Here is a 68,417-nt window from a genome sequence, read left to right as displayed (position 1 = left end):
CCAATGGTTAGAATTAAGTGATAGCTTATACGCTTATAAGACATAGGGGGTGTTTGTTTCCAGCCTCCTAAAATTTTAGCTCCTAGAAGGTGACTAAGGGGGTGTTTACTTCCACTTGCTAAACTTTAGTTGCTAAAAGTTGCTAAACTTTAGTTGCTAAACTTTAGCAAAAGCTGTTTGGATACTCTTGCTAAAAGGCATTTAATGAGTTGTAAAAGGACCTATCTACCCTTATTAAAGGTGCGCAGGAGGGGGGAGACAAGCAATAAATGAGGGGTATATGTTGTCCAGCCCACCTTTTAGCAAGTTTTAGCAACCAAAAACTTGCTAAAGTGCTAAACTTTAGCAACTCAACTTTAGCAAGTTTTAGCAAGGGTGTTTGGCAGTTTAGCAGCTAAAAGTTGCTAAACTTTAGCATCTAAAGTTTAGCAAGGTGGAAGTAAACACCCCCTAAAATAGGACTAAAGAGCCAAACGCTCCTCCTAAAAAGTGACTAAAGAGTTTTAGGAGGCTCAAAAATTTTAGTCCCCTCACCCTTCCTAAAACCTCATAAAACCAGATCTGGACTCCCACTACCCCTCCTTTATTGCCCCCTCTCTCCCTCTCGGCTCCCTCCCGCCCGGCCCCTCGCCACCATTCCGTCCGCCGTCGGTGTCCCTCTTGCCCGGCCCCGCCGCCGGCGTCCCTCCCACCGCACTTCCGTCCCGCTCCCGCCGCTCGCCGCCGCCCAGGGCCGTGCGCCAAGGAACACCAGACCCACCAGCACCAGCACCAGATCCGCCGGGGGGGGCGGGACTGTGCAGGCTTCGGGCGGTGGAGATCCTCATCCGCGCCAGCAGTCGCGCCCTCCTCCGCCGGATCTGCTCCACCAGGTCCTTGTCCCCGATTCTTGGCGTTCTTGGCGTGGCGACCTGGTGCAGCTGCGCCTCGATTCGGGCAGGGCCATGCACATCCCACAGCCAGTGCGTCTGGAGGCGTGGCGGCGCTTCAATCCTGTGGGTGACGGAGGGCGGAGGCGAATGGGTGGCGTGTCTACCCGTGGAGCGGGTGTGGGGGGCCTGCGCGGGCGGAGGGGGCCTCGCCCGCAACATCGAAGAGGGGGTGCGCGGCTGCAGGGGGAGGCGGATGCGGATGGGCGTCACGGTCCTACGGTGAGGCTGAGGTGGAGGGCGGGTGACGTAGCTGCAATGAGGAGTGGCAGAGGGAGGCGCCGCCCCGGAGAGAGGAGGAGGGAGCGGCGGAGGGAGACGCGGCCCAGAGAAAGTAGGAGGGAGCGGCACCAGGAAGAAGAAGGGAGGGGCAACTAGTGGGAGAGCAGCATGGTCCTTTTGTTACAACATTTTATTGTCACTTGAACCAAACAACCTTTAGGAGGTTGACTAAAATAGGACTAAAACTTTTTAGTCACTAAAATTTTAGGAGGTGGAAACCAAACACAGCTATAGTGTCAGAGATATGTTCCCCAACAATTAGAGTCAAGCACTAGCTCTTATGCATATGTAGCTCCACACGTTAGCTCCATAAGATTTAGGGACACGTGTATGAGCCTATTTTTAGAATAAGAGATAGCTCTTCTTTCCTTCTTTCCGCATGGTAAAAAATGTGGCATGCTTATGAGTTGTCGTCGTTGGAGGTGGTCTTAATGCATCCAAGATTGATGCAAGGTAACAGCTGACGTCGTTGCATTGGTTGCAAATGCAAGCCTCACGTGAGAAAGCGAACAGCTCGGTACACCGTACACGTATCGTACACGCAGAATGCGGTAGAGCAACGCGTGATTAAGCGTTGTTTTATTTGGGTGCAAGCAGCTGGTACGTGCTGCAAGTTTAATTTGAACACGCGATGCGCCGCCGCGGTTTCCTGTGCTGATTTGCTGCCACCAGAAATATAGTAGCGTATACATGTTGAATCAGTACCAGAGTGTGTGTGTCCTTATCCTTAATGTATTCTAGTTCTAGTCTTCGTTGTGACACGACCAATTACGAGCAGGAGGCTGGCTTAAGCCGCACATGGCATGGTGTTCCATTGTCAACCAGCTAATCTGTAACACGATGATATAATCCTAGCTTCTTCTTTTTTTTTTTTGCGAAACGGTGCACCGAATTATACTCCAAATCCTTTGCCCTCTTTTTTAAAAAAAATATAAAACGGAGAAAAATCTCAGAAGCTTAGAAGTACAATAAACTATCCCAACAATTTTAGTTACAACTACATCAATGATAATCCCATCCAACGCCGGAATCTTGGACCGCAAATAAAACGAACGCGCCTACGAGTACAGAATACAGTAGATATACGATCATGTATTCTGACCTCATGGGGCCCACCTCGCGCACGGACACCTGGCAGGGGGCACGCGGGGACGTGTGCTGCAGCGCCGTGACACAGAGGATCCAGGTCAGCACGTGGCGCACGCCCCGACGAAAAATTTGGAGTTTGCCGCGCGCTGCCCGCGGGCCCCGCACGTCGATTTGAAACCTGGATCCCAGCTCATCATCTCCATCGTCCCCAACCCAACCATTTATTTCCTCGTTTTCATTTCCTTGCCCCCCGGTTTCTCTCGCCGTCTCTCTCTTGTCTCTTCTCTCCCCTCCCGCCCGCGCACCGCCAGGATTCATCAGCCGGAAAAAGGAAGGAGGTTTATCCCCAAAACCCGGAGGAATCAGCGGGGAAATATACTCCTCCCCTGTCTTCGGTCGTCAGAGCGGGTGCGCCGCCTCTGGTGCTGGCCATGGAGGCGGGAGGAGGAGACATCTGAGAGCGGAAAAGGAGTAGAGGACCGGACCGGCGTTTGATTTGTGGTGGTGGTTCTTGGCCCGTGGTCTGGGCGGGCGGAATAGCGCTTTCTTCGCCGGAATCGAGCTGAGTGGTTTCGCTTCCATGGTGCGTGGTTCTTCCGCCTCCCTCTTTGTTCATGTCGAGTTGTTCACCCGCGGCCGTGCTTGTCGCTTCGCTGCATTTTTCCCCTGTTTGTTTTCCTGGGATGGGGAGCTCGGGACGTTTTGAGCGGAGATAGCGGCTGCTCTCTGATGATCCATTCCGCATCCGCAACGTTCTCATGGTTGGGTGCGTTCCCCTGTTTTAAAAAATTCGAAATTTTTATACAATCCTAAAAAAAAGGAGAGTTTTTGTACGCCTCTGGTGCTCGAAAGACTCGAGTATTTTCGGTTGCATCTAGCTCCAGTAGAAGGTTCTGTCGGATTCTTCGGGAAATTTGAACTGGTTTGAAATTGCCTGACGGGTCAGACGCTTTTGTCCTCATCTATTTGCAGGCACCGAGGAAGATGCCTTTGCTTGGTCCTCAACTGTACAAAAAAGGGCCATTTGTTTAGTCCTCTGGTTCTGTCAAGCCTATTTACTGTGAGTCACGTTGACTCCAAGCACCAAAAACATGCTGCTCCTAATTTTGCTGCGTGGTGCCCGCAAGTTGACTAAGTATGCAGATGCTTAATTTGATTCCTTTATTTCAAGTCTAATAGATGACAAGAACAAGTCACTTGCAGTATGTATAATATCTGTTTGCTTTGCTTTGGTTTCCCTCTTTGCCAATACGATTTCTTGGAGTACTGAAAGCTACACTTCTGTCATTGTATTGCAAAGAGAAATGTCTGGCTCCACATGAACTCGTGGCCTTGATCCAAAGAAAACGGGTGCTTGTTATCATTTTTTTCTCCTCTCAGATAGTATTATTGTTTTCTGCAGTGAAAGCTACTGGTTGTCTTGTACTGACCAGTGTGAAAGAGCGCTATTACTTGTGAGGCTATCAGAGGTGTTTGGTTTGGTCTAAGAAAGCTCAGCTCCCTTCTTGTCTTGCCCATGGGATGCTTTCTGTGAGCTGCTGTGCTGGTCCTCGGAGAGAATAATACAGTGCTTCAAGTTCAAGGAGCTTTGAATCGTGCGATTACTCTTATAGTCTTCTTGCCAATTGTGACTGGGAGAGAAACAGTGCTCTTCTGGGGCTTGGCTATGTCCGTCTCGGAGAAGGTGGTACCATCATCATCAGTTTCATCATCATCGGATTTGGATCCGTTGTTGAAGGATCTTACAGAAAAGAAGTTGAGCTTTAGGAGGAACGTTGTCTCGTTGGCAGCAGAGCTCAAGGATGTGAGAAATAAACTTGCTTCCCAGGAGCAGCTGTTTGTGAGGGAATCCCAAACTAGGAAGGTTAGTTTGTAATTTGTAATTAGTACCTCATGTTTGCATGTGGAGTTTGCGCTGACCAGGGAAAAATCTTGACAGGTTGCAGAGACAAAGGCAAGGAGCATGGAAGAGGAAGTAAGCAAGCTGCAGAAATGCTTACAGGAGAAGGATGAGGAACTACGTTCATCGACAAGTAGCACAGAACAGGTAAAGATCTCTTCCGATTCTCCATTTGAGTTTGACACAAATATTTGAACTAGAGCCTTCACATCCAAATATGGAGACATGGTCATAAACTTTTCATCAAGTCATCTGTCTCGTCTTGTGTTTTGTTGTTTACTCTGAATCTCCGTACGATAAGTTCAGGTATATTGTCTAGAGCTGAGAAATGCTGTTTATAATGCAGGGTCAACAATTTGGTGTCAATCTGTTTGCTTGTGAAATTGCATTTATTTGGTTTCTTTGGCCCTCAAACTTTTGATCAGGAAATAAATTTAGCTTGATTTACTCTGAATATCTGGTCCAGGCTCCTTTTCTTTAAGAAAAAAAATCACGAATCAATGGGAGTGAATGGTCCTTCCTCTTGACATACTACTAACTTCCTGCTCTGACTATGGGCTGCTATTGTCAGTGAGGAAGGTTGCTCCACAGTTTTATATCAAATATCTAGTCATCCAATGTCTTCACGCCTATGTTCCTATTGCATTTTTAATTTGTATGGTTGTGGCTTATGATTTTCTCATAACCAAATATCTCTTTTGAACGGGCAAGCTAGATACACTTTCGCAATAACTGTTTCTCATTGTATGCAGTACCTCCACGAGTTGGATGATCTTAGAACACAGCTGTCATTTACCCGGGCTACAGCAGAAGCAAGTGCTGCATCAGCCAAGTCAGCTCAGTTGCAGTGCTTGTCATTGCTGAAAGAGCTGAATGAGAAGGACTGCTCGCTGAAAGAGCACGAACTTCGAGTGAACAAACTAGGTGAGCAGCTTGATCTTCTCCAGAAGGATCTGCAAGCAAGGGAGCTCTCACAGATGCAACTCAAAGATGAAGTTATACGGATTGAAACTGACATCATGGATGCAGTTGCTAAAGCTGGCTCCAAGTCTGACAAAGATAATGAGCTTCTAAAGATCTTATCTGATGTTTCACCAAGGAATGTTCAGAATCTCAACAACCTTTTGAATGCTAAGGATACAGAGATTGCGAGGTTGAGAGAGGAAATCAGGATATTATCTGCTCATTGGACGAACAAGACCAAGGAGTTGGAATCACAGGTACGCTCTATACCTTTCATCCACAAAAGACCTCCAGAATTTGGCTAGAAATGACTATTTCCCCACAGTGCTGAATTGATGTATATTTACATGAGATTTCTTGTTTGATGAATAGTTGGAAAAGCACCGGAGAACTGATCAGGAACTGAAGAAGAGGGTTCTGAAGCTTGAATTTTGTCTACAAGAATCACAGTCTCAGATGCGAAAACTCAAGAGGGTATGACCATATAATACATTATTGTTGCTTGTTAGCACATCAAACACGACTTTATAGTTTATTTTTCTTGTTCTTCTAGCCTTCATGCCTATCAGTTCATTTATGCTACTTGAATTGGCATGTGGACTTCAGATTTTCAATGTGTGCCTTACTACCGACCATCCAACATGATCTCTGGCAGTTTGAATTAACAAATCATACCATGTGAATCAACAATCCCTGCTACGGCAGTTGGCCATAATTGTGCATGGAAAATATTCAGGTCAATGATCTGATTGTTTACACATCCTATTCTGCAGATGGGGGAGAAAAGGGACAAGGCACTCAAGGAGCTCATGGACCAGGTGGTGGCCATGAAGCAGCCCAACGGTCCCTGCCGTGACATCAAGGAGAATTTCTGGGAGAGCCAGGGCTTCAAGTTCATCGCCTCCATGTCGATGTTAGCCCTGGTGATCCTTGCAAAACGATGAAAATGGCATCCTGAACTAAATCATGTATAAAGAAGTTAGAGATTCCAGTGGTAGGTGAGCAGCTAGCTCATAGTTTGTAGTTTAAGAAGCTGTCGATGTAGCGGTTCCATTAGTTTGTAGACTTTAGGCAGTTGGGCATGCATACTGCATGATCAGATGTCCAAACCGAAACTTGCCGACATCCAAACCCTAGTCCTGTAGACTGTAATAGTTGTAGTCTGTACTCTGCAGTTCAGTTTCTGTCTTGTACTGACAGCTAGTTCGTGTAAGCTCACGAGCAGTCATGTAGTCATGGATCTACATATAATAATTTCAGAGTACCTACCGCAGTTGTCGCTGCGGTTTTAATGTTATTCTCCTGTACTTAAAATCTGCGGTATCTACATGGCAAATACCTGCTTCTGAGGCTCAAGTGCTGAACGCACTGGTCCTTGAAAGTTTATTGCAAGTTCTGAGGCTCAAGTGCTGAAAGCACTGGTCCTTGAAAATTTGCAAAAAAAGAAAGGAGATGCATTGTTACCTAATTAGCAGCGCAATGAAAAGGGGATAAATTTTGGGTAAACCATTTTTCTACAAGAGCAACCTAAATGAAGGTAAAGATGACTGAAAACCAGTATCAAAAGTTCAAAACTGGATCTACTCGTTTCATTACGATTGCAGTTGATATACCCAAATGCAACCGTAGTGTCACGTGTCACCTATCTAAAGTGAAGCACATAGCATAGCTGAAGCTGCACTACATTGTTGTAGCAAGGAACATACTCCAGTTAGATATATACGATGCGTGCCACCAATAAACAGGTCATCTTGCAACCGATAGAAAGAATCAAATATTGTGGGGGTACAAGAATCTTGATGTTTACAACTCGGGGGAAGAATAATCACAAATGTTACATGCTGCCAGGCAAACGTTCGCAAGAACGACATTGTCGACTCATATATCTTACTTATCTATCATACAAGAAGGGGGAGTGAAGTGAAGCTTATGATCCGGCATTTTCTCCAGGGTTAGCCGCCCGCGCATTCAGCAGGGGTTGGAGCGCCTTGACCACGATGCTCATGTTCGGCCGGAAGTCTGCTTCGTATTGAACACACAATGCGGCAACAGCTGCAAACTGTTTCAAAGACAGGAGAACAACAAGGTTAAACCTTAGATGGATCAACAAAGGATATCTGAACCCAATAACAAACACTTGATAGGCACAAGCAGGAAAGGATCAAAGCTTATATCATAATAAACTAGCTGAATACAAACATGCTTCAAGAACAATGTTGTTTACAGTAGCTGATCAAATTCTATGACCACAATACCAGAATTAGGCATTTTAACAATACTTGAAGATAAGTTGGCAACAAAAACTGTTTACTCATCTTCTTCTACAACCGTCACTTTGTTCTTCAGTAACCAACTTTCTTCAGCACTTTGTCAAAATAGTTGGGAAAATTGGGTTTGTGACACCGAAAGATTCATGTTTTAGAAATTAATCATCGAATCGTTCCGGTACACTTTAATACCATCAAAAGATGTCGCTGTTTAGAATTTTACCACTCCGTCACATTTTCCATCCATACTGCCGTTTCTTCACGATTTCTCTTCCTTCTGCCGTTTGGCTCTCAACCTTTCTTCTCTCTCCAACCAGTGAACGGAGGAGCTGCTCCCCCTCCAACCAAACCAGAGGAGCCGGCGAGCCACATGTGCTTGCTGCTTTCATTGGTCAGGAAGTGAAGGGCCGTTGCTGCTTCCATTGGTCAGGCAGTGAAGGGCCCTTGCTGATGCGTGCTGGGTCTGGGTGCTGCCACTGCAGGATCTAATTCCCTTGCCATGGCATGTACTACAGCAGTAGCAGGCAGCGAGCTGCAAATCCTCAGTGCCCAGCTCTAAATCGGCTTCATCCTCAATGGAACACGAATCCATTCAGCTCCTCTGCAGGTGCCATAATGTACTTGAGCCTGACGGGGAGAGGTGTGACAGGACACAGTTGGCTCACAGCGGACTTTGGCGTAGCCAAGCTGGGGCAGCCATGGCTGGAAGCTAGCTTGGGCGCAGTGGCCGAGCCGAGCTGGGGGCGAAGAAGTGGGTTGATGCGCGGGCAGAGTGGCGGCCTGCGGCCAAGCCAAACTGTTGTGCAGCTATGGGGCAAGGTGGAGCTGATGTAAGGTCTGGCCATGGGTTGAGTAGGTTGGGGCACGGCGGCCTGCGGGCTGCCGCCAACAACCTGGGCGCAGCGCTTGCGCCAGAGATGGAGAAGATGAACAGGAAATAACGGAGATGACGTGGGATTGATGAAAAATGTCACGGAATGGTATATTTCTTAACGGTGGAATCTTTCAATGGTATTAAAGCGTACCACATCAGTTCGCTGTTAAATTTCTAAAACATGGATCTTTCAGTGTCGCAAACCCAATTTTTCCAAATAGTTGAGACAACCAACTTTAGTTAGGCATACTTCAGAAGAAAGGTTGTTCATAGTACCTTTGCAACAGCTTTAGGAGGATAGTCACCTCCAAGTCTTGAGTCAACACATTGTCTAACCTTGTCTTCACTAAGTCTTGGGGTAGCCTGCCAGAATTGAACAAATCAGAAATTTGATCCACCAACACTACATTGGTAAGCACTACAGGTCCAATTATCTTATAAGCACAAAGAGCATGTAGATGAAACTTACCCAGGTCACAAGGCTCTGCTGTCCCCTTGGCAAAGTATGGTCGACAGGTTTCCTTCCAGTCAACAGCTCGAGAAGAACAACTCCAAAACTATACACATCACTCTTAGAGCTGAGTTGTCCAGTCATTGCATACCTGACACAAAAATTTCAAGCAACATTAGGGTAAATTAATTAAAAGATCTATAGAACAATTGAAAAGGAAATTGGAACATACTCAGGAGCATGATATCCGAATGTTCCAAGAACCCTAGTAGAGTGAAGCCGAGCTGCCATGTCAGGAGCTTGGTTTGACAAATCAAAGTCAGCTATCTTAGCTACATCATCATCAAAAAGAAGAACATTACTGGACTTAATGTCTCGGTGTATGATATGGGGCTGTGCTTTCTCATGAAGATACTCAAGGCCCTTTGCTGCCCCAACAGCTATTTTCACACGTTGTGCCCATGATAAAACAGGACCAGGTTGAGCTCCTTTAACACCTTTTCTTCCTGTAAGAGGCATATTCCACATTTTTTAAGCATGGAAAATTTTCCTTTTCAGAAAAATCTTAGATCATGAGATTTCAAAAATCTCCCAAAAGATTAAAAAAAGGTTGCACAAAACAGTACCATGAAGCATATCATGAAGAGAGCCCATAGTAGCAAACTCATAAGCAAGAACACGTAGGGTCCCATCAGCGCAGTAACCAAGCAACTCAACTACATTTTCGTGCTTCAGCCTTGACACCATGGATACCTGCAGATGCATTTCAGAATGACTACAACGTGCACAAAAAAGAAAAATAGATGCCTGTTCGTAAACAAGGAGATACGGACCTGTGCCAAGAATTCTTGGTCTGGCTGCTTATTAGAATCCAACTTTTTGACTGCCGCACTCCTACCATTTCTTAGAACACCAAAATATACTCTTCCAAAGGAGCCCTCACCAATCAAAGCTTCATCACCATAACCCTTGGTCACCTCCTTAATCTCATCCACAGGAATGGTAGGGACTGCAATTGGTTGCATTTTCACAGGCTGAGGACCCTTGGGAGGTTGATCAGCAGGGCGGTATGCATCATTCCCTGCAGGTCAGTTGGAGTTTATTAAAATTTATAATCAATCACCAAAAGTTAAATACATGGTATAAGAACTGGTTCTGTGCATGGGACTAATAAAAGGTTCAGTGCTCTTACTTGCTGGATGGTGTCCTGGGTACTGATTCCTGGAGTCTGGCACTCCTTGTGTATCTTCATCACCACAGCATCCAAAGCACGACATATTCTATCCAAAAAACAAGATCTGGAAGTGGAACCAAGCACTGATTATTAGAAGCAGTAAGATGAGTGAACACTGGCTCACGGAGGGGCGAAAAAGAGGAAGAACAAATAGGAAACGCGAGAAGTGTCCACTCAATGCCAGACTAGCATAGGTGCAAAGTAACCAAATTGACCCACATGTCACAAACAATCTATGCAAAGAAAAACATGGAGGTATTCCTGTGTTCTTTGTTGTTTCCCAACTGCTGCGGCAGATTAAAATATATCTGTAAGGAAGGTACTAACTACTAACAATCGCCACTTGCTCATAAGCTGATCAAAGAACAGCTCATTCTGCATGACAACCTTGACAGTTCTTAATATTCTACAGATTTCGTACCACTTTAGCTCCAGACCCAATTATGCACTTTGGTTGGAAATCTGTTAGATGAACCATCCACCAATCAGCAGTTAGGCCATTGCAACACAGGACGCATACTTGCAAATATGCTTCTTTCCAAAAACAAGAGGAAATTCTTGATGTTACTGAAACTGCATTGGTCACTTGGCCTATGGATTTCATCTCAATAATAGCTGCATTAAAATTTATCACCACCCGTTTGGTGCACTGCTGCTCCTCCATGGTGCCAGCCCCAAGAGGTCACCTTTTTTCCCTCGTGCCCACAGCTCACGAACCATGCAGTTGCCACACACGCCAGCTCATGGAACAGGGCCAATCCAAAAGACTAGCTACACCGTGTTCACTCCAGCTCTTACTTGGCACTGCCAAACTTGCAATTGCTTTAGCATTGAAGCATCATCTCTCCGCGCTATGGATTCAGCGATAAATCTCCAAATGTCACACCGCACTGCTCCACGGATGAACTAACGACTCCATGTCAGCATGGCACGCACGCACTTGCAATAAAAGGTGCCATTTTCTAATCCCTGATGAGACTAACGCTACTCCGCGGCGACCTGCAATCAAGAAATTGCTCGCGAGAACCGATTAGGAAACCGACGCAGAAGGATGTTCCCCTCGAGCAAACGGAAGAAAGGGGAACAAAGGTGTAAACAAGACTAGAGCACACAACGGCCTTTCCCCAAGCTCCACGCGCTACGAATTTAGCAAGGGGTCACCAGAACAACCTAATCAAACTAACTAGAACGAATTGCAGATTGACCGGCTGGCGACGAGCTGCGGAGCCCGACCCCCTCCAGGCTCCAGATTCGGCGCTCCAGGCCGCCAAGAACCGCAGCCCAGCAGCCCAATTCCGCCCCCACAAAAGTAACCGGCAGAGAAACCGCCCCCAAAGTAGATATCACAAGCAACCACAACCGCATGAAACCACAGATCAGAGCAGCGGTGGCGCCTTTCAGGAGCAGGGGCGCTGAATCCGTAGTCAAAAATCGCACCTTTGCGTGTCCCGGCGGCGATGGCGGCGAACGGTGGAAGACGATGCCGGAGGAGGAGGAGGAGGCGGCGGCGGCACGAGGACGAGGGGAGGCAGCGGAGGTACGCGGAGGAGGACGGGAAGGGAAGCGAGTAGGAAGGCAGCTAGTACTCTCCTTGCGACGGGCGGAGCTGTAGGCTGTGCCGGTCACCAGCGGTGAGGTTATATACTGCTGCAACTGGTCTACTGTCCTCCGTGTCCGTGTGGTGTCTGGTGTGGTCGTCTCGTCAGAATGCGTGTGTGAGAAACGGCAAAAGCCAAACTCCCCATGTGCCTTTTCCAATTTTCTAATCCCGAAGCTTTCATCTCACGCAGCAAGAACTTTCAGTTGACCACGTCCCTCTTTCAACTCGTCAAATCGAATACGAAAGATTCAATTTTTCAGCTTTATCTCCCAGCAATGATCTTTAGCACAAAAACTCAAAATATAATCCACTCGAATTTGGGAAAAAGAGGAAAGTTAGATTTAAGCATAACTCATGAGCTCTCTTCTCATGCATCTTTACACTCCACCACTCGCTACCAGAGAAGGAGAAGAAGAGAGGGGTTAGGGTTTTCAGAGTTGAGGATTGCTGGGTTGATCTGTGCCCGCTGAATTTAGAGGGAGAACCTGGAGCGACAATGGATCGATAGTGGTTGCAGGTTGCTGGGTAGCGAGGGCGCCGCCGGTCGGTGTGGTGTAGGACGACCGGTGGCCCATAGTGCAGCGGGGGTGGAGGACGCCATAGTAGATCGCAATGGCAACGTGGAGGCGGCGGGGGTGGTCGATGGGCGGAATGGTTGGCGACGAGGTCGTCGCAGGGCACGGGCGGTGGGAGCAGCATGTGAAAGATGCCGGAGTAGATCACAAGAGTAGCATGGAGGCGGCCAAACGATCTGTGGGCGGTGTGGTCGGCGGCAAGGTCACCGCGCGGGGCACGGGCAGTGGGAATAGCTGGCGGCGAGGGCGGAGGATGGATAGAAAGGAGAGGGGGAGGGGGAGAAAGGGCACCGCATCAGCGGGTCAGAGGTCATGGGGCGGTGTCCGGTGGGTGCGCGGGGAAGGAGGTGCCGACAGGGTGTCGTCGAATGGATGGAATGGACGAGAAGATGAAGAAGATAAGAACGATACATGTGAGGTCCATGCTGGTAGATATAGGATGGTGAGGAGGGATGAACCTGGACGGCTCTCGCGCTAGCAAGAGCAATGTCTGTCTAGTTGGGTCCTTTGACTCCTTTGAGAAATTTCAAGCCATAGCTCCTAAAATAGCAAATAAGAGAGGACTAGGCAGTACCCTAATTGATCGCCCTCCTGGTAGAGTGTGGCTCGGGCTGAAATCCTGATCCTCACTTCTCATTCCTTGGAGTGACAGGGGGCTAATCACTCTTGCCTCTTCTTTTAAGAAAATGGCTAATAAGGTAAAAAAAAATGAGATGTGGATGTGTTGTGATCTTCTGGTCTCATACTAACTACTCTCTTTGTTGTTTTACAATTTTATTTCATTGTGGCAAACCTTTAGCTTACAATATATATTTGTTGGTATAAATTTGGTAACAATAGGTTCTTATTAAAAATCTTACTTATATAATAAGTTTCTTTCACATAAGTGAACTAATAGAATAATTGTTAGTTAAAGCCTTATTACAACGAAACGAGATACATCTTGTAAATAACCTGCACCCGGTGTAATGACCTTCTCTCCCTCTTGTGGCTAACTTTAACAAGCTTAATGTGTACCCATCATCTCTCTTTACCAATACTATAAACTTTGCCAAACTATTGCTATCTTTTCTTAGCCAGCAAAGCTTTTTCAAGCAATGTAAAAAGAGCATGATGTTGAAAGAATTCAATAGATCTAAGTTTCTGCACCTGAATATGAGATGATAAGAATATGATGGTGTTATTGGGTAATTAAGGTTCAATAATCAAGGCAAAGAAAGATCACAGTAGGATTGAACAAATTATAACTCGTTTAAGTGAGGCTGCTGGTATCACAAAAGTAGCTACACTAGACGTCACACAATAACTCTACACCCTTTGCCGTGGCGAGAGGAAATACCATGTAAACAACTTGACAACGGCACTTGGTCAATCATCTAGTCGCTGAATCGGTCTGATTAATAAGCCGCACCCGGTAACAGCCTTGGGCAGCGTTGACTACATCGCAGACCATTTCCATTTGACCTTTGATGCCAACGTATGAGCAAGCATTCGTCAGGGATTTGGATGCGTGTGCTTGTGATACCCAAACCCCTCGTCAGTAATGTGCTGTGCTATATGCTCGTCTGAAATTGAAAACAAAAGAAAGATCACGATGTCTCAAAATAATTGGGTTTCAGCAGGACGGTCGACGGAGCGAAAAGAAAAGACCTGGCATTAATGAGGTGGCAGGATGATCCCTTGGACATTGCCCATCGGAGGAGGTAAGCTCACCGGCGGCGAGCGGCGGTGGCCCGCCGGACTGGCCTGGCCCCTGTTGACTGACCAAACGCGGCGCCAGGTGGGTCAGGTCAGGTCGGCCTGGCGGCTTGCCTGCTCTGCTCAAGCTGTCTCACATGCTACAGTTGCTAGCTGTCCTTGCTCTCTGCTGCTACTGTGCATGCCTGACTTTTGGTCTGCACTGACAGACCAAACCAGAAGCTCTCGCAGAGTAGCATTTTTTCTTCAAAACCAGGCCATGTTTAGTTATCCCTAGCTCCCAACTTTGACACTATGCAAAAAGAAGATTCCCCATCACATCAAACTTACGGTACATGCATGAAGTACTAAATGTAGACGAAATTAAAAACTAATGGCACAGTTTTGTTGCACTTTGCGAGACGAATCTTTTGAGCCTAATTAGTCAATATTTGGACAATAATTCACAAATACAAACGAAACGCTACAGTGTGCTACAATGCTGGTACAGTAATTTTGCATCTTCAAAGTTAGACAACTAATAAGGCCTGAGTAGCATTATTTTTAGGCTACTCCAATGCTGATTAGTTAAGTATCATTAGCATTGGTGAATCCCGAGCAGCAACAGAGAATCCCGCCGCCGGGAGCTTCTGATGCAAACATCTGTGCCGATGCCAGTTCAAAATGTGTTGAAAAAATTGTCTGTTTTCTATGTGTGTTCGTACCATCAGACTGAACCGACATATCTATATTCTATTTCCTTATGAGTTATGACCATGCGCATTCAGGTTTCTTCATATCATCAAACCGAGGAGTTGTGCCATATCTCTTCACCACTTCACCCCTTTTGACTACAATTTCTTACTGTGAATTAAAAAATTGCATCAAGAGACTGAAGACTGAAAAAAATTGCATTAAGAAAGAGCTTAAGAGCACGGCACTCGCGTCTAATGGCCAGTGGTTGCTGGATGGTATGTGTCACCAAGAAACAGGGATATATGCTAGTATATATGAGAAATCACATCACAAATGATGAGGATGGTAGAGTAGTCATGCATGAGCTGGCCATACTACCTATGCGTCGCAGCCAATGATGATCTGCATGTGGTTTAGGCTCCCCGGATCATGATTTCATTCTTGCTAATCACTCCCTCCTTGGGGGCCATGACAACGAGCCACGGGGGAATGTTTTCTTGCAATCGCTCTGGATTCTGTTTGGTTGAGAGCAGACGCGCCGATTTCGGTGATCGGATTTTTGCGGAGAGCATTGTTTTCTAGAGCTGTCGAGCTTCTGAAAATAGTCGTCCCCATTCGTGCTTGCCGGTTGTAGTTTTTTGGATTTTTAGCTCTTTGTTTGGCCGTCAAATGTAAATAAAACGTAGTAGCCTTTTGACTTGGTGTACTGCCAATTGGTGTTTAGGCCAAGTTGGCCCATAAGTTATGCAATCCTGTAGACTTGTTATGCTGTACTACTCACTCATCAAATGTGTACTGAATAACCTTTGCAGTTGATTTTGTCAAGAGTGTCCCTCTCCAAAACTTTACTTTGTTACCCACAGGATGGCCCACGCAAATAGCGCAGCTAGCTAGCTTTTTTTAATACTAACATTTGGACTCTTTTTTACTTGAAAAAATCATTTAAATAATTTTGTGTTGCTTTGCACTATCGTTGCTTTATCCAAATTGCCTTGTAAAGACATAATCTTTTTAAAAATCATATTTATAGCATGAAACATGGAATTATAATAAAATGGAATGTCTTATTCAAAAACATAGTTTTTGTGTTTATTAAAACTAATATGTAGATTTTTTGTCTTGTGATGTGAGTTTCTGCTAGAGAGTTAGGGCCTGATTGGTTTGAAATCAAACCTCGCCATGCCCTAAGGTTAGTCGAGTGTTACCAAGTTAGCAGCTACTACCTCCATATCAAATATTTGTCGCTATTGATTTTTATCACAACATTTGACCATTCATCTTATTCAAAAAATTATGTAAGTATCATTTATTTTGTTTGGGGCTTACTTTACCATCATAGGTATTTTAAGTATGACTTATCTTTTTATGCATTTGCAATAAATTTTTGAATAACATGAATGGTCAAATGTTGTGATAAAAATCAATAGCAATAAATATTTTGATACGGAAGGAGTATTTGGTTGTAGCCACAAACCATGGCAAGATTCCTCTTCTACCAGCTCGGTCAGCACGTATCGGTGATTAAAAAAGTGTGGAAAAATTCTCCTATACAAGCTAAAAGTGTGGCAAAAAATTTGATGAACTGATTAACTTTAGTTAAGTTTTGCTAGAAATTGTGATAAACATGTACAATCTTAGTATAGTAACCTGTAGTTATGGTAACATTATTATATATTCTTAGGTTTTAAGAAGGTATTCTTAGGTTTTAAGAAGGTATGAGTGAGTTAGAAGATTTTAAGTAGTCTGTTGTTGAGAAGTTCATAAGCCCACTCAGCTAAATTGTTCCAAACTGATGTAAAAGGCTCTCGCTAGCTCCGACTACTGTAGGTGACAGGGTGGGTGTCAGAGGAGCCGGAGCCGGTGGAGCTACAATTTGTAGCTCCACTGGCTCCTTGTGTTTTTGTGAGGGGAAGGGAGAGGAGGGAGAAAAGGATCTTCGGTGAACAGTACACGCACAATGGAAAGTGAAGCCGGAGCCGTTTGGAGCCCGACCAAACTGGCCTAAAGTTTTGTTATTATTGATGAATTGTTCTCATATCTTGCTATGCATGGACCTCCACCTAATACTTTTTGTTGCCACGCATCCATAGATTGGACACGATGTGTAGATAGAATTGGAAATTGACGTGGCAACTTTGAAACTGAAGGGGCAAGAATAGGTCTAATGCGTAGAAGGAGCTTGGAATTCGAAGCATCTTTAAATCCATCCCTTTACTTTACTCTTTCTGTATCATTGTTGTATAAAGCTTAGTTGATACTCGTGGTCTATATGTTACTGCAACCCATACATATGCATTTGAATTCTATGGTACTTCCTCCGTACCAAATTATATATTGTTTTGGTATTTTTAGATTTATAGCTTTTGTTAGCACCTAAATATAAACCATGTCTATATACATGTAGTCAAACCTATGAATCTAAAAATATCAAAATGATCTACAATTTGGACGGAAGTACGTAAAAGTTGTGGCTTCTCACATGCATTAAAATATGGCATCCTACGATGTCTATGGCTCACATATTGTTTATAGTCACTAGTCTAGGCGCCATTGCAAGCCTGCAAGGACTGTATGTAGTTGTCTTGCTCGCTAATGCCCTGCAGCCCGCATGCATGCCTGATCGTTGAGCACTGAAGATCGGTGGCGAGCTCCCGGCCTGCTCGTTGAGGCCCTTCACTGGTTAGTGAGTGATGCGTTGGCCAGCATCAACCAGCAGCGGTTTTGCTTGGCGGTGAGAACGGCTTTTGCAGTTGGTATTTTACCGTCTATACGGTGCATGCATGCCATTACATTGAAGACTGCCCAGCGCAAAAGGAAGGCACGTGACGTTCAAAGGAAAAAAAAAGACATGACAGCTATTAGATTAGATTAGGACTCCTAGTACAAAAAAGGCAGTAATATTTTTCTGGTTCCATCCCAAGCTTGTTCTATTATTACGTCCAAACTATTAATACATAATTATATTTGAACGTGGATTCTTTTTCGATTGACATAGATAGTTAGATCATCTAAAACCAACAGCATATATCATTCTCTTTTTTCTAACTAACCTAGGAATTTCGAAATCCTCTTGACGAATTTGGTGGCTTCTTTTAACACTGTTGTATTAAGATAATAGATATCCTAGACTTCCTTGTCCACGGCCCAAAAAGTTGTCATCGCTGTCAATTCCGTGGAGTGCTTGTGAGGCAAAAGAGTTAAAGAAACGCAATTACATTTGGCATTCGGTGAATCACCAGCAGATAATTAACCTGACACTTGCATTTGTTTCGTTACATTTGGCACCCATTTGGTTCGTTACATTGAACTGCAAATCCTTTGTTTACCATCTGTCGGTTGACCTGCAGTTTCAGCTTGCTGTACATGCGGCGTGCAGTGCCGGGTGGCCGAACCTGAAAGCCGGTCCGGTTGCGTCTTTGGCAATTGGCATGATAAACAAAGTTCAGCAAGGTTGGTTTGGGTCATATCCAAAACGGGCAGCCGCCGCCAGCTAGGACGGGCAGGAGCAGCCTTGATGAAAATCTTCTGCAAATCAGCATGCGCTGTCATCTCCAAGGTAATCTCAATCGTCACAGATTCCTAGAGATTTCAGCAGAGATTTAAGGTAATCCCCCATGGTTTGCCAGAATTTCAGATACACGTCGACAGAACTAACAGGGTACAGAATTTCAACACAGGTTCAGAGGGTGACAGTCAAAACATAGCCACCGAACAATATTTTTCTCTCACAACAAATCAACCATTTCAGCTTTTCAGCCAGCTTATAAATCCGGCCGAACATGATTCAAGATTCAGACTGCTGAACCGAAAGAGAAGATTCAGGAGCCAGATAAGCTGAGACTGACACGCGCAGCTGACAAAGCATGCACTTGCACTCGTTGAGTTGTTGGTGCAATTAACCCCTGATCTTTCAAGTATTCTCGCCTGTTAATGGCATTAAATCCTTTCTAGCTGCTCACCAACCACCTGTTAATATCAATAAGAGGCAGGTGAGCAATATCAGTCCATAGGTCACCCTACACATGAAAGGTACTCAGTCTGCATGTTCAGTTAGCACAAGCAGGTTGCAGCTTCACCAAACACATACAGTCGGCCATTGCTGCTTCACCAAACATAAACACTACCTGTTGGAGCTACACCAAACACTTGCACTGACCAAAGAACATTAATAGATCATCAGGACTGTTCAAGTAATCACGCATGACAAGATAGAAAGCAGCAGGTCCCCTTCCTTCTCAAAGTAGCCTGCAGCTTCATTCTTTGGTTCACCATTACATAAACAGCAAAACCAGAAATAGCAGACAATAATTCCTCCTCTAGGTAAATAACCAGACACAGTAATACCCTCACAAGTACCACTTATTAGGACAGTACAATACAAATGATAGCAAGGGGCAGATCAAGAATCACAACACAGAAGCCACAAAACATGATAAGCGCAGCAGACCAAAAGCTTCTTCTCAAAGGGCGCCTTAGGCAGAAGGCTTCTCCCACTTGAGGGGCTTCACCACCTCCCAGGTGAAGTCAGGGTCGTCCCTTCCGAAGTGACCGTAGGCAGCTGTCTTGAGGTAGCGCCCGTTGCCGCCTTTCTTGAGGTCAAGGTTGATGATGATCATGCCAGGCCTGAAGTCGAAGTTCTCCTTAATAATCTTGAGGATCTCCTTGTCGGGGATCGTGCCAGTGCCATATGTGTCAACAAACACGGAGAGGGGCTCAGGCACACCGATGGCATAGGAGACCTGGACGATGGCGCGGCGAGCAAGGCCATTAGCGACAATGCTCTTGGCAGCTTGCCTGGCAATGTAGGCTCCACTGCGGTCAACCTTGGTTGGGTCCTTGCCGGAGAAAGCGCCACCACCGTGGGCTCCCCAGCCACCATAGGTGTCAATGATGATCTTCCGGCCAGTGAGACCAGCATCACCATGAGGTCCACCGATGACAAAGCGACCAGATGGGTTAAGGTGGAAGATGGTCTTCTCGTCAAGGTACTGCTCAGGGATGACAGGCTTGATGACATGCTCCTTGAGGTCAGCGGCAATCTCATCGTTGGTGACTGTCTCGTCGTGCTGGGTAGAGATGAGGACAGTGTGGACACGGATGGGGACCATCGCACCACCCTCATTGCGGTACTCAACAGTCACCTGGGTCTTCCCATCAGGCCTGAGCCAGGGGCAGGTCCCATTCTTGCGCACCTCTGTGAGACGAGCACCAAGCTTGGTGGCAAGGACGTGGCTGAGGGGCATCAGCTCAGGGGTCTCATCAGTTGCATACCCAAACATGTGTCCCTGGTCACCAGCTCCGATCTCCTCAGGGCGCTTTGTGAAGTGGCCATGCACACCCTGAGCAATATCAGGGGACTGCTGCTCAATGTTCACGAGCACCTTGCAGTGGTCAGCGTCAAGCCCGACATCTGCCGACACGAAACCGATGTTGCGGCAAGTGTCCCTGACAATCTTCTCATAGTCGACGTTGGCCTTGGTGGTGATCTCACCAAAGACCATGACCATGTTAGTCTTGGTGCAGGTCTCGCAAGCAACCTTGCTGTCGGGGTCCTCAGCAAGGCAAGCATCAAGCACGGCATCTGAGACCTGGTCGCAGAGCTTGTCAGGGTGTCCCTCATTCACGGACTCCGAGGTGAAGAGGAAGGTGTCGACTGCGGCCATCTTTTCTGATCTGCAGCAGGCAATACAAATGTTTAGTTACAGACAATATGGTAGAAAAAATCGCTCAGGCAAAGTAAAAATTACTGCAACCAAACAAATTCGTGATCAACAAAGCAGAGATTGATATGATTGATATGCTCATATACATAAGACCAATAACTAATCAATTTGTTGAAATGTTTATAAATCACACTGACAGGACAATCTGGATTCTTAGCAAACACAGTACTTCTTTTAGGCCAGGATACTTTACCGAAATTTGTCCTATTGTCTCATGCAGTATAAGGAAATATAAAAAAGAAACATTAGTCTAATAAACAAGCAACAAAAAGGGCATCTTTGTATCTTATGGCCATGAAAACCTTCTGTTTTGCTGGCACATAACAAGACCACACACTCCAGGCTGAGAGATTCGTCATGCTCTAAATTCCTCCAATAAAAAGTTTGGCATTTCTGATCTGCTGGCACAAGAGTATGGTCCATATGTGTGGCTAGTGGATGCAAGGCACAAGGAATCTACCAAGTCTCAGCCGAATCACCATAAGAATAAGTATGGTCCATATGTGTGGCTAGTGGATGCAAGGCACAAGGAATCTACCAAGTCTCGGCCGAATCAGCATAAGAATAAAAAATCGCCCAATGAGATCCTAGGAACAAAATAACCACTCAAATATGCTTCCACTACCTACTGTAAGGCAAAAAGGTAATATTTATGAAGCAACACATCACGGGACATGGTAAAAGCAAGACCCAGTAGCTCCAAATTTTTAACTGCTTGCAGAAAGAAAACCCCTCAGAAACCCCATAGCAGCATGTGCATGTTGCCTATCAAAAAGTGCTTTGAGCATGGGGATTTGCTTGTAGATCGTCATAAGACAAAACTAACCAAAAGTCAGATTCTTTTTCCTAACCATTTTATTAGGAGATGTAAAATCAGCATCACTATCATTTCAGCAGCAACCTTTACAGTATACAGTAAAAACCTAAGCAGTTCTCCACCAGTTTTTACCGCATAAACAAAGATTAAAGCATGCTGACACGGAAGCACAAACTTTTCCTAAACATGCATGGCATTCCAAGGAGTCCATTTCATCCGACCACGTGGTGAACCTTTCCTCTTCCCTCCTCTAGAACACGACAAGAATTCTACGAGTGACAAGAACCATTCACTACCCGTTCCAAACAGGCGGGTACGAAAGAGACCCCCCCCCCCCAATCTCTAGCTATAGGATTATAGCAAAAGAAAAAGGAAACATTTCGCGGTACATATAACAGAAAAAAAAAACGCAAAAGCTGTTATGGGAGCACCAATCTTGTACGCTGATGGCTAGAAATGCGCAAGACGCGCGCGCGCAAGCCTATCATCCGAGGCACGAAGCAACCAGGCAAACCATTGCCAGCGCGGCGGATCAAGAACCCCCCTGGCTCCTAGAAAACAAGATACTAGTACAAAACAAAAGGAAAACCCTACGGCGGGCAAACCCCACCGAACTCAGAGCAGAGCGGCGGACCGACGGCGAGAGAGGCGGGGACGGAGGGGATGTTTACCTGCGGCGGCGGCGCGGGTTGGTCGGGCGGATCCGATCAGATCCGGCGGAGGGGGAGACGGGAGGAGGCGGGGTGGATGAGGATGAGATGGTAACAAGTTGGGGAGTGCTCGTCTCAGATCCGACCCGGCCGCAGCGCACGCCGAGCTGGGCCGCGCGCCGGCCCATTTATAGCTCCCCCGCGGCGGCCGGCGGGGGAGCCGCCGTCGGATTGGATTTGGTCGGATCGGGCGGTCCGGTGGACGCCTGGGTGGGTTGGGTGGCGGACAGCGACCCGTACCCACCAAACTCCCCTCCCACTCTCCCAGGCCGGGCCGGGGTGATTTTAATTTGGTCGCATGGGTCGCTGCGACGTGGGCCCGGTCCCCGGAGCCGCGTGGTTCTCGCCCCCCGCTCCACCAACCGCCCCACGGTGGGCCCCACGAGGCGCTGCTGGTGCCGCCTGTTGCTGTGGGGAGTCGGCGTGACAGCACGAACACGGCCTGGCTAATGACGCGCTACCAAAATTAGTGTCCAGGTTCATAGTCACCATTAGCCTCAAATCACAGCAGGAAACTTAACTGTCCTGAGTCATGCTCAATCTGTCTCTACTACTCATTCAAAACAAAAAGGAAACTTAAACTGTCCTGGCTAGGCTTATGTTATCAGTGTTTAGGCCGTGTTTAGTTGGGGAATTTGGGAGGTGCCAAATTACTGTTACAGCACTGTAGCACACTGTAGCGTTTCGTTTGTATTTGTGAATTATTGTCCAAATATTGACTAATTAGGCTCAAAAGATTCGTCTCGCAAAGTACAACAAAACTGTGCAATTAGTTTTTAATTTCATCTACATTTAGTACTCCATGCATGTACCGCAAGTTTGATGTGATGGGGAATCTTCTTTTTGCATAGTGTCAAAGTTGGGAGTTGGGAGTAACTAAACATGGCCTTAATTTGCTGGCGCAGTGGCAGGCTAAAAGCTGCTTGTTGGTCAGGTCGTCAAACACGATTCAATCTTTGGGTCATCTTCAACCTTGGCCGTTACATGCCCATTTTCATCTGCATTTCCACGCGTCGCAACGGGAAAGCCATCTACGCCCAGCAGATGTTTAGATCCACAAAATCTATCACATATATGTGATCCACATGTTAGCGCCGGTGGCGAACGAAGAGTTGCCAGATACAGGGCTCCACCTGTGTCTTCCTCTTCTTCTTCTCAAACTTTTTTTCTTCTTCTTCTTCAACTTCATCCACAACAAAACTTGTTTTCTAGAACTGCCACTTGTTAGCACCACGACGCCATGTTACCATCTCGGATCTATATGTCAGGTCACGCTAAGGGACAGTGAGAGGGTAAAAAGAGTGGTGGAGATAGTTAAAAGAAGGTGGCACCAGATAGAAAAAAGAGCGAGAAAAAGTTGAAAATGGATCCAATGACCTTCCATCCTCAAACAAAGTCTCAAACAAAAGTTTCGATCATTTTTGGACCCAGGACTAAAAGAGGCTTTAGTCCCGGATCTAAATTTCGTAATCCGTGAGGAACTTTTTAGTCCCGGTTAGGTAACACCAACGGGGACTAAAAGTGACGCTTTAGTCCCGGTTAGTGTTACAAATCCACATGGAAGCTACGTCCGAGGCAAGAGGTTGCAGGTTCGAATCCCACACACTGTGCACGCGTATATTTCACATAAAAAATCGTGTGGCAAGAGGCATTACCAACCGGGACTAATGAGGTGTCTTTAGTCCCGGGTGAATGACTCGGGACTAAAGAGGAGGACCTTTAGTTCTAAATGATTAATCCCGGTTGGATATTCGAGAGATATAACTCTCTCCATCTGGAACTATAGCTCACATTTCCACCAATGATTTAACATATGGCTCTAGGGCAACGTATGGACTATCGATGCGGTAAAAATCACACAATGAAACAACCGCGAGTAGATTTGCTGATTTTGGTTAAGTTTGGTATTATAACAAATGATTTACCTACTATTCCCTTCGTCCCAAATTACTATTCGTTTTGACTCTTTTAGATACATAGACTTTGCTATGCATCTAGATATATGCCATATCTAGATACGTAGCAAAAGCTATGCACTTAGAAAAATCAAAATGAATAATAATTTAGGACGGTGGAGTAGACAAACAACAATATAATAGTCGTTGTTCAGCTGCTTGAGTTCCATTTGCGTCCGTCTATATCTATCCACCTTGACGTTGAATATATAGAGCACGAAAGTGACTACTTGATCTTGTGGCTCAGCTCACGACGTTGATCATTTGCAGATTTTTCTTCATCGCTGTCTGTAACTCTGTACTATCGAGACTACTGAGCAGTGACCGCTGACTGTTCGAGTTCCGTCAGCGCTGCAAACTGCTCCATTCCGCCCGTCAGGTTCTCGCTCACTGCTCATCATGCTTTCCACGATAACAATATGCCTAAAGACAAAACCAATCACTCGTAAGCTAGCCAATTGCTGGTGAAAGTTGCCAAGGTCTGAACCGACTTGTTGCCTGGACTTTGTTGCAAGTTGTTGTGTGCGCGTATACTGGTTGAGCTTTACAGCCCATGGACTCTGCACTTTGATGACTCTTTCGATCGCCTGCCTCGCGGAACATCTGCAGGTGACAGCGTAGGGAGTCATCGCGCATTTATTTCTATGAATAACTCAACACTAGAATCTCTCTCGCGCTCCACGCGATGGCCAAGCTGGTCGATGCGGGTACCATAGGTCCATGAATGTTAGGTAGCAGGAGAGAGACATCTTAGGCAGACCAAACAGTGGTTAGTACTACTACCTAGACGACCAACAGCACCTTCTCCACCTACCAAGCCCACACCACAGGCCCTTTTCATCAGCACCAACAACATGTAGTTCATACAAAGCTCTTTGTGTAAAGTTGTAATGATTGATTCAATAGCAAGAGAGAACTCAAGAAGATGGTGACTTGATGCGGTCTCACGTCACAGGGAGCACCTACTAAGCACCCACCTACTCACACCAATAAACTTGGGAGACATCAGCACTCACCATTGGAGATGGAGGTGGACATGGAGAGAGAGAGATTCTGAATCAGTCTCACCTACCACGCAAGATTCATCCCCGCGCATAAATATAATCCATGCACATAAGAGACATGAGGAACCTCAAGGCTTTGTCTAGTCACTGAAGCTGACATCGATCCTTCCTTTTTTTTTCCCTTTGGGAGAAATCAGAAAAGTGCTTCCTTTAATTTCACCAGAAAAACCTAAAGTAGCGGGATCATACTAATGGCTGGGGGTAGTATTGGAAGTCGAGAAACAGGTGGTAGCTGTGATTAAGAAAAAAGGACAACTAGCGAGATTCATATGACACCCAGAGACAAACGATGCAAACCTTGTCACAGAAGATTTCAGACATACACTTCTGAATGGTCAAGACGGATGATGCGTCGAAAGCCAAAATCTTCTCCCGCCTACTTGAATATGAAAGCTGTACAGTAATGAAAAAGTACAAAGGTTTACAAACGGATGTTACATTCAGAAATGAAGCCGCTTAATTCTTGACAAAGAAATTTAAAACAGTTCATTCTTAGATCTGATTGCCTCAAATTTATATTATGTTCTACTAAAGCAAAACTGTGCTAAAACATGAGTAACTATTTGATAAGCAATGAATCTCTTAACTCTTTTTGTCTGCATGAAAGTCAGCTAGTGGGAATATATAGAGAAAACAAACTGGACAAGCAGATGAAACATGTCGTGAACCTCAGCCCATATCAGGGATTCAGGGTAGGAACCATGCAGAGTGGTTGCTAAGGTACTAAGATGTAGCAAATCGTAAGCAAATTATAAATCAATGCAAACTGGAAAAGAGGTAGAAAAAAAAAAGAAAAGTAGAAATTGGACTAGCAATGATTCAAGAGTTACATCCCAGTAACAAACAGAGCACTAAAAAACAAAGTTAGAATACACATACAATACTGTTTGAGCAACCAAAAAATATATAAGATGACTTAAAGAGGATGACTAAATTCAAAAGTGTAACAAGAAAAGCATTCTTTGGTGGCTAATCAAATGCATGCATAGTCTCTACGAACAAGAACAGCATAGTTGACAAGGCTGTCTAAGGCCATACATACTTATAAGTCGAGTATTCAAAATAAATGGGAGTATCCATATAAAAAGGAAGAAATGGTAATGAGTAGACATGATTATTTGACAGAAACCTATTGTGTTGCTACTCATATTCCCTGAACGAAGATATTTTGTTTCTTGTCCAAAGTTGATAAGCAACTCAACTTAATATCTCCCACAAAGAAATAAGCGACCAGGTTCCTCTGGATGAGTAAAGAAATGCACTTATACCGTTATACGCTCAAATCAACATTTTTTGGATCCTTTATCACTGAACTGTGCATACTTTGCACACTTGATTGTGAAAACTGTAGTTGTAGTTTTATGATAACATGCACAAAATATGAGTTTTGTGGCAACAGTTCCGAGGGTGTACTTTAATATGATTTTGAGCAAAAAGGCATAGTTATTCGAAATTAACTCTTTCTGTATCGAACTTAAAAAGTTCATTGTTTTTTCTAATAAACTTAGGAGTTTATTCATTTCTTGTTTCCGTTCCACCATACGAAGGAAAATTAAAGAAATATACAGAGAATCAAGAGTGTCGCTAGCTCACTTACAGTTACATATATTAAATGATCGAACATAGAAACTTGAAAACTTTGTGGACTTCCTCATCAACCACTTCACATTTTATTTCAATTTCCTTGAGGTTTTCTGATATTGCAACTGATCTGTCCATTGAACTGCTTCTTCCTATCATTTCTATTTTATGTTGAGGTCCCTGTAGTGACAAAAAAACATTTCACCAAGATCAGTCATTGATGTATATATCTTGGAGAAAAGTTGAAGAGTGAGCTTCTCTAGAATTGATGAGTGCTTGAGGATGCAAGTTAGTGCGGGGAAATCAGGAGCCACACACCAGTGATCATTAAGTACCAAAGTCCATAGCTTGCTAAATGTGGGGCATTGCTTCAAATCCCTTCCAAAGACAAACTGGACAAATTGCACAAAGAAAAAACAGAAACTAATATGCAGTGGGAACGTAATGGTTAAAGAACTCAATTTTGGAGCAACTTTATGAATGCCAAGAAGTGGAAATGTAAGCATACCGTCGTGGATTCAGATATAAATGCCAAATTTTCAGCTTCCGATAAACCTTCCAGAAAGACACAAATGTTGTTGTCATGTATGGTACCATGTCAAGAGTAGCAGTCCTCGTAATCACAATCCCAAGAGTAACTCTGATAACTAGCTCTGTTTCTTGGTGTTAGACCCTCTTAGGCCCCTGCTCTTCTCTTTCTCTCCTCGGCCTCTCTCTTCTCCTCTTTGTGTAATCATGTATGGGTCGTCTTTTTTTTCTTTTCGGTTAATGTCTGTACTCGAACTATTCTCTTTCTTCTTAATGAAAAACGTGCTTTGCACATCTTAATAATATGCATTAGAAGGGAGCATCATCAAGAAAGAAAGGATACCAGGCAGGAACATGCAGACATGCAGCTCGGGTGTCAAAGTGCAGCCACTATGTAAGAAACCGTCAAATGAGACATCTTTATGAGACGTGGAATTAAGCTGCGTCTCCGATGACCTATAGGAGACGCGACTTCTTTACCCGCGTCAACTATGAGTGTGCTCCCAGCGCTAGAGGACGATCCCCAAGAAATTTTAATTCAACTCTAATCTAATGAATTGTCACATGAAAAAGATGCAAATGCGCTCAACAAATTGGTGATGGACAAATTTCATATCTCAATTCAATTCATCCCGTGACAACTTGAAATGGAAATGAATAACGATATCTAAATTAAAAAGGAGCATCGTCAAGAATGAAAGGATACAAAACAGGTGGACACATGCAGATATGCAACTCAGGTGTCAGTTTAGTATTATCATCCCCATGGAATTTTAATTCAACACTAACTTGATGAAGTGTGACGTGAAAAAGATGCAAATGCACTCAACAAATTGTGACGCACAAATCTAGACCCCAATTCACAAGACTAACTAAAATTAGGCACTTCACTGAAAGAAAAATAATGTCAACGTATTATAGGGACAATAAAAGAACTGAATTGCACCTTGTCCACAATTAATGTCTGATCTAATTCATGTGTAAGGACATGCAATGCCACCTGTTCCAAATTTGTGAAGAAAAACAACTTGAAAAGAACAACAGAAGGTTCTCATTAAGCTCAGTACCGCAAATGGGACATCAGAAGGCAGCAGTTGTACAAAAACAGGGTGCTAAAACATCAACGCAATTAAGGGTGAACCTTAGGGTGCGTTTGGTCGGTGGGACGGAACGGGACGATCCCACCTCATCTCACGTTTGGTTCGGAGACACGAGCGATGAGTCCATCCCCACAAGGGGATATTCCCTATGCGGGATACCCCCGTCCTTCCAAAACGAGCGGACGGCGGCGTTCCACTTCGTCTCCTATCAGCGCCGTTTTTCCCCGTCAGGTGGAGCATCCCAGCAGCGGCGCCGCTAGGACCGCCACGGGCGGAGCTATCCCGGCGGGCGGAGGCAGCGCGGCCGGGCCGCCGCGGGCGGAGCCATCCCGGGGGCGGAGGCGGCGCGGCTGGGGCCGGCGCGGCCGGGGGCCGGCGCGGGCGGGGGCTGCGCGGCTGGGCCGGCGCGGGCGGGGGCTGCCGCGGGCGGGGGCGGCGCGGCTGGGCCAGCGCGGCCGGGGCTCCCGCGGGCGGAGCCGTCCCGGGGGGCGGCGCGGCCAAGGCTCAGATGTTGCACGCGTCAGAGAGCAATACGGTTAAAACGAAGAGTATTTTTTTAGTCTTGCATAGTAACTTGATGCCCTGAGAGGCTCCTTTTTCTTCCTGCCTATGAGGTTAGTTACTAGAGAATCCACTCTCATGAGTGACCCTAATAAATGCCTCCTGTAGCGACGGCATGCACCCAAGAACGGGAGCCATTGAGAAATGACCTATTTTTTTTATACGAAGAGAGCTCAATAAGTCTGACTGAGTACAACAACAAAGTAACAAAGTAACTCCTAACAGATCGCGTCGAACTCAACTCAAATCAAAACAAAACAAACTCGACACAAGCCGACCACTGTGCCGCACCACCACAACCTAGAAGAAAAAGTCAACAAGTAACCCTCATTGCCAACGCCGTCGTTCTCGACGATGTCCCACGCCGAACCAGCCGCTGCCACGCAGGACTGGCCACCGCAATCCGCTGCAAGCCATGTAGCTACCACAACACCTTCATCATGCCGCCGTCATCCTCAGGTCACGCACACACAGTCGTCGATCTCCCAATCCACAACCTTGCGTCGGCAGAAGTCAAAAGAGAAGCACACGGCACCACACCAAAAAAGTCTTGATGTAGAACCCAACGCCGAAGCACCGTTGCAGCACCGTACACACCAAACGACCAAAACACCTCACTGGATCAGGGCCCTACAAGGCAACTCAAACGCGTGGGGGCCTAGCCACATCCACCGCCGCACACCACTCCTCGGACACATCACCTTAAAGCGAATGGGGGCCTCGCCACTTCCGCTGCTGGACTCCACGCCAAGGATCCAGACTTACTTTGCCGCCGGGGGTGACATGGTGCCACTGAGCTACTTCAATAACTTCACCTCCACGTTGCCATCGCCGAAATCTCAGCTGCACCACGTGCGCAAACACAAAGCTTCTAGAAACAATGGCTCATCACCTTCGCGAAACGTATCAAACGTTGACCAGATAAGGGTGTGTGCAAAAACACCAAGATAATGCCTCCAAGGACGGGAACGATGCCCAGAGGCGTCGCCGTCGTCGTAATCGGTAAAACCGATTAAGGCTTTCGCCAGCGTTTGCGCACAACCCACCTCACACACAGTCGAACGCCGACAACAACACCACTCCACCACCAACGTAGATCCTCCTCATCGCGAGCCACTGTCAAGACCCACACCGCGCACCACCACACAGCTCGCGCCGCCACGACACCACACAGCCATGGCCTCGCCTCGTAGCCTTCGAGCGCATGTCCTTGCCGGCACCGCTCAACCTCTTCGCACCACACTGGGCGCCACCATGGCCTCCTCGCGCTGCGCTGCCCGCCGACGCACCAGCACCAGCACGAGCGGCCGCCGCACCGCTGGCCGCCTTCCGACGCATCTACTCGCGCCCATCGCCGTTGCTGCCTCGTTGACTCCGCGGCCGCCGCTTTCTTGACTCCGCGCCCGCGCACTGCTGGACCAACCCGTCGACTCCTCCACGCCTGACGCCCACTCAGCTGCCACTTCGCCTTGCTTAGAATCGCCAGCGAGTAAGCCCACCATGATGTCGTCCGCCCGACCTTGCACCGGCTCACGCGCCATCGCCGTCGAACCCCTTCGGGCCACCGGCGAGCGTGCTGCCTCGGCCGGCCATGCGCGCGAGCCCCGCCACACCAGATCAGGAGCGAAGCTCGTCGACCCCGGCGCCAAGGGCACGCGCAGCCACCGCCCGCGCCGTGCCCCGCTCACGCATGAGCTGCTCCAGACACGAGGGCTGCAGATCCGGGCAGGGGAACGTCGAATCCGCCTGCAACAGAGCCGGATCTGCATCCCCAGCCACCGGTCTGTGCGGCCTCCCCACATGTTGCCGGCCACCCTGCGCAGTAGATCTTCACCATCGGCCAGGAAGAAGAAAGGTCTGCCGCCACCTTCTTTGCCTTCCGCCAGGCTTCCGACATCAAGCTCTGGTGGCGGCAGGTCTGGGAGTGGTGGGGAGGGCCTGTCGGTGTGGATTCGTACGCCACCCGAGCCGCTCGGAGAGAGCAACACGGGGGGGGGGTGTGGTAAAGTGTTCGAGAAATGGCCATCTAACACGAAATAAGACTCGAGGCATAAGAGCACTGAACTCAATGGCCAAATCACAATATGTGATGGCTAGGTGTTTCAGGGACACCGACGAGATCTCAGTGTGCTTCGGAGACGGACCGCTCGAGAAGTCACATAACCCTTTTTTTTTCGAATGGCCCTCTAGCTAAGTTCGTTAGGTGGCTCTAGTAGCACTCCTCAGATCCTAGGTTCGACTCCTCGTGGGAGTGAATTTTAGGCTAGGGTTAAAAAAATACCCTCGTCTGTCACCACGCTAAAGCACATGTCTAAGGCCTAACCTAGGTTGTTGGTCATCTCACACGGACTACGGTGCCACTGTGTAAGGGTGGATCGTTGGTCATCTCACACAGGCTACGGTGCCGCTGTGTAAGGGTGAGGTAGGAGTTTGGGGATTTTCTCAACCTGCGTGAGAAGGTCTTCCTCTTAGCAAAATGTCCAGAGGCTTTCTTACCTCCCGCGGGTCGAGTTTTTACATAACTTGTTTTTTGACACCAATGAGGTCCAGACTCATCCAGTGCTGGGAGATGAGAGGCATGCCTTCCAAATCAAAGCCGTCAAGGCAAATGTTCTCAAGCCTGAACATCCGAACTCGGCATGTGACAACATGCCAGAACCAGCGATTCAGGAGCGCGTCATCATCGTCGTAGAAATTACTGAACCTGAGGTAACACGTTTCGAGAGGTGTGTGCCCGCGGAGGCGCAGAAGGTGGTCCCCAAACTTCTGGTGCTCCTTCACGGTCTCCATCGCCTCAACGTCGTCGGCGATGCACGTGATGCGCAGGCCCGTGCCGTGCTTCCAGAGGTTACGCCAACGCCTGGCCATCACGCACGTCCGCACAGCCTCCGGCGCCGGTAGGAAGCCGAGGATGTGCTCGAGGATGTCATCCGGCAGCGCATCAATGCTGCCGCCCGACATGGCCACGTTCTTGCCACTTTCACCCATAGGCATTCCGTCGAACATGTGGCGAGCGTCGGCGCTGCAGGGGCCAAGAACCATCAAGCAAGGCAAGGGCGAGGGAAACCGAGCAAGGAGAAGTGAAGGAAGGGAGCCTCGCCGTGGTGGTAGACTATCTTACCTCGCCGCCGGTGGCTTCACCGGTGGTCTGAACTCTGAATCAAGAACACCGACGACGTGTGGCTCGCTGGAGACCTGGAGTTGGTATTTGTTATTTGTTCGTGCACGGTGCACCTGTGACATGATTGATGAGAGGGATAGATGATCAAACTCGCTTTGGGCCTGATGAGAAGGTTCACTTCATCCACACAGAAACACGCTTTGGGCCAAAAAATAAAATTACAGCCCATAACAAACCAGTGACCACCCACCCAATCTACAAGAAAGCGCTGCCATCCAAAGCCCAATCAGAAGTTCAGAACGACACACAAAATCACCCTAATTGATACTTAGAAGAAAACGTTCATTTTTGCTATCCAACTATTGTTAGAGTTTGAATTTTGACCACATCTCCAAAGCTGAGTATTTTTGACCATCCAACTATTAAAAACTAATCATATTTGAAAAACTAATCAAATTTGACCATGTAACTGTTTTGATGAGCATTTTTGCTGACGTAGATGATAAGTGGCAGTAGGATCCACGTATCAGTGCTCAGGTTTTAGCGGAGTGAGATATATAGCATAACCCATGCGAAAGACTAAAACTGATTTCATTTCAAAATGAAACACGGGTATAATTCGTTGAGACGTTGACCAAAAAAATACTTCACAATCACAAAACACATAATTTTGATTACGATAGGTAAAAAAGAACAAATTTAAAAGTGTGGCGATCGACGAGTCACTCCAAATCTGTGTATAGTAATGGCTAAGCTATAGTAACTAGTAGTGTGGGTTGACGACGAAGCACTTCTCCCTGATCTCCCCCTCGTCGCCGGTGAGCACCTCGATCTTGCCCATCTTGATCATGGAGGCGGCGAACTTGAGCTGCCACGCCTTCTCGACGGCGGAGTTGAACTTGACGATCCCGGCCGTCCACGGGCTGTCGAGCAGCGTCTGGTCGGAGGTGAGCACGACCTTGTGCGAGAGCACGTTCTTGAAGTACTGGTTGTCGAAGCTCGCCGGCGTGACGGGGTCGAGCGGCACCACGGTGGGGTCCATCTGGTCGTCGCTGGACGGCCACGGGCACCGCTTCTTGAGGTGCTCGGCGTAGGCGGGGTCGATGGAGGGGTCGGTCTTGCCCAATTGGCCGCTGAAGTTGTAGAGGCGCTGCGTGAAGGAGGAGCAGTGGGAGCGCCCGATGGTGTGCGCGCCGGAGAGCGTGACCATGTCGTCGGCGGAGAGGCCCTTGCGCTTGAAGCTCTCGATGAGCTCGCGGAGGCGGTCGGTGGGGGCGGGGACGTTGTTGTTGAGCACCTCGGCTTCGATGGAGACGCGGCCGTCGCGGCGGCCCGAGGGGACCTGGTACTCGATGCCGCCGGCGAGGTAGGCGCCGTCGCGCGCAGCGAAGGCGACGACGTCGGCGCAGGAGACGGTGCGCGGGCAGTGCGCCTCGAGGACGGCCTTGGCGTCGTCGATGACGTCGAAGCCCCGCATGCTGGGGTTGTTGGCGACGGAGTCCTTCTCAGCCCGGTTGCCCGGCGTCGAGTTGATGAGGATGGAGGAGTCGCAGCCGCGGACGAAGCAGTCGTGGAAGTGCATGCGGATGAGGCCGGCACCGACGCCGGGGTCACGGGCGAGGCCGCGGCGGACGGCGTTGCGCACGATCTCCTCCGCCTCCGGGCACGAGTGCTTGTAGAACCCGACCTTCAGTTTCGCCGGCGGCGAGGCGTGCGCCACCGAGGCGACCACGAGCGCCGCCATGGCAAACGGCAACCAAGTGGACCTCGTCATGATCTACAATGGATTGGTCCTATCGTCAACTATCTGCAAATCAAGTTTGCTATCTAGGTTTGTTGAGCTCGATGGCGAAGGTGATCGAGAATGGAAGCTGATGAGGAGATGAAGAATGGCGCTGTTGCTGGACCTCTATTTATACAGGGGAGCATGCAGTTGGGGGATGGATGTTTGTGTACCGAGTCAACACGTAAGACCCAATCCTAGCATCGCCAAATGAAAGTCAGCCTCTTGCTTCCATGCACCAATACTCCGTAGCAACTAACTGCTATATCTTGTGTCCTAAGTATCACACGCATTCAAGAACCGTGTCAGTGGACTCAGTAGAACAGTATAGTACGGCTCCATCGTGAAATCTTGATGAAGATCGATGGACGGTGCTCGATGAACCATGCATGATGCAGGCAAATTTTGACCTTGCTGTTGCGATGCACGTTACAGCTGGAAGAAGAACTGGTAAGACAGCGAGAGGGGGCAACCACAAGCAGCCGACAGTGTATCATCTATCACCATCTCTACCTAATGTTTCCCAGACTTTGTAGTAGCAGCAAATGATTTGCAAATCGGAGTTGTTTAGAGAAAACGATGTCGATCATCGATCTGAAGGTTTACCTTGCTACAGAAAATTCTTCTCGGAAAAGTAAAAGTTTCTGATATATATTAGTAAAATTGACATGGTCGACACTGCTGCTAACCGCATGACCGGGACAAATCGAAGCCGTGTGTGCGTCTGTATGATCGCAATTTGAAGAGTTTCAGTCACTTTCTATCGTTTACCTTTGTAGCTCGTAGCACCAAGTCAAAGAGATCGATCTGGTGATCATATGGATTATGTTATCACCAAGCCTGCATCCACTGTTCTCCATATACATGTAGGAAAATTCTGCATGCTACATCAGTTTATATTAATATTCCTTGGGCTGCGATATCGGAGGCGTTGATTGAATCAACCCATGCGAAAGCACAAATGCTTTTTGAACTGATGGTTGATGCAGCAGGTAGCCTGCCCTAACCACAATAAACATGAAAAAGATGAGAAGGATACACAAATTCTATGGGCTAGCCTTTGACTCCGCACAATCATCAGGAACCGGAGGTACTTTCCACACTGCATCTCCTCATCAGAAGCAACGCTGTGAAACCAAAGTCAACTTGGGGCTACATTTAAACAACAAATAATGAAACCCGCGATACACCTTAAGTGTTTCATCAGGTTACCCCTGCCCTAAGTTAGATCAGGTGGGCACTCCAGTGAATTTTGGGTGAGGAAATTCTAATATCAACAGGCTTGAAACCTTCAGTGTTTACAAAAAAAAGGAAAAAAATAAATGGCATTGCCTGTGAGGGGGTGTTTGTTTCTTTAGTCCCTCCTAAAATTTTTGTCACATCGAATGTTTAGATACTAATTAGGAGTATTAAATATAGACTAATTACAAAACCAATTGCACAGATGGAGACTAATTTGCAAGACGAATCTATTAAGCCTAATTAGTTTATGATTTGACAATGTGATGCTACAGTAAACATGTGCTAATGATGGATTAATTAGGCTTAATAGATTCATTTTGTGAATTAGCCTCCATATGTGTAATTAGTTTTATAATTATCTCATATTTAGTTCTCCTAATTAGCCTCCGAATATTCAATGTGATATAAATTTTAGGAGGTCCTAAAGATCCAAACACCCCCTGACTCAGTAACTTGTTGAGGAAACTAACGACGTTGACGCAGTAATTCGGTACGAGAAAAGTGTGGAAGAGGATCTGAAGGTGAAAAGGACCCAGCAACAGGTAGGGGGGACGCGTTTGCCAAGATCAATTTTTGACCTAGGTTATAGGTCAACTCTTTTTAGGGCGTGCTTGTACTTTTTGATTGGTTAGGTTTGGTAAATCATGCTTCCTTGCAAAAAAAAAAAAGAAAGAAAAAGAAAAGGAGAGAAAGAAATCATGCTAACGCAACCACGCATACTCATTTTTCCAAGTTGAATTTTGAAGTTTGTTCCTGCGTTCTTGGTGTACACATCTTGCAACTTCTTCTTTTTAAAGGATCTTAAATTATGCTCCACCTTGGATTATTTTTCAACAGGATTTATTGTCGTTGAATGGTCAAAAAAATTCTTCTTTTTCAGTTTTTCCTTTGATTTCAGGTTAAATGGTTAATTTTGGCAAAAGAACAATTTAATTAGACCCACAATTGCAGAGTCAGTTTTTCCTTTGATTTCATGTACTTATTGTAACCATGAGGAAACTATCCCATATTTTTTATTTGTGATGTTGCAAAAATTATTTGAAAAATTGTTCAGATTGCTTTTGAATTGCAACCTTCCGCGATTAAAGTTCATTTGTTTGAGAATCGACTATATATAAGGTGTCCAAACTCAACTATGAGACCCCTCTTCATCAAAAAAAAAAATATGAGACCCCAAATTTTGGTGGGAGCAGCTACTTTATCTAGGGATGACAATTCTACCCGCGGGCATGGGCACCCGCGGGTTTCGTACCCGATTGGTGAAGGCATGGGTACGAATTCTTGCCTGCGGGTGAGGGTATGAGCATGAATTCTTGCCTGCGAGTAGGGCACGGGTACACAACCTTACCTGTGGGCACCTATGGGTACCCAAAATACAAGTATTGTGGCCTCATGATTCGTGAACTCATGTCTTTGTAACGTTTATGTCTCATTTGCATGCCATTGTGTGAACTATTAGAATTAATATGTGAGATTGTATGAACTTTGAAATATGAGAGTGAGGTTTTACTTTGTAGTACCATTAATTGTTGCACTTGCTCACGAGGAAATATGGAAATACTTAACTGGAAATTGAATGCCGCAATTATTTTCATCCAAGTATAAAGTAGATCATGAAGTGAAGACAACACAATAGAAAGCAAAGTGTTTAGTTCTCCTATTTTTACTATTTACATTATACTTATTTTTATACTTAGGACAATATATATTTTGTGCTATCATGATAGACCAGATAGGTATCCAAAACCCGTCGGGTGCCCGGTGGGTATGGGCACGGGTACGAGATCTTACCTGCTAAGCTTCGAGGGTACGGGTACAACTTGAGGTTTCTAGTATTCTTGCGGGTGGACATTTGCTCTACCCGCACCTTGCCCGACCTGTTGCCATCCCTAGCTTTATCTTGAGGCTAAGACACTTGTGACCTTTTCTTTCCTTTTCTCTTTTTTTTTTGGGTTGAGAGGAGTTTGAGTTGTTGGGGGCTCCTATATATCTTCTGGAAGGTAGATAAGCAACTTATCTTTAAAACCCATCTTGCCCATGTACAACATTTTTTTTTAACATCTATCAATATTTGTTGGCATTCATCAACATTTTTTTTAAAAAAGTCTGACTTAATTATTATCAACATTTCTTGACACCGATCAATATTTTTTATATATACTAACATTTTTCTCTAACTTTTTTACATCCACCAACGTTATTGCTCAACATTTTTTTTACATTCACCAACTTTTTTTTGCGCTTACCAACATTTTTTTGCTCAATTTTTTTTACATTTACCAACTTTTTTACATAAAAAATATTGAGATAGTTCATCTAAAATGTTGAGATAGTTTGTTGGACCGTTATGGGTCAGTTATTGGGCTACTGCTAGGTTATAGATGTTTAGTTATCTATCTTCCGGAAGATGGATAGGATTTTCGGTTGTCAGGGGTGTGTAAAGAGCTCGGCCCACTCAATAGCTTGTTTGGGCTGATTCTTACGTTGGGCTCAAGTTATTAGTCTGGTCAGTAATTTGGGGATAGAATCACAGGTCTTGCATGAACCTTTCTGGACAGTTTCATTGCATAACTGTATCAGTTGAATGTCATGGAGATGAAACTCCTCTCTCTTTTGATGAAACTTCCCCTCATAATGATCTTGCCAGTCAGCAATTTTGCTGATATGACAATAAATTGAATGCTCATGAAACTCTCATTAAGACTGGCCATATATACGAACGACCAATTAGGGCCATAAATCTCAAATCCCAAGCGCAACCCACTCCCAACGACAGAGTGGACATGTACTTCTTTATTTTTTTCCCCTTTTTTTTCACCGTACTCACCGTCTGTCCTCTCAAGAAAACAAAAAATAACAGCTGGGACAAAAAACCCCAAGGGACTAATGAAATTCATGATTATATATAAATTTCATAATGGTCAAGTCATTCCCACATGAATACGTACATGTTTCTTTGAGAGAAATGAATATGTACATGTTATTAGAGGTTTTCATTCAAGTACGCAAAAATGAATACACTCTTGCAAAGCCTAGCTGCAGTTGCAAGTGAAACAAGTCCTCTCTTTGCTTCCGATGACAATAATAGATGTCATTTTATGAATTAGCATGGTCTGTAGTACTCACTTTTGGCATATATTCGTTCAAAATATATATAATAATACCCAAATATAATGCTAGACTAGAGCAAATTACATGGCTGGTCAACGAATTTGTTTGGATGGTTCATATTGGTCAAGATGATTAGAAAATGCACAGTTTAGGTCATAAGTTTACTGATAAATGGTCATTTTATCATTTTGTGAATTAGATGAACCACTAAAACATGCTTAAAGTTTGGATACGAATATCTTCCAAAATATATAGATTTGATACATAAAAAATATTTCTCTTGCTTCTTCCTTAATGAAATTTGATATAGCTCTAATGCATGTTCGAGGAAAAAAATGTCGTGAACAAATAATGTGAAAATGTAAGAGTTCGATATGTCTTGGATGACTATTTCACACCATAACTATATAAAAAATTTATAATTAATACTTCAATGTTGAAAAAACTGGTCAAAGCTACATTTGAAACACAGTGACACCTACCAATAATAATGCGAAGCTGATGACTCAGTAACTTGTTGAGGAAACTAAAGACGTTGATGCAGTAATTCAGTACGAGGAATGTGCAGAAGAGGATCAGGAGGTGAAAAGGACCTAACTACAGACCGGGAGGACGCGTTTGCCAAGATCAATTTTTGACCTAGGTTATAGGTCAACTCTTTTTAGGGCGTGCTAGCTTGTACTTTTTCATTGGTTAGGTTTGTTAAATCATGCTTTCTTGCAAAAAGAAAGAAAGAAAAAGAAAAGGAGAGAAAGAAATCATGCTAATGCAAACATGCATCCTTTTTCCATGTTGAATTTTGGAGTTTGTTCCTGCCTTCTTGGTGTACACACTTCATCTTGCAACTTCTTCTTTTTAAGGATCTTAAATTATGCTCCACCTTGGATTATTTTTCAACAGGAGTTATTGTCCTTGAATGGTCAAAACAGTTCTTCTTTTGAGTTTTTCCTTTGATTTCAGGTTAAATGTGTAGTTTTGGCAACAGAACAATTTAATTAGACACACAACTGGCATGGTAACAATCAATGTAGTTATTGTAACCATGAGGAAACTATCCCTTATTTTATTTGTCATGTTGCAAAAATTCTTTGAAAAACTGTTCAGATTGCTTTTGAATTGCAACCTTCTGCAAGTGAAGTTCATTTGGGCTATATATAAGGTGTTCAAACTCAACTATGAGACCCCAAATTTTTGTGGGAACAGCTGCTTCATATCTTGGGGCTAAGATACTTGTGACCTTTTCTTTTCTTTTCTTTTTTTGTTTTTGTTTGGGTTGAGAGGATTTTGTGAATTGTCTGGGGCGTGTAAAGAGCTCGGCCCACTCAATAGCCTTTTTGGGCTGATTCATACGTTGGGCTCAAGTTTATTAGTCTGGTCAGCAAGCAATTCCGAGGACAGAATCACGGGCCTTGCATGAACCTTTCTGGGCCTTAGATACGAATTACCAATTAGGGACATAAATCTCGAATCCCAAGCGCAGCTCACTCCCAACGACACAGTCCATCTAAAAAATAATAATAACGGCTGGCCCAAAAAAGCTCAAGGGACTAATGAAAAATCTGTTCTTCCCAAAGAATTTTCAATAACTGGACATTTTTGTAAGATGTGGGTTCATGATTTTACATAAACTTCATAAGGATCAAGTCATTCCCACATGAATATGTACATGTGTTTTTGAGGAAAATGAATAAGTGCATGTGTTTTTGAGGGAAATGAATATGTACATGTTATTAGTGGTTTTCATTTAAGTACACAAAAAATGAATACACTCTTGCAAAGACTAGTCCAGCTGTATGGGAAACAAGTCCTCTCTTTGCTTCTGATGACAATAATAGATGCCATTTTATGAATTAGCATGGTCTATAGTACTCACCTTTGACATATATTTCTTCAAAATATAATCATATACAAATATAATGCCAGACTAGAGCAAAATATAATTCATGGCTGGTCAATGAATTTTTTTATTGGTCAAGGTGCTTAGAAAATGCACAGATTAGGTCATAAGTTTACTGATAAATGGTCATTTTATCATTTTGTGAATTAGATGAACCACCGAAACATGCATAGAGTTTGGATATGAATATCTTCTGAAATATATAGATTTGATATATGAAAAATATTTCTCTTGCTTCTCCCTTAATAAAATTAGATGCAGCTCTAATGCATGTTCCAGAAAAAAAACGTCTTGAACAAATAATTCATGTGAAAACGTAAGAGTTCGACATGTCTTGGATTACTATTTCACACCATAACTATATCAAAAATTTATAATTATATTTCAATGTCGGAAAACTGGTCAAAGCTACGTTGGAAACATAGTGACACCTTCCAATAATGTCAAGCCTTTATTTGTCGACGAACTATTTTGTTCGCAGAAGGGAGTAACTTTGTCAATGCATATGAAGAAGTATGAGTAGCATGTATAGGCCAGATTATTCAATAATGTGGGGGGGAAGAAAAGAAAGCATCTAGCATAGTTCCAAGCATGTGCATGATTGTGATAATCATGTGTGCGTGCCATGTCGGGCCACAAGGATCCAAAGTGCCCTACATTATTCTGGAACGAGAAGGAAAAAAAAAATGGTCCCTCAATCAGGCCAAGCGCCATGCATGCGCATGAGGCTGAGAAGCAGAAGCTAGCTCAGGCCATGTTTAGTTACTCCCAACTCCCAACTTTGACACTATGCAAAAAGAAGATTCCCCATCACATCAAACTTGCGGTACATGCATGGAGTACTAAATGTAGATGAAATTAAAAACTAATTGCACAGTTTTGTTGTACTTTGCGAGACGAATCTTTTGAGCCTAATTAGTCAATATTTGGACAATAATTCACAAATACAAACGAAACGCTACAGTGTGCTACAGTGCTGTAACAGTAATTTGGCACCTCCCAAATTCCCCAACTAAACACGGCCTCAGAAGGCACTAGGATCCAAGGACGGCGAGCCCCAGCCGCACTGTCCTCTGACGGAGCAGAAGATTCTTCCACTGTCCACTTTGTAGCTTCCCTGGTGCCCACGGTAAAGCTGCTACTGATGATGCTGTCAGAGGAGAGAACCTTCGGCCCATGTCCTCTTGCCTGCGGGACCGGCTGTTGTTTAACAAGGTGGATCAAGTAATGATTATATTAATGATGTAGCTAAGCTAGGGAACCATCAACTTGGGATTAAAGGTTCGAGTAAAAAAGAAATGCGAGAGATGATGCACTGATGCACTGGTAGAAATGGTTTCAGAAAAGTAAGCGATCTTGGCTTGCTCTCGGTTTCAGAAATGGTTGGTTGGTAGGTCGTGCAGGTATTGTATCATTAGTCAATGACTTGCGCTGGCAGTGAGCGCACTAGTGACTCTCTGACTGATGAACACTGACAGTTTTTCTCCATTCGCCGGCGTCGATCCCGATGCGGTTAACTACCTCGCCACTACTGTACTGTGGTGGTAATAGGAAAAGCAGTAGCAGAAGCTTCTTGCGGCGGATCTGAACTTGCCACATGAGGCCAATCAGGGTCATCCCCAAGCTGTAGCTCATGGCTGTCCATGGCTCCATCTCCATGTACTTGATAATTCACGCAGGGGAATAACATGCAGGTGCCGATAATTGGAGAGGACCATGTCGATGCACATGCGCGCATGTTCGTGTTCGTTCAAGGGATGTGAAAAGACCAGCTAGAAGAGAGTGGAGAAGAGGGAGAGAGAGAGAGAGTGGGGGACAGGGAGAGGTGCAGCGACAAGGAAGCAAAACATGCCACACCGCACACCGCTGATGAGGTGCTCGCCAGGCAGAAGATGCTCCACCCTCCTTGCAAATTGCTCGCGCTGCTCTCCCTCTCCCTCTCCCTCATGTGCTTGTGTTCTGCTATATCTCCCTCCAGCCGGAACCACCGATTCTGCTTTGTTAGCTAGCTAGCTTTCACACACAATATAATGCGAGTGGTGTCAGTGACTGATGACTAGACTGTTCCTAGTCGCACTCGGAAACTTCAATACACTGGGAATTCAGCCGACAGAAAGACAGATACAAGCATGGATTAAAAAAGTTGTTGCTCTTCATTTTTCTTTTAAAAAATCAAAGCAATAATGTTCGCTGTTGCATTCCGATTAAATCGATCAATTTTACCCTCTCTTCCTCGTATGTTACAGCTTACAACCGTGCGCGCGAGTGGTAATTATCTAAGTACAAGGCAGAATGGAAGGGGAGTGACCATACATGTACATGTCAAGTACAATTAAGTACACATGAATAATGCAGACGGATGCAGCATGGATCCATCGATGGCGCCTCTGATTTGAGCTGTCGATCTGAATTGAATGTGTCCGATGGTGATTCCCTATACCCTGCAGCTTGGTGATGATTAGTTGACCTTGTTGCACTTGAGCCTGACCTCCCCTGGCGGCCCGGTGAGCACCTCGATGCTGCCCATCTTCACCATGGCGGCGGCGAACTGCTGCGACCAGAGCTTCCGGTTGGCGGCGTAGAGCGCGACGAGCGCCGCCGTGTCGTTGCGGTCGACGAGCGACTGGTCCGACGTGAACACCACCTCGTGGGTCTGCACGTTCCGGTAGTACTGGTTGTCCAGCTGCAGCGGCGTCTTGAAGTCGAGGTCCACGACGCGGTCGCGCCGGCCCGTGGCGGCGGGGCACCTACCCCGGAGCGCGGCGCCGAGCGTGGCGTTCATGGCGGGGTCGAGCTGCGGGTACAGGCGGCCGGAGAAGGAGGAGCAGTGGGAGCGGCCGATGGAGTGGGCGCCGGAGAGGGTGACCACGTCGGCGGCGGTGAGGTTCTTGGACGCGAAGCGGGCGACGAGCTGGGTGAGGTTGAAGGAGGCCGGCGGAAGGTTGGCGATGGCCTCGGAGGCGCTGGAGACGCGGCCGTCGAGGCGGCCGGAGGGCATGGCGAACCTGATGCCGCCCATGATGCGGGCCGCGTCGCGGGCCGCGAAGGCGACGATGTCGGCGCAGGAGACGGTCCTGGGGCAGCGGCGCTCCACCACGCGCTTGGCGCGGTTGATGACGGCGAAGCCACGGAGGCTGGGGAAGTTGGGCGGCGCGGTCTTCTCCACCGTCGCGTTGCCCGGGGTGCCCGTGGGGTCGTCCAGCAGCACCGACGCGTCGCAGCCCTGCATTAATTGTTGGCATTGGCATTGGCATTGGCATTGGACATGAATGAATGAATGAATGAATCCATGGTGATGATGGAACAAGCTAGTGTGAATTGCACAGAGTAGCAATGCGTACGTACCCTGACGAAGCAGTCGTGGAAGAAGAGGCGGATGAGCCCTGGCCCGTTGCCGGCGTCCTTGCGGACGGCGGCGTGGACGATGGTCTCGATGAGGCTCTCGGCTCCCGGGCAGGTGTAGTTGTAGTAGCCCACCTGCAGCTGCGCCTCCGACGAGCGGAAGCCGCAGCACGCCCATGCCACGATGACGGCGGCTGCGACGAGATGTACAGGGAGCTGATGAGCTCTGGTAGTGGAGCTCATCTCTGCTCTGCACTCTGCACCACCGCCACTGTAGCGCAGTACAGGAACAGGATAGCCTTATGGATGGATAGACAGTCTAACTACTGTAGTGATAGACGCGAGCAGCTAGCTAGCAAGGAAGAGGAGGAGCAGCAGCAAAGGAGACATTTATATCGACCATGGAGCTACCATATACTGTATGTCAGAGATACTCCGTCCCCCAGATGGATGAATCATCAACGGAGGACCTACTGCCACTGGTGAAGTGAGTAGTAGCTGCGTAGCTAGGAATAACATGGCCACCAGCAGGGAGCCAGTGTGTCATGTGGATTCCGGAGACCGGCGGGAACACGAACATGGCATCCAAGCGGCAGCCGGCAGGGGTTGCGGTGTTGACTAGGAGTACTCCATGCATGAGGACTTGTCTAATTGGGACCTGCAGTCCGACTGCAGAGCAGAGTGTCTGCAGATCTGTGCTTCCATACCATCGGCCGCCACGAGGGGCTTGGATTGGCAGCAGTAAGCGGCGGCGTGTGGGCACCTAGCGGCCGCGGAAAAACACGAGTGAGATCAGTGCTGAAGCTGAGGCGGCGACGCCATGGAGAGGGATCGGGAGGAGTGGTCTGGTAGTGGCGTAGTGCTATGAGCCAGATCCGGATCCTTGGATTCAGAGCGTAAAATCCAACCATTCGATCGTCAGGTTCTGTTTCTTAATTTACGGCGTTGGGCTTCAGATCCGACGACATGAACGTCAGGTTCAGTTTCTTTAGTAATTTTCAACCTTCTTCACATTCGCAAAAAAAAAAAAACTCTTTTTTTTTACATTTCTGCTATTTCCATTCTAAACACACACTCGCCACAAATATTGAAAATCGCGCTAAACATACCAGATGGTTATCAAGGAATTTGAAAGGTTGCAACAGTGCGATACATCCATGTTATATGCACACACAAAACCTCAAGTTCAAATCCAATCTTTCAAAAGCTGCAAAAAAGACCCAAAAAAATTTGGGCTCAATTGCGATACATGTTCTTTTTTTTTTCATTGAGTGCAATTGCATCCTGAATTTAATTCCATTTTGAGAGAAAAAAAAACTGTGGTGCCTCCTTTTAGCTACCGTCGTATTAGCGGTGTGCATGCGTGGGCGTCTGCGTTTACATTTACTTTATTGATATAATATTTTGTTTATATGATATAAAATGATAATTACTACATATGCGTCTAATAATATCATTTTTTATTAAAAAACTTATGTATCGATATAGAGTAGCTGTTGGTCAAACGTTTGTCCTGTTAAAAACGAAGTGAGCCAATTCCCTAAAAAAAACGAAGTGAGCCTTGTAATTTAAGACGGAGACGGACTGGCGGAGGGGGAGAGGGGGGACACAGGCACAACACGGGCCGTTGGTTTCACAGTATTTGTGGGTGGGAAAGGCTTTCTTTTATCCAGACTTTTGGGCCTTACAATACTCCACACACAACACTTGTAAGCCCAAGAAGTGGAGACCAATTCCATCCAGGACCACCCCAGATTGGTGGGCCGGTCTCTGTGCCGAGATCGCGAAACCGTTTAGAAGGCACGAAGGCCCAATGATATAATTTGTTTTAAATAAAGAAAGAAATAGAGACGACAATCTCAGTACAGTCATACTGCCTCTAGTCAAGAAATTTTTCTTAACGTTTAGAACAATAGAAAAAGAAAATAAGCTGCACAACTTGTACATGACTGAAATTTTTCTTAATGTTCAGAACAAAAGAAAATGGAAATAAGTTTTGCCGTATTTGCATGTTACATATCTATTTTGCAAATACACCCCTTTCCTTTTTATTATAAGAATGGTGCACATACATGCACACCATATACATATAATGCAATTTTTTGAATTAAAATCTCACTTCCCAGCCACAATTCAGCGGAGCATGTATCGTATTTTAATTGCTGTCGGCCATTTGATCTGACTTAGGACAGGGGTAACCGGCCGGAAAGATAATCTGCATTTATCAGAATACTATGGTCTAAATAAAGTTGACCTTGGTTTCACCGTTGTTTCTATGAAGACATAGTGTAGAAAGTATCTGTCTTGTACATGGTCAAACCCCAGCTGATATTGTGTAATCTTCTCATCCCTTCCAATTTGTTAGTTGTTATGGGTACAGCTAACTAAGCTACTACGACTGTAGAAAAGCAAAGAATGAGAAAAAAGGGTTGAAAAGTGCGGTGACTAATTACCTCTAATCAAACGTTTATTTGTGCATGGGATTTGATCAAATCATCATCATCATCACAAGAGATAGTAGCCAGAGGAATGAGTTGATATAACTCCACGGTGAAGCTGCATACTTTTCTTCCTTTGGAGAATAGTACATGCAGGGCAGATATCGACTTCCTACTAGGAAGTGATATAAAAAACCTCGACGATCACCAAATCTCTTGACTAAGCGCCAGCAACACGGTAAACGAAAGCAGAAGAAATCCTAAAGAATTTCATGTCATCCTCCAGGCTCTTACGTCTCTAGTTTGTCCCGGTCATTCCACGCCGACCCTGTCAATGTTCATCCCTGAAACTTGCGCTTTGCCTGAAGAATTTTCAAAAGCAACCTTCACATATCCTTTTCTCCTAACAACTCTGTGTTTTTGCAAATGATTACGTTACGCCGCTCCTACTACAAAGTCTCTCCGAGCAACACTAGGTGGATGGTGACATATAGGTGAAGTTTTCTCCATCGTGTTTCACCGTCGATGGCTCCTCATGATTCGCGAGATTGTGATACTGAGTCCACTGACGACACGGCTTGCATGCGCATGCGCGTGGCAATTGAACACAAGTTGTTGTTACTTTAATGATGCTGCATGGAAGGAGAGGCTCTAGGTGAGATTAGGGAATGCAAGGATAGATTGGGTCTCACTTGTTGACTCGGTGCACAAACATAATACATCCATGCACACGCCATCTATCCCCAACTGCCACAACAATTCTACGTGCTCCCCGTGTATAAATAGATGTCTAGCAGCAGCGCCATCCTTCATCTCCTCATCAGCCAGCTTCAATCCTCAATCACCACTGCAGAGAGTTAAGGAGGAGTAAGACATCAGTGCGCTAGCACTTGATAGCTAGACCAATCCATTGTAGAACGTGATGAGGTCGACGTGGCTGCCATTTGCCATGGCGGCGCTCGTCCTCGCCTCGGTGTCGGCACACGCCTCGCACCTGGAGGTCGGGTTCTACAAGCACTCGTGCCCGGAGGCGGAGGAGATCGTTCGGAACGCCGTCCGCCGGGGGCTTGCCCGTGACCCCGGCGTCGGCGCCGGCCTCATCCGGATGCACTTCCACGACTGCTTCGTCCGCGGTTGCGACGGCTCCATCCTCATCAACTCGACGCCGGGCAACCGGGCCGAGAAGGACTCCGTCGCCAACAACCCCAGCATGCGCGGCTTCGACGTCATCGACGACGCCAAGGCCGTCCTCGAGGCGCACTGCCCGCGCACCGTCTCCTGCGCCGACGTCGTCGCCTTCGCGGCGCGCGACGGCGCCTACCTCGCCGGCGGCATCGAGTACCAGGTCCCCTCGGGCCGCCGCGACGGCCGCGTCTCCATCGAAGCCGAGGTGCTCAACAACAACGTCCCCGCCCCCACCGACCGCCTCCGCGAGCTCATCGAGAGCTTCAAGCGCAAGGGCCTCTCCGCCGACGACATGGTCACGCTCTCCGGCGCGCACACCATCGGGCGCTCCCACTGCTCCTCCTTCACGCAGCGCCTCTACAACTTCAGCGGCCAATTGGGCAAGACCGACCCCTCCATCGACCCCGCCTACGCCGAACACCTCAAGATGCGGTGCCCGTGGCCGTCCAGCGACGACCAGATGGACCCCACCGTGGTGCCGCTCGACCCCGTCACGCCGGCGAGCTTCGACAACCAGTACTTCAAGAACGTGCTCGCGCACAAGGTCGTGCTCACCTCCGACCAGACGCTGCTCGACAGCCCGTGGACGGCCGGGATCGTCAAGTTCAACTCCGCCGTCGAGAAGGCGTGGCAGCTCAAGTTCGCCGCCTCCATGATCAAGATGGGCAAGATCGAGGTGCTCACCGGCGACGAGGGGGAGATCAGGGAGAAGTGCTTCGTCGTCAACCCACACTACTAGTCACCGTGCCATCGCTAGAACTACACCAGTTTGCGTGTGCCACTTCTATCCATCATCCAAATTGATTCATTTTCTTATCAAAATTTTGTGTAATATCGTTGATCGTGTTTGTCAAACAGTAATTTTTGTTGGGCACCTCGTTCTATCAGTTTAAAGGAATTCCCAGTTTAAATGTACATTGTTAACAAATTGCTTTTCGTGGCCCACCCGTTCTCTATTTTGGCCCAGCCCACGAAAGTCAAGAAAACTCAAATGACCGAAACGTTTTGCTCTATACTCGGCTTCGGCTGAGCTGCTTTGGGCCATACACAATGGATTTATGCAGAAGCATCGGCCCAAAGTTATAGTATGGTCTGTGCATCGTTGTATTAAGCAGAAGAGAGTTCTTGCTGAAAGAGCTGGTCGGAGCTGAAAGAGCCGAGTGAAAAAGAAGATACAAGAGATCGAATTCTTGCTGCGTTGCGATTAGCTTCGCCGCCTTAGCTGCCACTGTTGGTGGCGCCGCACACCTTCCTGATCTCACCCTGGTTCCCGGTGAGCACCTCGATGCCGCCCATCCTCACCATCGCTCCGGCGAACCTCGCCATCCACGCGACCGGGTTGTCGGCGTTGTCCTGCACCATTTTCGCCGTGGCGGCGTCGCTCGTCAGCGTCTGGTCCGACTTGAAGAGCACCTCCCTGGTGCCCAGGTTCTTGTAGTACTGGTTGCTCAGCACGTTGGGGTCCGTGATGTTGTTGTTGTTGAGCACCGTGCCGCCGCCGCTGCTCTGCGGGCACACCTTCCTCAGCGCGGCGGCGTAGGTGGCGTTCAGGGTCGGGTCGACGGCGGGGTACAGCCGGGGAGTGACGAAGGAGCAGTGGGTGATGCCGAAGGAGTGCGCGCCGGAGAGCGCCACCAGGTCGCCGGCGCTCAGGCCCTTGGCGGAGAAGCTGCCGACGAGCTGCTGGACCTGCATGTTCGGGGCCGGGATGCTCCCGAAGATGTCGCGCAGGTCGGAGGCGAGCCCGTCGCGGCGGCCGCCCAGCATGGGGAAGGTGAAGCCGCCGGAGACCATGGCGGAGTCGCGCGCCGCGAAGGCTAGGATGTCGGCGCAGGAGACCACGCCGGGGCAGACGGCCTCCACGGCAGCTTTGATGGTGTTCACGGCGTCGTAGCCGCGCAGCGGGATGGCCAGCTTCTCCGGCTGCGGGTTGCTGCTCGACTGGTCCAGCAGAATGGAAGCGTCGCAACCCTGGAAATCACATGAAGTTGTTTAATTGTATATTTGAACTTGAAACGACACCGATCGATCATAAGACAGGAAATACAATAGTATGGCTGTGGCATAAAGATGATCATCATATCATATCATATCATATCAAATAATCACCTTGACAAAGCAGTCGTGGAAGAAGAGGCGCACGATGGCGGCGCCCATGGTGGGGTTGTTGGAGATGATCTTCACGGTGGCGTTGCGCACCGCCTCCTCGGCTTTGGGGCACGACGAGCTGTAGAAGTTGTACTGCAATGTCCCGGACGCCGTGCTCATCATCAGCGCAGCGGCGGCCAACGCCATGAGCAGCAAGGCCTGGCATGCTGAGATCGCCATCGCCATGTTTCTGTTTATATTAAGCTAGCTAAAGCTCTCTGAAATCTAGTGATAGACGATCCAGCTGTGCGTGTGTACTAAGAAGAGAGAGTGGAGGGAATGTGTGATGGTGACAGTGGTGTGGTCTTTGCGTGTATTTATAGGATGTGCGTGTTAATGACTTGATGTATCTTTGCAAGAGAGTTCACTGCATTTTATTTCTTTATGTGTTTGATAGTGTTAACTGCAAAATGATTTGAGAGGTTAATGACTACCACACACCATAAAACCGGTTACAACAATTGGCAGTTGGCATGCGGAGCAGCTAGAGGTGGTAGCCTCTCGTTGACATTGGGATCAGTACGTGTCCAGGGAAGGGATCGAAGTACTTGCAAGTTTGAGCGCATTGACATTTCACACTTTAATTTGGGAGCTCTCCTCTACCGACAAAGGAACAAAAGCAACAGAACGAAGTAGTCGGTTGACCAGCACAATGTTTAATTTCACACTTGTTGGGAAAGCATGCGTGACCAAGAAGTTTCAATTCAGTTTAAATTCAGTTTAGTATAATCTAGCCATAGCCTGGCGCGTTTGTGTTGTCTATTGATTGAGGTCGCATATGATTAGACAGACGGACACATAACCTTTGTAGAGATCTGGGGAGAAATATATATTGCATTGGTCGACATTCTCCCCGCTAATTGTTGTGTCTGTTTCTTATTAACAAAGAATGTCAACCGACTAATTAAAGGGTCGTTTTAGCACATAATCTGCCATGCACGACATTGGAAGATAGATGTTGCTCTTTTTGTCTCTCCTTCTCGATCTTGTTCGATTACATTCTCCCCACTATAATTGCTGGAAGATGGAAGAGACCGACCGTCAACAGCAAACAGAAAGCATACCGATGGAAAATATGTATAATATGTAGTGTCAGTCAATAATACTTACATGTACGCGCGTTCTAGAGAGCAAGTGTGGCCGGAAGGATTTACTACTATTAACTCGGTATCAAATATTTGTCGCTATTGACTTTTTAATCCTGATATTTGATCATTCGTCTTATTATAATGTAAGTATCATTTATTTTGCGTATTTTAAACCTGACTTATCTTTTCATACATTTGCAATAATTTTTTAAATAAGATAAGAAAAAGTCAGCAGCGATAGGGAGTACATGTAGACCCAAAATAATGTTTGTTTTGCACCCCATTGCATGCATGTCTGAATGGGAGTTCTAGTCGTTTGTTAATTATGGTGTGGAGACAAAATTTACATTGGATGACGGTGGATTAACAAGGAATTAAGGACAAGAGATAGATCCCAATGATTAGCTGTGCCTGTGCAGGCCTGCAGCTTGTTGACTTGAGTTTGGACGACAATATATGTTTTATACCCAACGCCCTATATACAATGGGGTCGTAGAAAAATTCTTCTGGCCAGCCCACAAACCACTCTCTCTTTCAGTTGGGTATGCTCAACGTGCAACATCAGGGTATGTAGCAACCGTATGTAATTTAAAAGGTTATTTCCGAATACCATATTATTTCCCAACTAAGTCAATACGAGTTCGATCATCTCTTATGTCCAAGCCACTGACAATTAGGTTGAAGTGCATTTTTTGTTGCGTGGAAAAAAAAAGCTTTCATCCCTTGTCTTTGGATGTAAAACGACAAGGCATATGAAGTTTTGAATCCATACTTATGTTTTGACGTTGGTCAATCCTACATATACTCAAAATTGATGATGAATGCTTGATCTAGTTGTGAACATAAACAGTCTCATGATCACTGGCAGTCCCCTGATCACTGGAACATTATTTGGCGGTCACGTACACCCTGACCCTCATGTAGCAAAACTAGCTTTGATCCATACGGAAAGAAGCAATATCTTCCTATGTATAGGATTAGTACCCATACATTAATACGAGAGAGACAAAAGAACATGACAGATATAGATCGACGTGGATTAATGCACCTTCAGTTGAGTTGACATATCATTGTCGACAATCAGACATGATCATTAGTGGAGATAATAATTGTTGGATTTATGAGACCGGCAGTGGGGTTACTCAAGTGGTTGATTTGTAGGTGAGGGCAATTGTGAAACCAAGATCTCAAAGGTAATCACGAGAACACGAAGGGACACGAAGGTTTTTAGACAGGTTCGGGCCTCCGGAGAGTAATACTCTACGTCCTGTATTCTGGTTTGTATTGCTTTGTGCGAGATTGGAATCGATGAGTTTTTCTTCCCCTCGGGGGTGCCTTTGACCGTCTTATATAGGCTGATGACCAAGGATTATAAGTCGGTTTGGATCTAATCTACTCGGTCTTTTACATTAAAAGCAATAAGTCGGACTACAAAATGTGTCCTATGATGTCCGGGTAGATTTAGATAGTCTTGTTGCCTTGACGTGTACTCCAAGTAACTGCATATTCTTGGCCCGCACGCCCCTGGTCGGTAGGGACCCATGTGGTATCCATATCCCTCAAGCCCCCGAGCAATGTGTAGGTGAACATGAACTTGAGGTTATCACAGCGAAGCTTGAATTTAGGTCAGCTGAAGCTGGGATGATGTCATGGTGACGGGGAGGCTGCGTAGTGCTCAAAAGAAGGAAATCCGAGTGAGCGGAGAGCCAACGCGCAGAGCGAAGACAAGCGCCGAGTTGATGAATCCTGACGTCCAGCAGGTTGGAGCGACGGGTGCGGAGGGCGTCGCAAGACGCACTCCGTAGGAGTAACCCTGAGCATTGAAGCGATTTCTACATGCTATCTAATAATGTATACAAAATATGACATATCTTTTGTCCCTATACTATAATATTTCTACATGCTCGTCTAATCATATGCGACCTTAAGTCCTTAACGAAGGAACAAAAATTTTGGTACTCATATTTTGCCTATTTCCTTGTATATACCAAAGTAAAATGCGCAATTTTTTTTCATTGGTGTTGGGGTGCGCCTTAGGTAGACTAAGGTTAGAAACCCCCATTGTGTGTAGAAGAGGACCGAAAAGGGTGCTAAGGGCCTGATCGTAAGGATTAGAGACTCATTTGTGGCGTCCAAGGACCTCATTGTTATAGTTTAGGGACCTCATTGTAATACTAAACTCCACTAATGGAATCAATGTAAACAGCCTCCTCCTCCTCCACCTTATAAAAGGAACGCAAGGGGAGTGAGAAGGGGGACTTGGCCCCATTTTGCTCATTTTGATCACTCAGCTCACCTGGTTCTATCTCTCTCGTTATTTCGAAGCTAAGAAAGAATGTTGCTCATTCTGTGTTGTGGTCCAGCTTCTCCCGAGATCAGACCCCAACATTTAGCGCCCACCGTGTTTCGGTATGAAATAAAATTCACGAACAGCATAAGAAACAAAGAGATTATAACCGATTGAAGCGAAACTGTCAGTCCACTTTGTGTTTTGCCCGAAGCTACCCAGAGTGACACGACGTCACCCAGCAGCATCAAAATACTGAGCAACTCAAGTCGGCAGCCCGAAGCTGTAAGCTCTCGCGACGTGCCAGCGTCACGAAATTGTTAACCTCGAGTTCCAAGCCATCGACTGAAGTTGAACTCTATCGAAGCTAGGCACATGCATGCATGCAGGCACACATGCAAGCACGGATACCAGCGTCCCGAAGTTGCGTCACGAAGCCAGGCACGCAAGCAAGCACACCAAGAGTACTGCTACACTGCTTGTTCTTATCCTGACACAGACCAAAGGTCGAGCTCCCTCGTTCGTGCCCGAAGCAGTTAGCTATCCCGAAGCTGTTAACCTCGAGCTCTGACGACAAGTGCGCGCCTGGCTGTCGGTGGCGTCCCTTGCCTCGCAGCGCACCGGAAAGAGAGACGACAAGTGGATCCCCGGCCCTACGAGGCACTGAAACTGAGAGCAGCATCGGACATGGTGGTCGTACGGGTCGATCTGGATTGTTCATCCTTGCGCCATGCATCGATCAGCGTTCTGGATACTGTTTGGCATCATCGGCCGATCATGGCTGCGGTGATCCTATCCTCTCCTGCGATGCGAGAGAGAGAGATGTCTGCTGCTGCCTGCAGCGTCCGGTCGAGCTCCCTCGTTCGTGCCCAACCCAACAAGTTCTCCAGCGGAGCTCCGAGCCATTAGCCAAAGTTGCTAACTCTAGCAAAGCTATTATTCCTCACAAGGTTGCAGGCTGCTGGTAGAGCGAAGCTGTTACGGCAGCACTACTCGAAGCTGCGGAACCTCTCAACTCATGTTTCATCCGTAACCTCCGGTGCCCGGACTGACTTCTCCTGTCGCTGCTAGACGTGTTCTCGACTGCTTGCTGCAGCAATGGATGCCGAAGATGCAGAACCTCCGCAAGTCAAGTTGTTCCCGGAAGCTCCGCGAGCCAAGCTGCGGAAGGAACCTCGAAGGCCCGGCTGCGCACGAAACAAGCACAGAGCTACGGGCTGCAGCCTCCACCGGTGAAAGCTCAACGGTCCGAGCACGACACATACCCGCGATCGACGATCAAGTTAGATATACACTGTCCATCGGGTGAATGTTACACGTGATAACCAGCTAAGACTCAAACCTTTGTTTGCTTCCTTAGACATCTCTTTTCTTCATGCTTCTTAGATTCGCGCATGCCAGATTTGTATAACATGTCTTTTGCAAGTATTAGCTCTGAGATTTACTGCTCCTTAGCTTCGGGTGAACCTTAGTTTTCTTTCTTTCACCAACTTATAGGACTTAATTAACCAATGCAAGTCAACTCTAGTATAAGCATGTGACTATTTGAACTATTTATACATGTGGCTATCTAACCTATGCCAACATATCAGTAGCTCATTTTAATACAATGTCTTATCCCCCATGAGAATAAGTTCAAATTGATAGTCGAAGCAACCAAGAGTTGCGATATCGACTAGAGCTTGACGCTTGAGAAGTAAGTCCACAAAAGCTTGAGCACGAGCAAACTTTTATCGACTTATCTATTTACTTGTATTGTTACAATATGGCGGATTCTAGTCATGCAGGTTACAACTCATATATTGAAATTTTCTTCCTCTAACATGCAGGTTCTCACCATTGTAAGTACTTCTTCACCCGCCTAAAGCTAACCCCTTTTATATTAGACTCTCGCACTTTTCATTTTCAAGGACATTGGTTTTCACCTCGTAACCAAGTCAAGAATCGCGGCATGATACATTGGGTTTAATGGCATATTGGAGTTATCTCTGTTGGAACTCATCAGTTATTGGCCTTCCACTATAATGGTTGCCAAAGCACCAAGCCACAATCTTCGGATGCTGATTAAGGCGATTTAGGGTACCATTCTGTTGTGTGCTCAAGTTTCAGTCAAAACCACCCACAAGTTGGCATTTTCTGCAGCCATGAGATATATCTTTGCATATGCAAACATTTCATTCATATGCATCAAAGTATGCATAAAATCATCGCATTGCATAGACGCATTAGTTTTATGCATAAATCGCATTGACAACAAGTTGTGTAACCTCGTGTGAGTACGTGGAGGAGAGTATGATGATCAAGTGCAACAACAAGTTGCGTAACCTCACGTGAGTACGCGGAGGAGAGTATGATGATCAAGTGCAACAACAAGTTGCGTAACCTCGCGTGAGTACGCGGAGGAGAGTATGATTTTCCATGATTAAGTACAACAGCAAGTTGTGTAACCTCGCGCTGGTATGCGGAGGAGAGTATGATTTTCCATGATTAAGTGCAACAAGAAGTTGCGTAACCTCACGTGAGTATGCGGAGGAGAGTATGATGATTAAGTGCAACAACAAGTTGCGTAACCTTGCGTGAGTACGCGGAGGAGAGTATGATTTTCCATGATTAAGTACAACAGCAAGTTGCATGATCTCGCGCTTTTATGCGGAGGAGAAAAGTGTGATGGCATCAAAGATTCAGCGCACCAATAAGTTGTGTAACCTTGCGCTTCTCATGAGGATGAAAAATAACGGATTCGGACGAGCCTAGCAAAGATAATATATACTACACTAAAGACCAAAGCGTGCTATATGCGCAAGAAGCAAATTTTTCTCACCCCCTTTTTTCTTGCTCACAAAAGAGTCAACCTCGACAACCAGAGATGGCATCCAAGGGGCTCAACCTCGGCATTCAAGGGGCTCAACCTCAGCATCATCTACTACATCGGTTCGAGGAAGACCAACCTCGACAACCTCCGCCACTTCGCGTCCTCCCGCTACGTCGCCTCTAAGGGCTCCACCTCGGCATCACCCTCGATTTTGCCTTCGCTACATCGACTTGAGGGCTTGCCCTCGGCATCGTCGTCAACATCGAGGTCATCACCAACTTCGCGTACAGCTCAATTTCGTCCAACGCTACTGCATCGACAACTTCCAATACCTGCAGAACTTCCCCCGCGAGCACCAGCCAAGAGGGGCTGGGGTGTACTGGAAGACCAGTCCATCTTAGTTGTCGGGTGCCCGCGAGAGAAGCTCCGAAGCTGCTGCTATTGCCATCAACAACGACTACTCCTGGAGCCCACGAGAGAAAGTTCGAAGGTGTTGCAATCACCGTCGGTGGTGACTACTTCGACTACATCGGCTTGTGAAGCAAGTATTGATGATCGAGGTTTAGGAGAAAAACCCTATGTAGCCATAGTCTGAATTGTAACTAGGCCTCTTCTACCAGGAGCAACTATTAGGTCTTGTTGTGCCGGCCAAGACCGAATAGTTGAGGGGCTACTATTGGGGGTGCGCCTTAGGTGGACTAAGGCTAGAAACCCCCATTGTGTGTAGAAGAGGCCCGAAAAGGGTGCTAAGGGCCTGATTGTAAGGATTAGAGACTCATTTGTGGCATCCAAGGACCTCATTGTTATAGTTTAGGGACCTCATTGTAATACTAAACCCCACTAATAGAATCAATGTAAACAACCTCCTCCTCCTCCACCCTATAAATGGAACATAAGGGGAGTGAGAAGGGGGACTTGGTCCCATTTTGCTCATTTTGATCACTCGGCTCACATGGTTCTATCTCTCTCATTGTTCCGAAGATAAGAAAGAATGTTGCTCATTCTGTGTTGTGGTCCAGCTTCTCCCGAGGTCAGACCCCAACAATTGGAGAGCAACTCCAAGAGGCTGCTAATCTTACCTCCAATACTTTTTTTTTAGGAAAAAAGGAGAAAAAACGAACTCCAACAGTCCACCCAAACCTTCCCCAATTTTTTAGCAACGCTAAAAAACAGCCTACCACCGTGTATATTTTAGCGTTGGCATTCCTCCCCCAATCCTGATTCCCGCACGCTCGCGTGTCCCTTCCGATGGGCCCAATACGATGACGTGGCCTGTTTTAAAATATTGGGGGCTATTTATTAGCGATCTGCTGTGGATTGATATGTTTTTGGGGGAAATTTTTTTTAGAAGAACCCCCAATACATAGTTTTGGGGAAGAATTTTTTAGAGTACTCTTGGAGTTGCTCTAAGTGGGTAACTAGATGTATTCCCGTGCACACATAGTCTATATACTACTTTTTTTTTGATAAATTTGGAAAAAAAAATCCAGCCTCTACATCATCATGAGATGTACGCACTAGCTAGTTAAGGAGAAATGACATTTTTAGATCAGCCGCTTCATCCTGTATAGATTACGGCGATTCCAGGAGAGGTCATTCCCATATTAGAGTCAACCACTAGTTAATACGCAGTAGTTAGTTGGAATCATGTCCTAATTAATCTCCAAGTGAACGAAATTAGCACGTACTACTTGCCAAGTGGCAAATTAACTGACAATGTCAACACGCCTTGCACCAGCATATATCTAGCTGTGCCACACGTGTACCGGCCAGTGCATGGTGTGGTAGTAACGACCTCCCAAAGCATTTTTTTCCTCAAGCTTCCAAATGATTGTTGCAGTAAGGAAAATGAAAAGCAAAGAAAAATGCAGTGTGGACTCTCTGTAGAGGCATGATGTATAAATACCCTCATGTACCACACCACTGCCATCATCAAACATTCTCTGATCTGCACGTCTCTTTCAGTAGGTAGATACATTATCAGGTACCTTGATCTGTTCTATAGCTTTCTAATAAAAGCTTTGAATCGGTTAAGGAGTTGATTAAGCTGAAGAAGCATGGCGACGGCGACATCAGCATGCAACGCCATGCTTCTCATGGCGTTCGTCGTGGCTGCTGCGCTGAGCACGCCGTCGCGGGCACAGTCGCCGCTGCAGTACAACTTCTACGCCAACTCGTGCCCGCAAGCTGAGGCGACGGTGCGCAACGTCACCGAGGGGATCATCGCCAAGGACCGCACCATGGGCGCCGCCTTCATGCGCCTCTTCTTCCACGACTGCTTTGTTAGGGTAACTACTATTGATGATTGATATGGATGCATTAATTAGATGTCAAAAATATGTTATTAGCATGCATCCGTATGCACACATGTCAACGAGTAGAGATTTTGGTTTTGCAGGGCTGCGACGCTTCCATTCTGCTCGACCCGACCGCCAACAACACGCAGGTGGAGAAGAAGGCGATCGCGCTGCGCGGCTACGACGCCGTGAACAAGATCAAGGCCGCCGTGGAGTCCGACTGCCCCGGCGTGGTCTCCTGCGCCGACATCCTCGCCTTCGCGGCGCGGGACTCGGCCGTCGTCTCCGGCGGCTTCGCCAGCTTCGCCATGCCCTCGGGCCGCCGCGACGGAACCGTCTCCAACTTCATCGAGGTGCTCCAGAACATCCCATCCCCGATCTTCAAGCTCCAGGAGCTCATCAAGAACTTCGCCGCCAAAGGCTTGAGCATCGACGACCTCGTCACGCTCTCCGCCGCGCACTCCTTCGGGCAGGCGCACTGCTCCTTCGTCAACGGCCGACTGTACCCGACCGTGGACCCGACCATGAACGCCACCTACGCTGATACTCTGAAGACGGTGTGCCCCCCGCCGGGCAGCAATGGCGGCGACCCGGTGATCAACAACAACCGCGTCACGGACCCGAACGTGCTGAGCAACCAGTACTACAGCAACCTGGTGACCGGGCAGGTGCTCTTCGTGTCGGACCAGCAGCTCATGAACAGCAGCTACACGGCGGCCAAGGTGGCCAACAACTCCGCGGACGCTGCGACATGGATGGGGCAGTTTGCCGCGGCGCTGGTGAAGATGGGGCGCATCCAGGTGCTCACAGGGACCGCCGGTCAGGTCAGGAAGTACTGCAACGTCGTCAAAAGCTAGCTGATCTGATTAAGCAAGACACCGAGCTGCTATATATACAACTCATGCATTGCAAATCGGTAGCAAAGCACTATGTATTCATTGTCGTTTCAGCACCTTCTTACTCCATTCGTTAAAGAAAAAACATTCTTTTTCACTCCTTGACTTCCTTTGCTATATGTAAAGTTGCTAATTGTCTAATCTACATAATTCACTGATACACATTATTAGTGATCAATTAATAATATAGATAATTGTAGAGGACCTTTCATGAAAGGGTGTGGATCTTTCGTGAAGGGGCCAACTCCCAAGGGACATGATGCCCTTTGTGCATGTCCTTTCCCTTGTATAAATATGTAATCAGACCATTCATTCAATCAATGAAGAGAATCTCAGATTCATTCTTTCAGTCTCTCTTTCTACTTTCAACACATTATCAGACACGTATGCTCTCCACTGGGCATAAAGGAGACAGGGGCCAGAAGGCCTCAACACCATGGGGAATGGAAGAACGAAAGAGGCGTCGGCCTCTGTCCAGCGACGATGCAAGCGGCCAGGGCTGGCCGGGGGGGAGGGGGGGCAGGGTGTGCGGCCTCCCTGGGTCCCCAAATCCCAGGAGCATAGTAACGGTAACACAATTTTTAGGGCAAGAGCAATGCTTATGTTCCAAATAGCATTAAGGTGGGGGCCCAGAAAAAGGTAGCTTTTGTTACTGCCCCGCCCACAATGGTTCACAGTAAAAGGTGACATTAAGGTGGGCCCACTTCGTGGTTAAAAAAGAGCCCAATTCATCTACCACACCCCCTCATCCCTATCGCCTCGGCAGAACGGCGGACGGGCGGAGATCAGATAGGAGATCGTCAATTCACTTTTGTGGTCAGGTGATTTGATTGTCAATTCCCCAATTCTCCATACCATTAATTCTTAAATCACCATCAGAAGTTATTTAATCTCAACTGATTTATAACTATTGTGTATTTATAATAATTTCAAGACTGTGGGATATCATGTCGTCTAGAAAATATAAATCAGGTAACCAAAAAAGGAAAAGAAAAATATGTGTGGATGAGTTGATAGAATTACAGAGAGGAGCTATGGATAAATTTTGCAAGAGTAATCAAGGCCCTGAGAATAATACGGGCACTTCGACGAACCCAAATGAGTTGGCAATAGTTGTTGTGGATGAACCAACTAATGGGAATCAGGAAGAAAATGTTAACATCAACGTCGATGATAACAATGTAAGTGACTCTGAGAACACAGTAAATGCATCAGGTGCACATGCACAGTCTGCTAGTGTTGATGATCAACCGGTTTATACTTCAGATATTTATGATCCAAGAAATTGGGATAATCTTAATAATAAAGCAACAGACATATTAGTGGAGAAAGGGCCTAAAAGAGAAAAAAATATCAAATTTCCTAAGTGACTTTGCATCAAGGAATGTTAGAAGAAACTTTTAAGAAAATGTGTATAAATAATTTGATATGAATATTGCTTTTAGATATATTTAAGCATTTATTGGTAACATTTCATATATATTTGTTATAATATTTATATTAAAGGGTCCCGAGTTTTACTTTCGCCCCGGACCTCCCAAATCTCAGGACCAGCCCTGCAAGCGGCATCAGGTTCCTCGCCGGCGACGTCTTCCACGACTTCATTGTCACCAACCACGAGATGAATGAACACGTTGCTGGTCGGGTCGCTTCAGGCCGATTTGGGCCACAAGGCCACCAGGCTTCGCATCCGCAGCGCAGGCCAAAAACCAAGCCGGATCGGGCTGCGTTCAACAATTCAGTCTCCACCCAATTCACCTTGCAAATTTTACAACAAAGCCCTCAGGCTTATGTTTATTTACATGTTTAGAATATTCTATTCTACATGTTTATAATTAGTCCCTGGATTGTTCTGTAATTATGTGTTGTCATGCACATTACTAAGTATACAATCAGGTATTAGTACCCATGTAATAAGAATGCCAAATTTATCGCAGTAATTGAGCATCATCATGATCTGCAGATCTTTCATTGGTGTTAGAACAATCTTTACATATGCAATTTATTTTGTTTGCATAATTAATCCTCAATCAATATTCTACATCATGTAGAAGATGGTGCAAAATTAAAATTAAGGCATATAAATATGTTTTTGGAACAACACAAGGTGATGCGACCTAGGCATGGGCTGCGATAAGTTCTTATCTAAGAATTTATTTGCCCTGAGACCGTACTTGTAGGCAGCAAATTTTCTCATCACTGAGAGGTCTACATCTTATGATAATTACCTTGAACGTGTATATCCAAAATTTCACGCAATGAAAAAATTGAATTCAATACGACTATCAAGTCATTCATTCCCACAAGAATATAAGTAATACATTTACAGCAGTTGCAGTGCCCATTGACATGTATCTTAATTTTGTTGCAAGAATCATCTTGCCTTCACTATTTTTGCATAATCATAACACCAACATGATGATTACTCTCCAAATGACCTCCTAATATTGCTAGTGTAACACATATAAGTGGAGTCTAAGGCATTTATTGCAATCATGCAAACTATACCTATGATAACGAGTTCCTCGTCCACTACTTCAATATCTACACCATTCTGGTGACTATATTTTGATGTGTTAACACACTAGTACATAATGATCGAGTCACACTCGATAATAGCAGCGATTTCATCACCTATCAAAAATGAGGTCCACACTACTTGTCGTTGTCGAGATTAACGGATCAAGACTACGACTAGTAAATTTCTTTTATACGTGTAAGGCTTTGGATGGTGGCGTGAGAGGACATGGGGTTAGACTGGTTCGGGCAAGGAAAGCTGTACGTCCAGTATGAGGAGCAGCTCGTGTTCCTCACGCAAAGTCTGTAGTAGGGGTTACAAACGGGTGAAAGAGGGAGCTGGTCCCAAGTCTCTTGGGTGTGCACTGATGCTCGTGAAGAGGGTGTGTGGGTTCTGTTCGCTTGAGAGTCCTCTTGTCTCGAGGCCCCTGGTTCTCCTTTTATAGCGCAAGGAGGGTACCGGGGTTACAGGTGACCCAGGTGTCAGGAGAAGTAAAAGAGATAAGCTAAGTAAAGTAAAAATACAAGGAGAAGGATCAAGTCCCTGGATCGCCGCCTCCTGCTCCGGCCTTCGGCTCCTGTCAGCGTGGCCACCGGAGGAGGGCGGCTGTCGTCGGATCCTGTCGCCGATCTCCCGGGCGACCGTCGCCGCCGAGCATGATGATGGTGTTCGGTCGTGGTGACTGTGCACGTTGAGGGAGACGGCTGACCCCTGTTGTCCTGCTTACGGCCCGTGGAACACGGACGTCACGTCCTTGTCACCGGATAGGCCGAGCACGAGAACGGGCGGCGCTCCCTCCTGTGCTGGGCGGCGCATGCAATGAGTGCCCTATGGCGAATCAGGGGGAGCCGCGGCCACTGTAGCCTGTGCGGTTGTGGCTATAGTGTTCTGCCCGGGTACTTGTGGCGGGTCACGTCGAGGGGCGCGGGCGCCTTTCTGCGCGCCAGAGCCGCAGCGCATTTATGGAAAGATCGGTGGGGGGCCCACGAGATCCGCGCCCTCGTCTGTCGGTCTGCGCCCGAGGCGGATCCTTGTCTTGTGGGCCCGGATGAGTCTGACCCCTTACGCCCGGGGTCGGGCGAGACGGAGCCTTGCGGCGAGGGGTCGGGCGTACCCGACCCTGGGACCGTGGGTCGGGCGAGGCGGAGTTTCGCCATCGAGGGGTCGGGCGTATCCGACCCCGGGGCCCTAGGTCGGGCGAGACGGAGTGGGATGCTCCTTGCCCATGCCGGGTCGGCGGTGATCGTCATTACTGCAGGTCGGCCTGGGCCTTCATGATTGTTGTTTTAAGGGGCGTAAGGAGGTCGTTAATATTTCCCCCCAACACTACTTGTAATTCATGTAGCATTTTTGAATCTACAACATTTTCCATAGAGTAATTCAAGACTCATCTTGAATTCAAAAGTGCAACATATTTAAGTGACTATCTTCTATCATATATACATAGACTATATTTTGGCAATGATCATCAGATCATCTATTCTCACAAGAATGGAGTCCAAAACATGTGTAGCGACTTTTGTCGCCTTTCAATTATAGAATAGTCCACTTATAATCAAGTATCAAATTGATTCAAAAATTTTGCACAATATTATATTTCATGCTATATAATCTACTACTCGAGTAAATTCATCAAAATACATTATCTCATGTAGGACATGACTAATGTTTCCAAAATGAATTTTCCAAATTCGCATTGGATGGGATTTACTCTCTAACATGGGCACTTGATATCAACAATATCATTGGGAGATTCAAGGCACCAATGCCACCATAATAATAAAGTACCCAATCCATTATTAGCATTACCACACATGCACCTTTGTGTGTTACTACATTCCCTCCATTTAGATTTTACAAGTCTAAGTATCCAAAGGAGCATGATCCATTTATTCTTTAAACTCCCGATAGAGTTATCAACAAAGAATAGAACTTTCAGTTCATGAAATTTATAACACAATGGATCCCATACATAAAATGTCACTTTCCTAAAAAGTGACCATAAAGACAAACCTCATGTTTGTCTCAAGTGTGGTTGTACATTTATGTACACATAATTTCCAAATCAAATATTTGGTTCAAACAATACCTCCACTCCATTGGAGGAAAGCGAGTTCAAGGAGATCAATTTGAAGTTCACTTCAATAAATTAGATCTCCATAGGTTTCCATATAATTCATGGAAATTATCATTAGTTCAACAGTATACTACTATATGTTGTATATTGTCCATCATTAAATCATGTACCTCATGCATGGTATTTATTCGGAATCCAACTAGAAAGAAAAGGAATTTCATTTAGTGGATCATATAACCACTATCACAATTATGGGAGATATATACTCTTCTCACAGGTATTCCATTATTAATCGTAGATGCACTCATGTATTCTACAAATACCCAACATTCAACTTGGTAAAATGGACATGGAAATTCAATATTCATAAAATTCCTTTCATATCATCTAGGATATGTTATATGTACATACATTGATCCCATATGACATGTTGCGTATAAAATAATTTTTCAATCTTAATTATATTAAGAATTGGCATGATAGCCTTGGTCATTCTAACTCATGGATGATAAGAAAAATTATTATCAATTCTATTGGTCATAGCATACATTCTCAAAATTCTCAAATTTTGTGCACCGCATGTGTCACAAGAGAATTAATTTTAAGGCACTCTTCCTTAAAATTTCAAATAATGAGCCACTAAATTTCTTGAACGCATTCAAGATAAGTTGCTCATATTCAGCCATTTATGAACTATCTATGCACTCTAAAGTGCTCATGAATGCATTTGCAAATAGTCCCAAATATATCCCTTATTGATCATAAGGCATCACAATTTTACCAAATTAATTGCTCTAATTTTTCAACTAAGAGCAAAATTTACCTGGACACAGAATCAAATCCATTCATATGGAATTATTTGGTTTTGGGAACTAAATCACTAAGTCCCTATGTTCATACCAATTATGGCTTAATTGAATCTCTTATAGAGATAACCCACTTATATGACAATCAAAATAGAATTCAATTTATCAACATTAAGTTGATAATACGCGGACTTACACACCACATAATTTAAATTCATAAAATTGCAATCCTCTGTTGCAGTTAGTACATGGGAACTTGACCACAACCAAATATTTCCCATCTGCATTTCGGATATGTTTTCCACATACCGATATCACCACCTCAGCATACATCATGGGCATCAGGGATCCACACAAAAGGTATTATTATCCGTCATTCATATAATACCTTAGGTCTCTTATGTGGATTTATACACAGCACGTACGTTGATCATAATTTGAGGATAATTCCAGGCATTAGGGGGAGATTAATACTACACATAGAATGCCAAGAATCTAAAATGAATGTTACACATATTCAGTCCTCACATCCATGTACATAACAAAGAATATCTGAACAATCAGTTCAGAATATCTTATATTTGTAACACATTACAAATAACCTACCAAATGCATTTGCTTATCAAAAGTGTCATCTTATCCAATCCCTAAAATTAATGTGCCATAAAGAGTGAAGATTTCTAAAAGAATCACTCAACTCCTGAATTAAAATAAGAGGGGGAGAAGTATGGCCACTAGGGATATAGCTTATTACAAGCATTCGCAGAAATAGGGGGAGACATCCTCCACGATAGTAAATGCAAATCAACAGCATGCATGTTGTTAGACACTTTATGGATATTCAAAATCCAAAGCCTATGAATGTTCAGCATTCAAAAGCTCAGTACATGTGCACATAAATTTAGGCACTGGGTCATTGGAACACCCTAACTCAATCGTCGTTGGAAATGAGATAAGAGTTCTAAAGGGTTGTATTGGTTCCATTGAATCAATTATACAAATACTACAAATTACTGACATATGCTCCTCAAGATTGCTATACACCTTGAACTGGATCCATATCAAAAGTCCTAGGCAAAGTGTATCAACACTCAAATTGGGTCAAATTAAAGGTGGCAATTATGGAGAATTTCTCTCATTCACTGGTGAGAAGTATTTACCACAGTAATACCGAGCAACATACCCTCATGGTATATGTGAAAATTATGTTCCCATATTTAATCAGTGGAAGGTCAAATAACTTGATATATTTGGATATACAAGTCATCTTCGATTGACTTCATATTTTAAATCTAAATAGAAATCGCAACATATATTGTGTATTACTCAAGTCACTCCATGACTTGAAACAATCAAATTGATTGTGTTACAACTAAGTGGTATCTTCCGTAGAAGGATTACTCCAATCACAATGATTGCATATGTGTGCTCACAAATAAATCCTAAATTGGATTTTCCATCATCTCAACACACAAACAAACAAGCAATCAATTTATGATGGAATTTGAGATGAAAATTTGGGTAAAACCAAACTATGCATATATATATATATATATATATATATATATCAGTTTATCAATATTCAATTGATATGTATACCAATATTCAAATAATATTGGACAAGAATATCCATCAATACTTATGGTCATTCACTCCCTAAAGATGGATCAATATCCATTTAGACCCTAGGATGGTAAACTTAGTGCCACCAAAAGCACTCGTGTATTATACAAAATGTAGCAGGCCTGATACTCAATGTGTAAATACATTGCTATAGTGCAAATTAGTGCAACTCCAACAACACCATACTGGTGGGAGTCCAAAAACGGATATCCACATATATCTAAATGGTACTAAAAGATCTTGATTAATTTTGAGATATAGCAAAGTGGGATATCAAGATACTCGCTTACTAATCCCCATATTGCCATATCATAGACTGATACAGATAATAAAGTTTTCATGTGAGTCATCAAAATAGACTCTAATGGTAACTTTTATATATCATTCTGAACCATCACTTAAACATGTTTGACTTCACATAATGATAAATAATGATTCCATTGAATCATTAACATTATCTATAAATGATAATACAACTTGTATTGCTTGGATGAAACTAGGTTACATATGAGCAATATTATTAACATATTGTCCAAAATATTTATCCTCATATTTACAAAGTGAGGGAATAAACACCTTGCAAAATATAGTAAGTGGTGAGTGACAACTTAAATTTTGCAAGGCTCAAGGGGAGACTCCCTAACCTATCATCATATTGTACTATTTTTCCTATATGAGTTTTTTCCTGCAAAGGTTTCTCATAAAAGGTTTTAACGAGGCAATATCAATACAAGAATATATGTCATATCACCTATTTTCCCCACTAAGGTTTTTAAAGGTGGTATTCAAGACATATTATGTCATACCTTATGTTTTCTCTACCAGAGTTTTTAAGGAGATATAAAAGATTCCTTCTCATGTTTTTCCATTGGATTTTGAGGAACGTGATTCAAATATGACCCTCCGATCATAATATTATTCATCTCAAACTTACTTATAAGTTTTCCTTTTCAAAGGTTTCTCATATGAGTTTGCAACGAGACAATAATCTAAATATACTATATCATTTTATCCTTACATTTTTTCCACTAGGTTTTCAAGGAGTTTTAGTGGCATATGAACATACAAGTTGGATTCTCCTCAATATTTTTCCCATAGGGTTTTTGGAGGAGTTTTTCCCCTATGATAATCAAAGATGATTGGACAAGGATTACATGAAGCTTACAAGGAGCTAATTGATCAAGGAGGAGTGTTGTGAAACATATTATTAGTGATCAATTAATAATATAGATAATTGTAGAGGACCATTCATGAAGGGGTGTGGACCTTTCGTGAAGAGGCCAACTCCCAAGGGACACGATGCCCTTTGTGCATGTCCTTTCCCCTTGTATAAATATGTAACCAGACCATTCATTTAATCAATGAAGAGAATCTCATATTCATTATTTCAGTCTCTCTTACTTTCAACATACTTTGTTGATTGCAACGCACTCTCAATTCATTGTCATTTTGGTATCTTGTTATTTAATTGGTGTCAAGAAAATTCTTTTCTTTCCTTATTCTCTTTTATTTTTATGTAAATTTTCTTATAGTTTCGTCTATATAATTAAACTGCATTGTCTACCTCGAATCAGTAAGTGTCGGTGGAGATTCAGTGGTGTTGTGGTTGAGTTTTATCATGTTATCTACATACAATTTTATTTTGCTTTAAATTGTTAGTTTTGTTATGTGGTGCTGTAATAATGAATAGGAGTTAAAGTAAATATCATTATTATGATGCGTATATAAGCCAAAACTTCTTTGCAAAAGTACAGAATGAAGGATTCCGTACTTCTTCTATAAATGGCTTAATCAGGAGAGTCCTAACTAACTCTAAGTAAAACTATTCTATCTTACTATTACTATTCGAAGGATCCATGAATAATTTTCACGAAACGTTATAGAAGCATGAAGCCATTAGTAGTAGCAATTGGAAGGCATCTTAATTAATAATTCTATAATTTCTCATAAAAATCAAAAACATATAGCCATTAGTCGGCAGACTCTAATCGTTACAGCCATCGTACCTATGCTGCTCAAAGTACAGAGTTGTTTTGCTCATTTCCTTCTTTGTTTTCTTTCCTTTTCTTTTGTAATAATGACTATATGTATTAGCTTGTCGCACATGCCGGGACTTTATTAATAACACCCTTCATCTAATGAAAATGACATATCTCCGACGACCGACACTGATCCCGCTGCTTATATTAGTGCAGTGTAATGATGGGGAAGACGAGACGAGAAAGATTTGGAGCACATGATATATGCATCTTGCTGATATCAGCTACACCATGCATTTGTATATTGTCCCACCATAAGAAAATAAACGTACAAACAACTCTGAAGGTAATGGAATTACAAAGCATAAGTTAACTAATTTGACACCTATTAAGTCACAACAGGTCCAGTGCAACAAATAAATGAGGTGCAAAAAGATAATGCAGCAACAAAGGAACCCATGTTGCGTTGCGATTGACTTGCATCAACGCTTGCAATGCTAAGCAGCTCGGTCGTCGTCTAGCTCCCGCTGTTGGTGGCGCCGCACACCTTCCTGATCTCGCCCTGGGTCCCGGTGAGCACCTCGATGCCGCCCATATTCACCATCGCCGCCGCGAACCGCGCCATCCACGCGACAGGGTTGTCGGCGTTGTCCTGCACCATCTTGGCCGTGGACGCGTCGCTCCTCAGCGTCTGGTCCGACGTGAACATCACCTGCCCGGCGATCACGTTCTTGTAGTACTGGTTGCTCAGAACGTTCGGGTCCGTCACGCGGTTGTTGTCCAGCGGCGTGCCGCCGCCGCCGCGCCGCGGGCAAACCGTCTGCAGCGCCACGCCGAAGGCCCTGTCCATGGTCTTGTCCAGGGTCGGGTACAGCCGGGGCGTGACGAAGGAGCAGTGGGTCTCGCCGAAGGAGTGCGCGCCGGAGAGCGCCACCAGGTCGACGGCGCTCAGGCCCTTGGCGCCGAAGCTCTTGATGAGGTCCTGGACCTGCATGTTAGGACCAGGGAGGCTCGCCGGAATGTCGCTCAGGTCGGAGGTGAGCCCGTCGCGGCGGCCGCCCGGCATGGGGAAGGTGAAGCCGCCGGAGACCATGGCGGAGTCTCGCGCCGCGAAGGCGAGGATGTCGGCGCAGGAGACCACGCCGGGGCAGACGGCCTCCACGGCCGCCTTGATCGTGTTCACTTCGTCGT

The 68,417-nt window shown here is 45.7% G+C and overlaps 10 protein-coding genes and 1 long non-coding RNA gene across 13 annotated transcripts in view; 3 read left to right on the top strand and 8 right to left on the bottom strand.

Annotated features, from left to right (window-relative positions):
- Positions 1-2,527: 2,527 nt before the first annotated feature.
- On the top strand, positions 2,528-6,460 carry LOC101765773 (nuclear envelope-associated protein 2). Of its 2 annotated transcripts, XM_004960358.3 has the most exons (7): positions 2,528-2,883; positions 3,273-3,435; positions 3,703-4,164; positions 4,240-4,347; positions 4,953-5,420; positions 5,536-5,637; positions 5,937-6,460. In XM_004960358.3, exons 3-7 carry the CDS (start codon positions 3,967-3,969, stop codon positions 6,105-6,107), a joined length of 1,047 nt encoding a protein of 348 aa, XP_004960415.1. In that variant the 5' UTR covers positions 2,528-2,883; positions 3,273-3,435; positions 3,703-3,966; the 3' UTR covers positions 6,108-6,460. The 2 variants fall into 2 exon arrangements, with proteins under 2 accessions (XP_004960415.1, XP_004960414.1); XM_004960357.3 differs by lacking the exon at positions 3,273-3,435.
- A 419-nt stretch (positions 6,461-6,879) lies between these two features.
- LOC101765366 (pto-interacting protein 1) lies at positions 6,880-11,608 on the bottom strand. The gene is made up of 8 exons (XM_004960356.3): positions 11,427-11,608; positions 9,948-10,053; positions 9,589-9,836; positions 9,382-9,508; positions 8,988-9,261; positions 8,774-8,906; positions 8,581-8,667; positions 6,880-7,222 (listed from the first exon to the last, which is right to left on the bottom strand). Exons 2-8 carry the CDS (start codon positions 10,030-10,032, stop codon positions 7,091-7,093), a joined length of 1,086 nt encoding a protein of 361 aa, XP_004960413.1. The 5' UTR covers positions 10,033-10,053; positions 11,427-11,608; the 3' UTR covers positions 6,880-7,090.
- A 7,081-nt stretch (positions 11,609-18,689) lies between these two features.
- Positions 18,690-22,021, bottom strand: LOC101764969 (S-adenosylmethionine synthase 1). The gene is made up of 2 exons (XM_004960355.4): positions 21,749-22,021; positions 18,690-20,210 (listed from the first exon to the last, which is right to left on the bottom strand). Exons 1-2 carry the CDS (start codon positions 21,913-21,915, stop codon positions 19,010-19,012), a joined length of 1,368 nt encoding a protein of 455 aa, XP_004960412.1. The 5' UTR covers positions 21,916-22,021; the 3' UTR covers positions 18,690-19,009.
- A 1,628-nt stretch (positions 22,022-23,649) lies between these two features.
- On the bottom strand, positions 23,650-28,393 carry LOC105913930. Of its 2 annotated transcripts, XR_001163536.2 has the most exons (5): positions 26,896-28,393; positions 26,706-26,779; positions 26,404-26,567; positions 25,104-25,199; positions 23,650-24,345 (listed from the first exon to the last, which is right to left on the bottom strand). It is a non-coding gene; the product is annotated as an uncharacterized LOC105913930 (long non-coding RNA). The 2 variants fall into 2 exon arrangements; XR_002676646.1 differs by lacking the exon at positions 23,650-24,345 and having other exon boundaries at positions 24,554-25,199; positions 26,896-28,392.
- A 2,696-nt stretch (positions 28,394-31,089) lies between these two features.
- Positions 31,090-31,814, bottom strand: LOC111256598 (F-box/LRR-repeat protein 13-like). Its single transcript, XM_022824786.1, has 2 exons — positions 31,698-31,814; positions 31,090-31,598 (listed from the first exon to the last, which is right to left on the bottom strand). Exon 2 carries the CDS (start codon positions 31,580-31,582, stop codon positions 31,091-31,093), a length of 492 nt encoding a protein of 163 aa, XP_022680521.1. The 5' UTR covers positions 31,583-31,598; positions 31,698-31,814; the 3' UTR covers position 31,090.
- A 498-nt stretch (positions 31,815-32,312) lies between these two features.
- Positions 32,313-33,567, bottom strand: LOC101764555 (peroxidase 5). Its single transcript, XM_004960354.3, has one exon. The coding sequence runs from the start codon at positions 33,469-33,471 to the stop codon at positions 32,461-32,463; it is 1,011 nt and encodes a 336-aa protein (XP_004960411.1). The 5' UTR covers positions 33,472-33,567; the 3' UTR covers positions 32,313-32,460.
- Positions 33,568-41,860: 8,293 nt separating this feature from the next.
- On the bottom strand, positions 41,861-43,639 carry LOC101764149 (peroxidase 2). Its single transcript, XM_004960353.4, has 2 exons — positions 43,076-43,639; positions 41,861-42,953 (listed from the first exon to the last, which is right to left on the bottom strand). Exons 1-2 carry the CDS (start codon positions 43,313-43,315, stop codon positions 42,189-42,191), a joined length of 1,005 nt encoding a protein of 334 aa, XP_004960410.1. The 5' UTR covers positions 43,316-43,639; the 3' UTR covers positions 41,861-42,188.
- A 2,698-nt stretch (positions 43,640-46,337) lies between these two features.
- Positions 46,338-47,623, top strand: LOC101763748 (peroxidase 5). The gene has a single exon (XM_004960352.3). It carries the CDS (start codon positions 46,433-46,435, stop codon positions 47,432-47,434), a length of 1,002 nt encoding a protein of 333 aa, XP_004960409.1. The 5' UTR covers positions 46,338-46,432; the 3' UTR covers positions 47,435-47,623.
- A 167-nt stretch (positions 47,624-47,790) lies between these two features.
- On the bottom strand, positions 47,791-49,113 carry LOC101776333 (peroxidase P7). The gene is made up of 2 exons (XM_004963377.2): positions 48,805-49,113; positions 47,791-48,666 (listed from the first exon to the last, which is right to left on the bottom strand). The coding sequence occupies exons 1-2, from the start codon at positions 49,027-49,029 to the stop codon at positions 47,914-47,916; spliced, it is 978 nt and encodes a 325-aa protein (XP_004963434.1). The 5' UTR covers positions 49,030-49,113; the 3' UTR covers positions 47,791-47,913.
- Positions 49,114-56,983: 7,870 nt separating this feature from the next.
- On the top strand, positions 56,984-58,320 carry LOC101775928 (peroxidase 2). The gene is made up of 2 exons (XM_004963376.2): positions 56,984-57,318; positions 57,429-58,320. The coding sequence occupies exons 1-2, from the start codon at positions 57,088-57,090 to the stop codon at positions 58,182-58,184; spliced, it is 987 nt and encodes a 328-aa protein (XP_004963433.1). The 5' UTR covers positions 56,984-57,087; the 3' UTR covers positions 58,185-58,320.
- A 9,193-nt stretch (positions 58,321-67,513) lies between these two features.
- Positions 67,514-68,417, bottom strand: part of LOC101775512 (peroxidase P7) — a 1,673-nt gene continuing 769 nt past the window's right edge. The window contains exon 2 of the mRNA XM_004963375.3: positions 67,514-68,417. This exon is cut by the window's right edge and continues 79 nt beyond it. Coding sequence (XP_004963432.2) covers positions 67,744-68,417 — 674 coding nt within the window. The 3' untranslated portion in view covers positions 67,514-67,743.

The sequence above is a fragment of the Setaria italica genome, chromosome III (genome assembly GCF_000263155.2).
Source record: "Setaria italica strain Yugu1 chromosome III, Setaria_italica_v2.0, whole genome shotgun sequence".
Classification (NCBI taxonomy): Eukaryota; Viridiplantae; Streptophyta; class Magnoliopsida; order Poales; family Poaceae; genus Setaria; species Setaria italica.
The sequence above is the reverse complement of the archived record's forward strand: the minus strand, read 5'-3'. Positions and strand labels throughout refer to the sequence as shown.

What these genes read in the sequence shown, in the direction of transcription:
- LOC101765773 (XM_004960357.3), top strand. Translation starts at nt 3,967, where the DNA reads ATGTCCGTCTCGGAGAAGGTGGTACCATCATCATCAGTTTCATCATCA. An exon ending in GGGAATCCCAAACTAGGAAG is followed by an intron (nt 4,165 to 4,239) that starts GTTAGTTTGTAA and finishes AAATCTTGACAG; the next exon opens with GTTGCAGAGACAAAGGCAAG. An exon ending in AGATGCGAAAACTCAAGAGG is followed by an intron (nt 5,638 to 5,936) that starts GTATGACCATAT and finishes CCTATTCTGCAG; the next exon opens with ATGGGGGAGAAAAGGGACAA.
- LOC101765366 (XM_004960356.3), bottom strand. Translation starts at nt 10,032, where the DNA reads ATGTCGTGCTTTGGATGCTGTGGTGATGAAGATACACAAGGAGTGCCA. An exon ending in ACCAAGAATTCTTGGCACAG is followed by an intron (nt 9,509 to 9,588) that starts GTCCGTATCTCC and finishes ATGCATCTGCAG; the next exon opens with GTATCCATGGTGTCAAGGCT. An exon ending in CTCCTAAAGCTGTTGCAAAG is followed by an intron (nt 7,223 to 8,580) that starts GTACTATGAACA and finishes TCTTTGAAACAG; the next exon opens with TTTGCAGCTGTTGCCGCATT.
- LOC101764969 (XM_004960355.4), bottom strand. Translation starts at nt 21,915, where the DNA reads ATGGGCCGGCGCGCGGCCCAGCTCGGCGTGCGCTGCGGCCGGGTCGGA. An exon ending in AACCCGCGCCGCCGCCGCAG is followed by an intron (nt 20,211 to 21,748) that starts GTAAACATCCCC and finishes TGCCTGCTGCAG; the next exon opens with ATCAGAAAAGATGGCCGCAG.
- LOC111256598 (XM_022824786.1), bottom strand. Translation starts at nt 31,582, where the DNA reads ATGTTCGACGGAATGCCTATGGGTGAAAGTGGCAAGAACGTGGCCATG.
- LOC101764555 (XM_004960354.3), bottom strand. Translation starts at nt 33,471, where the DNA reads ATGACGAGGTCCACTTGGTTGCCGTTTGCCATGGCGGCGCTCGTGGTC.
- LOC101764149 (XM_004960353.4), bottom strand. Translation starts at nt 43,315, where the DNA reads ATGAGCTCCACTACCAGAGCTCATCAGCTCCCTGTACATCTCGTCGCA. An exon ending in TCCACGACTGCTTCGTCAGG is followed by an intron (nt 42,954 to 43,075) that starts GTACGTACGCAT and finishes CAATTAATGCAG; the next exon opens with GGCTGCGACGCGTCGGTGCT.
- LOC101763748 (XM_004960352.3), top strand. Translation starts at nt 46,433, where the DNA reads ATGAGGTCGACGTGGCTGCCATTTGCCATGGCGGCGCTCGTCCTCGCC.
- LOC101776333 (XM_004963377.2), bottom strand. Translation starts at nt 49,029, where the DNA reads ATGGCGATGGCGATCTCAGCATGCCAGGCCTTGCTGCTCATGGCGTTG. An exon ending in TCCACGACTGCTTTGTCAAG is followed by an intron (nt 48,667 to 48,804) that starts GTGATTATTTGA and finishes TGTGATTTCCAG; the next exon opens with GGTTGCGACGCTTCCATTCT.
- LOC101775928 (XM_004963376.2), top strand. Translation starts at nt 57,088, where the DNA reads ATGGCGACGGCGACATCAGCATGCAACGCCATGCTTCTCATGGCGTTC. An exon ending in TCCACGACTGCTTTGTTAGG is followed by an intron (nt 57,319 to 57,428) that starts GTAACTACTATT and finishes TTGGTTTTGCAG; the next exon opens with GGCTGCGACGCTTCCATTCT.